Source organism: Phyllobates terribilis, unplaced genomic scaffold (assembly GCF_046119375.1).
Source record: "Phyllobates terribilis strain yellow unplaced genomic scaffold, ASM4611937v1 Scaffold_15__1_contigs__length_34870131, whole genome shotgun sequence".
In the NCBI taxonomy this organism is placed as follows: domain Eukaryota; kingdom Metazoa; phylum Chordata; class Amphibia; order Anura; family Dendrobatidae; genus Phyllobates; species Phyllobates terribilis.
This window is the reverse complement of record NW_027362775.1, coordinates 28,600,515-28,672,603: the sequence shown is the minus strand read 5'-3', so window position 1 is coordinate 28,672,603 and position 72,089 is coordinate 28,600,515.

Genomic DNA, 72,089 nt, shown 5'->3' with positions numbered 1-72,089 from the left:
ACACACAGCTAGAAGCCCAATATTTTTTCAGAGGTAGATGCAGAAAAAAATATATTCAGTTTGCAACCTGATGGAGGTCAGTATAGATGGACTAATACAACAAGTCCCACACACAGCTAGAAGCCCAATATTTTTTCAGAGGTAGATGCAGAAAAAAATATATTCAGTTTGCAACCTGATGGAGGTCTGTATAGATGGATTAATAGAACAAGTCCCACACACAGCTAGAAGCCCAATATTTTTTCAGAGCTAGATGCAGAAAAAAATATATTCAGTTTGCAACCTGATGGAGGTCTGTACAGATGGATTAATAGAACAAGTCCCACACACAGCTAGAAGCCCAATATTTTTTCAGAGGTAGATGCAGAAAAAAATATATTCAGTTTGCAACCTGATGGAGGTCTGTATAGATGGATTAATAGAACAAGTCCCACACACAGCTAGAAGCCCAATATTTTTTCAGAGGTAGATGCAGAAAAAAATATATTCAGTTTGCAACCTGATGGAGGTCTGTATAGATCGATAAATAGAACAAGTCCCACACACAGCTAGAAGCCCAATATTTTTTCAGAGGTAGATGCAGAAAAAAATATATTCAGTTTGCAACCTGATGGAGGTCTGTATAGATGGATTAATAGAAAAAGTCCCACACACAGCTAGAAGCCCAATATTTTTTCAGAGGTAGATGCAGAAAAAAATATATTCAGTTTGCAACCTGATGGAGGTCTGTATATATGGATTAATAGAACAAGTCCCACACACAGCTAGAAGCCCAATATTTTTTCAGAGGTAGATGCAGAAAAAAATATATTCAGTTTGCAACCTGATGGAGGTCAGTATAGATGGACTAATATAACAAGTCCCACACACAGCTAGAAGCCCAATATTTTTTCAGAGGTAGATGCAGAAAAAAATATATTCAGTTTGCAACCTGATGGAGGTCTGTATAGATGGATTAATAGAACAAGTCCCACACACAGCTAGAAGCCCAATATTTTTTCAGAGCTAGATGCAGAAAAAAATATATTCAGTTTGCAACCTGATGGAGGTCTGTATAGATGGATTAATAGAACAAGTCCCACACACAGCTAGAAGCCCAATATTTTTTCAGAGGTAGATGCAGAAAAAAATATATTCAGTTTGCAACCTGATGGAGGTCAGTATAGATGGACTAATAGAACAAGTCCCACACACAGCTAGAAGCCCAATATTTTTTCAGAGGTAGATGCAGAAAAAAATATATTCAGTTTGCAACCTGATGGAGGTCTGTATAGATGGATTAATAGAACAAGTCCCACACACAGCTAGAAGCCCAATATTTTTTCAGAGCTAAATGCAGAAAAAAATTATATTCAATTTGCAACCTGATGGAGGTCAGTATAGATGGACTAATAGAATGATGCTATGCCCAAAAGATTTTACTTCACTAGGTGCAGTAAAAAAATTGGTATTCTATACACAGGTGGTATATCTTGCAACACAGATAGGCTACTCCACTGACTAACACACTCTGCAATAGGCCAAAAAGGATTAGCTTTGCTTGATTCAGCCAAATGCTGTGAAAAAAACTTGCACAGCACTGGCACAGACCTGCCTGGCAAAAACTGATAGGAACTGATGTAACCTAGTCCTGAAAAGGACTCCAATTACAATTAGTCTTTACTCCCACAATCTATCTATTTAAGAGCACAGACCTGCCTGATAAAAGTCGTAGGAAATGCTGTAACCTAGTCCTTAAAAGGACTGCAATCACAACTATTCCCTACTCCCAAGCTATCTGTAGATTTGTGCGAAAATTGGCTTGAAATTAACAAGGTATAGCGCACACAGCAACAGCGGTGCCGTCTAACACGCAGCTGCAGCAGTGAGAAAATGGTGGCGACGGGGAAAATGGCTTGGTCTTATAGGGCAAGGACATGTGACATACACTGCCAATGACACATGCCCTTGCTTGTGTGAAAAAAAGCACTTCGCTCCGTGTGTGCGCTGCTGATAGACTGACAGATTGCACATCCCCACTGCAAATGCGGGAGAGAGAAAAAAAAATGGAGTTCTTCATTGTTCCTGCAGAGATCCATCCCCTGCCCCTCCCCCCACCCCGCTGTACATTCAAACTGCGTATTAACATTAATTTTCATCATTACTGAGAAAAAATCCAGTTATGATTTTGGTACACGAACAGTTATCGAACATAACCTCGAACAGCCGAATTTTACTCAAATTGTTCGTGTTCGCCGAACGGCTCGAACACCGCCCAAAACAGTTCGAATTTGAGATTGGCGAACAGTTCGAGTAGAACAACGCTCATCTCTAGTCTTGATAAGCTTCTGTGACCTCCACGTCTCTTCCAAGGGGCATTAAAACCGCATGGTTAAACCACTCTGAACTCCACAGCTCTTCCAAGAGGCATTGATATTGTCTTTTTATTCAACTGTTACCTCCACCAATCTTCCAATGTGCATTGATATTGTTTTTTTTTCCAATGCGACCTCCACCACTCTTCGAAGGGGATTTGAAAGTCTTTTTAATCCACTGCGACCTCCACCACTCTTCCAAGGGGCATTAAAAAAATCTTGTTAAGCTACTCAGACCTCCATGTCCCTTCCACGGGGCATTGATATTGTCTTTTTATTCCACTGCGACCTCCACCACTCTTCCAAGGGGCATTGATATTGTCTTTTTAATCCACTGTGACCTCCACCACTCTTCCAAGGGACATTGATATTGTCTTTTTATTCCACTGCGACCTCCACCACTCTTCCAAGGGGCATCGATATTGACTTTTTAATCCACTTCGACCTCCACCACTTTTCCAAGGGGCATTAAAACCATCTTGTTATGCCACTGTGACCTCCACGTCTCTTCCAAGGGGCATTAAAACCGTCAATTTAAACCACTCTGAACTCCACAGCTCTTGCAAGAGGCATTGATATTGTCTTTTTATTCCACTGTAACCTACACCACTCTTCCAAGGGGCATTGATTTTGTCTTTTTAATCCACTGCGACCTCCATCTCTCTTCCAAGAAGCATTAAAAGAGTCTTGTTTAGCTACTGTGACCTCCACCTCTATTCCACGGTGCCTTAAAACCTTCTGGTTAAACCACTGTAAACTCCACAGCTCTTCCAAGGGGCAATGATATTGTCTTTTTATTCCACTGTAACCTCCACAACTCTTCCAAGGGGCATTGATATTGTCTTTTTATTCCACTGCGACCTCCACCCCTCTTCCAAGGGGCATTAATATTGTCTTTTTATTCCACTGCGACCTCCACCACTCTTCCAAGGGTCATTGATATTGTCTTTTTATTCCACTGTAACCTCGACCACTCTTCCAAGGGGCATTGATATTGTCTTTTTATTCAACTGCGACCTCCACCTCTCTTCCAAGGGGCATTAAAACAATATTGTTAAGCTACTGTGACCTCCAAGTCTCTTCCACGAGGCACTGATATTGTCTTTTTATTCCACTGCGACCTCCACATCTCTTCCAAGTGGAATTGATATTGTCTTTTCTTTCCACTGCGACCTCCACCACTCTTTCACGGGGCATTGATATTGTCTTTTTAATCCACTGCGACCTTCACCACTCTTCCAGGGGGCATTAAAACAGTTTTGTTAAGCTCCTGTGACCTCCACGTCTCTTCCAAGGGGCATTAAAACCATCTGGTTAAACCACTCTGAACTCCACAGCTCTTCCAAGAGGCATTGATATTGACTATTTTATTCGACTGTAACCTCCACCACTCTCCAAGGGGCATTAAAACCATCTTGTTAAGCTACTGTGACCTCCACTTCTTTTCCAAGGGGCATTAAAACCGTCAATTTAAACCACTCTGAACTCCTCAGCTCTTTCAAAAGGCATTGATATTGTCTTTTTATTCCACTGTAACCTCCACCACTCTTCCAAGGGGCATTGATTTTGTCTTTTTAATCCACTGCAACCCCCATTACTCTTCCAAGAAGCATTAAAACTGTCTTGTTTAGCTACTGTGACCTCCATGTCTATTCCACGGTGCCTTAAAACCTTCTGGTTAAACCACTGTGAACTCCACAGCTATTCCAAGGGGCATTGATATAGTCTTTTTATTCCACTGTAACTTCCACCACTCTTCCAAGGGGCATTGATATTGTCTTTTTATTTTACTGCGACCTCCAACACTCTTCCATGAGGCATTAATATTTTCTTTTTATTCCACTGAAACCTCCACCACTCTTCCAAGGGTCATTGATATTGTCTTTTTATTCCACTGTAACCTCCACCACTCTTCCAAGGGGCATTGATATTGTCTTTTTATTCCACTGTGACCTCCACCTCTCTTCCAAGGGGCATTAAAACAATCTTGTTAAGCTACTGTGACCTCCAAGTCTCTTCCACGAGGCATTGATATTGTCTTTTTATTTCACTGCGACCCCCACATCTTTTCCAAGGGGAATTGATATTGTCTATTTATTCCACTGCGACCTCCACCACTCTTCTAAGGGGCATTGATATTGTCTTTTTATTCCACTGTGACCTCCACCTCTCTTCCAAGGGGCATTAAAACAATCTTGTTAAGCTACTGTGACCTCCAAGTCTCTTCCACGAGGCATTGATATTGTCTTTTTATTCCACTGCGACCCCCACATCTTTTCCAAGGGGAATTGATATTGTCTATTTATTCCACTGCGACCTCCACCACTCTTCCAAGGGGCATTAAAACAGTCTTGATAAGCTACTGTGACCTTCCCGTCTCTTCCAAGGGGCATTAAACCGTCTGGTTAAACCACTCTGTACTCCACAGCTCTTCCAAGAGGCATTGATATTGTCTTTTTATTCGACTGTAACCTCCATCACTCTTCCAAGGGGCATTGATATTGTCTCTGTTTTCCACTGCGACCTCCACCACTCTACCAAGGGGCTTTGATATTGTCTTTTTTATCCACTGCGACCTCCACGTCTCTTCCAAGGGGCATTAAAACCGTCTTGTTATGCTACTGTGACCTCCACGTCCCTTCCACTGGGCATTGTTATTGTCTTTTTATTCCATTGCGACCTCCACCACTCTTCCAAGGGGCATTAAAACCGTCTTGTTAAGCTACTGTGACCTCAAAGTCTCTTCCAAGGGGCAAAAAAAACGTCTGGTTAAACCGCTCTGAGCTCCACAGCTCTTCCAAGGGGTATTGACAATGTCTTTTTATTCCTTTGTAACCTTCTGCACTCTTCCAAGTGTATTGATATTGTCTTTTCATTCCTCTGCGACGTCCACGACTCTTCCAAGGGGCATTAAAACAATCTTGTTAAGCTACTGTGACCTCCAAGTTTCTTACATAGGGCATTGATATTGTCTTTTTATTCCACTGTAACCTCCACCACTCTTCCAAGGGGCATTGATATTGTCTTTTTATTCCACTGTAACCTCCACCAATCTTCCAAGGGGCATTGTTATTGTCTTTTTATTTCACTGCGACCTCCACAACTTTTCTAAGGGGCATTGATATTGCTTTTAAATCCACAACGATCTCCACCACTCTTACAAGGGGCATTAAAACAGTCTTTTTAAGCTACTGTTACCTCCTCGTCTCTTCCAAGGGGCATTAAAACAGTCTGGTTAAACACTCTGAACTCCACAGCTCTTCCAAGAGGCATTAATATTGTCTTTTTATTCCACTGTGACCTCCACGTTTCTTCCAAGGGGCATTGATATTTTCTTTTTATTTAATTGGAACCTCCACCACTTTTCCAAGGGGCATTGATTTTGTCTTTTTATTCCACTGTAACCTCCACCATTCTTCCAAGGGACATTGATATTGTCTTTTTATTCCACTGTAACCTCCACCACTCTTCCAAGGGGCATTGATATTGTCTTTTTAATCCACTGCGACCTCTACCACTCCTCCAAGGGGCTTTAAAACAGTCTTGATAAGCTTCTGTGACCTCCACGTCTCTTCCAAGGGGCATTAAAACCGCATGGTTAAACCACTCTGAACTCCACAGCTCTTCCAAGAGGCACTGATATTGTCTATTTATTCAACTGTTACCTCCACCAATCTTCCAATGGGCATTGATATTGTTTTTTTTTCCAATGCGACCTCCACCACTCTTCGAAGGGGATTTGATAGTCTTTTTAATCCACTGCGACCTCCACCACTCTTCCAAGGGGCATTAAAACCGTCTTGTTAAGCTACTCAGACCTCCACGTCCCTTCCACGGGGCATTGATATTGTCTTTTTATTCCACTGCGACCTCCACCACTCTTCCAAGGGGCATTGATATTGTCTTTTTATTCCACTGCGACCTCCACCACTCTTCCAAGGGGCATCGATATTGTCTTTTTAATCCACTTCGACCTCCACCACTTTTCCAAGGGGCATTAAAACCGTCTTGTTATGCTACTGTGACCTCCACTTCTCTTCCAAGGGGCATTAAAACCGTCAATTTAAACCACTCTGAACTCCACAGCTCTTGCAAGAGGCATTGATATAGTCTTTTTATTCCACTGTAACCTCCACCACTCTTCCAAGGGGCATTCATTTTGTCTTTTTAATCCACTGCGACCTCCATCTCTCTTCCAAGAAGCATTAAAACAGTCTTGTTTAGCTACTGTGACCTCCACCTCTATTCCACTGTGCCTTAAAATCTTCTGGTTAAACCACTGTAAACTCCACAGCTCTTCCAAGGGGCAATGATATTGTCTTTTTATTCCACTGTAACCTCCACCACTCTTCCAAGGGGAATTGATATTGTCTTTTTATTTTACTGCGACCTCCACCACTCTTCCAATTGGCATTAATATTGTCTTTTTATTCCACTGCGACCTCCACCACTCTTCCAAGGGTCATTGATATTGTCTTTTTATTCCACTGTAACCTCCACCACTCTTCCAAGGGGCATTGATATTTTCTTTTTATTTAATTGGAACCTCCACCACTTTTCCAAGGGGCATTGATTTTGTCTTTTTATTCCACTGTAACCTCCACCATTCTTCCAAGGGACATTGATATTGTCTTTTTATTCCACTGCGACCTCTACCACTCCTCCAAGGGGCTTTAAAACAGTCTTGATAAGCTTCTGTGACCTCCACGTCTCTTCCAAGGGGCATTAAAACCGCATGGTTAAACCACTCTGAACTCCACAGCTCTTCCAAGAGGCACTGATATTGTCTATTTATTCAACTGTTACCTCCACCAATCTTCCAATGGGCATTGATATTGTTTTTTTTTCCAATGCGACCTCCACCACTTTTCTAAGGGGATTTGATAGTCTTTTTAATCCACTGCGACCTCCACCACTCTTCCAAGGGGCATTAAAACCGTCTTGTTATGCTACTGTGACCTCCACGTCTCTTCCAAGGGGCATTAAAACTGTCAATTTAAACCACTCTGAACTCCACAGCTCTTGCAAGAGGCATTGATATTGTCTTTTTATTCCACTGTAACCTCCACCACTCTTCCAAGGGGCATTGATTTTGTCTTCTTAATCCACTGCGACCTCCATCTCTCTTCCAAGAAGCAATAAAACAGTCTTGTTTAGCTACTGTGACCTCCACCTCTATTCCACTGTGCCTTAAAACCTTCTGGTTAAACCACTGTAAACTCCACAGCTCTTCCAAGGGGCAATGATATTGTCTTTTTATTCCACAGTAACCTCCACCACTCTTCCAAGGGTCATTGATATTGTCTTTTTATTCCACTGTAACCTGCACCACTCTTCCAAGGGGCATTGATATTGTCTTTTTATTCCACTGCGACCTCCACCTCTCTTCCAAGGGGCATTAAAACAATCTTTTAAGCTACTGTGACCTCAAAGTCTCTTCCACGAGGCACTGATATTGTCTTTTTATTCCACTGCGACCTCCACATCTCTTCCAAGTGGAATTGATATTGTCTTTTTTTTCCACTGCGACCTCCACCACTCTTCCACGGGGCATTGATATTGTCTTTTTAATGCACTGCGACCTCCACCACTCTTCCAAGGGGCATTAAAACAGTTTTGTTAAGCTACTGTGACCTCCACGTCTCTTCCAAGGGGCATTAAAACCATCTGGTTAAACCACTCTGAACTCCACAGCTCTTAAAAGAGGCATTGATATTGTCTCTTCATTCGACTGTAACTTCCACCACTCTTCCAAGGGGCATTAAAACCATCTTGTTAAGCTACTGTGACCTCCACTTCTTTTCCAAGGGGCATTAAAACAGTCAATTTAAACCACTCTGAACTCCTCAGCTCTTGCAAAAGGCATTGATATTGTCTTTTTATTCCACTGTAACCTCCACCACTCTTGCAAGGGTCATTGATTTTGTCTTTTTAATCCACTGCGACCTCCATCACTCTTCCAAGAAGCATTAAAACAGTCTTGTTTAGCTACTGTGACCTCCACGTCTATTCCACGATGAATTAAAACCTTCTGGTTAAACCACTGTGAACTCCACAGCTATTCCAAGGGGCATTGATATAGTCTTTTTATTCCACTCTAACTTCCACCACTCTTCCAAGGGGCATTGATATTGTCTTTTTATTTTACTGCGACCTCCAACACTCTTCCATGAGGCATTAATATTTTCTTTTTATTCCACTGAAACCTCCTCCACTCTTCCAATGGTCATTGATATTGTCTTTTTATTCCACTGTAACCTCCACCACTCTTCCATGGGGCATTGATATTGTCTTTTTATTCCACTGCGACCTCCACCTCTCTTCCAAGGGGCATTAAAACCATCTTGTTAAGCTACTGTGACCTCCAAGTCTTTTCCACGAGGCATTGATATTGTCTTTTTATTCCACTGCGACCTCCACATCTTTTCCAAGGGGAATTGATATTGTCTTTTTATTCCACTGCGACCTCCACCACTCTTCTAAGGGGCATTGATATTGTCTTTTTAATCCACTGCGACCTCCACCAATCTTCCAAGGGGCATTAAAACAGTCTTGATAAGCTACTGTGACCTCCACGTCTCTTCCAAGGGGCATTAAACCGTCTGGTTAAACCACTCTGTACTCCACAGCTCTTCCAAGAGGCATTGATATTGTGTTTTTATTCGACTGTAACCTCCACCACTCTTCCAAGGGACATTGATATTGGTTCTGTTTTCCACTGCGACCTCCACCACTCTTCCAAGGAGCTTTGATATTGTCTTTTTTATCCACTGCGACCTACACCACTCTTCCAAGGGGCATTAAAACCGTCTTGTTATGATACTGTGACCTCCACGTCCCTTCCACGGGGCATTGTTATTGTCTTTTTATTCCATTGCGACCTCCACCACTCTTCCAAGGGGCATTAAAACCGTCTTGTTAAGCTACTGTGACCTCCAAGTCTCTTCCAAGGGGCAAAAAAAACGGCTGGTTAAACCACTCTGAGCTCCACAGCTCTTCCAAGGGGCATTGACAATGTCTTTTTATTTCTTTGTATCATTCTGCACTCTTCCAAGTGCATTGATATTGTCTTTTTATTCCTCTGCGACGTCCACGACTCTTCCAAGGGGCATTAAAACCGTCTTGTTAAGCTACTGTGACCTCCAAGTTTCTTACACAGGGCATTGATATTGTCTTTTTTTCCACTGTAACCTCCACCACTCTTCCAAGAGGCATTGATATTGTCTTTTTATTACACTGTAACCTCCACCAATCTTTCAAGGGGCATTGATATTGTCTTTTTTTCCACTGTAACCTCCACCACTCTTCCAAGGGGCATTGATATTGTCTTTGTATTACACTGTAACCTCCACCAATCTTTCAAGGGGCATTGATATTGTCTTTTAAATCCACAACGATCTCCACCACTCTTGCAAGGGGCATTAAAACAGTCTTGTTAAGCTACTGTGACCACCTCGTCTCTTCCAAGGGGCATTAAAACCGTCTGGTTAAACATTCTGAACTCCACAGCTCATACAAGAGGCATTGATATTGTCTTTTTATGCGACTGTAACATCCACCACTCTTCCAAGCGGCATTGATATTGTCTGTTTATTCCACTGCGACCTCCACCACTCTTGCAAGGGACATTGATATTGTCTTTTTAATCAACTGCGACCTCCACCTCTCTTCCAAGGGGTCATTAAAACCGTCTTGTGAAGCTACTGTGACCTCCACGTCCCTTCCAGGGGGCATTGATATTGTCTTTTTATTCCACTGCGACCTCCACCACTCTTCCAAGGGGCATTGATATTGTCTTTTTAATCCACTGCGACATCCACCACTCTTTGAAGGGCCATTGATATTGTCTTTTTAATCCACTGTGACCCCCACGTCTCTTCAAAGGGGCATTAAAACGGTCAATTTAAACCACTCTGAACTCCACAGCTCTTCCAAGGAGCACTGTTAATGTCTTTTTATTTCACTCTAACCTCCACCACTCTTCCAAGGGGCATTGATATTGTCTATTTATTCCACTGCGACCTCCACCACTCCTCCAAGGGGCATTAAGACCATCTTGTTAAGCTACAGGTACCTCCACAACTCTTCTATGGGACATTGATATTGTCTTTTTATTCCACTGTAACCTCCACCACTCTTCCAAGGGGCATTGATTTTGTATTTTTATTCCACTGCGACCTCTAATACTCTTCCAATGGGCATTGATATCGTCTTTTTAATCCACTGCAACCTCTACCACTCTTCCAAGGGGCATTAAAGCCGTCTTGTTAAGCTACTGTCACGTCCATGTCTATTCCACGGGGCATTGATATTGTCTTTTTAATCCACTGTAAAATCCACCACTCTTCCAAGTGGCAATGACATTGTCTTTTTATTCCACTGCGACTTCCATCTCTCTTCTAAGGGGCATTGATATTGTCTTTTTAATCCACTGCGACCTCCAACACTCTTCCAAGGGGCATTAAAACAGTCTTGTTAAGCTACTGTGACCTCCACGTCTCTTCCAAGGGGCATTAAAATCGTCTGGTTAAACGACTCTGAACTCCCCAGCTCTTCCAAGGGGCATTGATATTGTCTTTTTATTCCACTGTAACCTCCACCACTCTTCCAAGGGGCATTGATTTTGTATTTTTATTCCACTGTAACCCCCACCACTCTTCCAAGGGGCATTGATTTTGTCTTTTTATTCCACTGCGACCTCCACCACTCTTCCAATGGGCATTTTTATTGTCTGTTTAATCCCCTGCAACCTCCGCCACTCTTCCAAGGTGCATTTAAACCATCTTGTTAAGATACTGTGACCTCCACGTCCCTTCCACGGGGCATTGATATTGTCTTTTTATTTAACTGTAACCTCCACCACTGTTCGAAGGTGCATTGATGTTGTCTTTTTATTCCACTGTAACCTCCATCACTCTTCCAAGGGGCATTGATATTGTCTTTTTATTCAACTGTAACCTCCACCACTCTTCCAAGGGGCATTGATATTGTTTTTTTATTCCACTACGAACTCCACCACTCTTCCAAGGGGAATTAAAACCGTCTTGTTATGCTACTGTGACGTCGACTTTTCTTCCAAGGGGCATTAAAACCATCTGGTTAAAACACTCTGAACTTCACAGCTCTTCCAAGGGGCATTTGTATTGTCTTTTTATTCCACTCTAACCTCCACCACTCTTCCAAGGGGCATTGACATTGTCTTTTTATTCCACTGCGACCTCCACCACTCATCCAAGGGGCATTAAAACCATATTGTTAAGCTACAGTGACCTCCACATCTATTCCACGGGGCATTGATATTGTCTTTTCATTTCACTGTAACCTCCACCAATCTTCCAAGGGGCATTGATATTGTTTTTTTATTCCACTGCGACCTCCAACACTCTTCCAAGGGGCATTAAAACCGTCTTGTTAAGTTACTGTTACCTCCATGTCTCTTCCAAGGAGCGTTAAAACAGACTGGTTATACCACTCTGAACTCCACAGCTCTTCCAAGGGGCATTATTATTGTCTTTTTATTCCTCTGTAACCTCCACCACTCTTCCAGGGGACTTTGATATTCTCTTTTTATTCCACTGCGACCTCCACCAGTCCTCCAAGAGGCATTAAAACCGTCTTGTTAAGCTAGTGTGACCTCCACGTCTCTTCCACAGGGCATTGAAATTGTCTTTTTATTCCACTCTAACCTCCACCACTCTTCCAAGGGGCATTGATAATGTCTTTTTATTCCACTGCGACCTCCACCACTCTTCCAAAGCTCATTGATATTGTCTTTTTAATCCACTCCGACCTCCACCACTCTTCCAAGGGGCATTAAAACCGTCTTCCTAAGCTATTGTGACCTCCACATCTCTTCCACGTGGCATTGATATTGTCTTTTTATTTAACTGTAACCTCCACCACTATTCCAAGGGGCATTGATATTGTCTTTTTATACCACGGTAACCTCCATCACTCTTCCAAGGGTCATTGATATTGTCTTTTTATTCAACTGTAACCTCCACCACTCTTCCAAGGGGCATTGATATTGTCTTTTTATTCCACTGCGACCTCCACCACTCTTCCAAGGGGCCTTCATATTGTCTTTTTAATCCACTGCGACCTCCACCACTCTTCCAAGGGGCATTAAAACCGTCTTGTTAAGCTACTGTCATCTCCACGTCCCTTCCAATGGGCATTAAATCCGTCAATTTAAACCACTCTGAACTCCACAGCTCTTGCAAGGGGCATTGATATTGTCTTTTTATTCCAATGTAACCTCAAGCACTCTTCCAAGGGCCATTGATTTTGTCTTTTTAATCCACTGCCACCTCCATCTCTCTTCCAAGAAGCATTAAAACAGTCTTGTTTAGCTATTGTGACCTCCACCTCTATTCCACTGTGCCTTAAAACCTTCTGGTTAAACTACTGTAAACTCCACAGCTCTTCCAAGGGGCAATGATATTGTCTTTTATTCCACTGTAACCTCCACCACTCTTCCAAGGGGCATTGATATTGTCTTTTTATTTTACTGCGACCTCCACCACTCTTCCAATTGGCATTAATATTGTCTTTTTATTCCACTGCGACCTCCACCACTCTTCCAAGGGTCATTGATATTGTCTTTTTATTCCACTGTAACCTCCACCACTCTTCCAAGGGGCATTGATATTATCTTTTTATTCCACTGCGACCTCCACCTCTCTTCCAAGGGGCATTAAAACAATCTTTTAAGCTACTGTGACCTCCAAGTCTCTTCCACAAGGCACTGATATTGTCTTTTTATTCCACTGCGACCTCCACATCTCTTCCAAGTGGAATTGATATTGTCTTTTTTTTCCACTGCGACCTCCACCACTCTTCCACGGGGCATTGATATTGTCTTTTTAATCCACTGCAACCTACACCACTCTTCCAAGGGGCATTAAAACAGTTTTGTTAAGCTACTGTGACCTCCACGTCTCTTCCAAGGGGCATTAAAACCATCTGGTTAAACCACTCTGAACTCCACAGCTCTTCCAAGAGGCATTGATATTGTCTTTTCATTCGACTGTAACCTCCACGACTCTTCCAAGGGGCATTAAAACCGTCTTGTTAAGCTACTGTTACCTCCAAGTTTCTTACACAGGGCATTGATATTGTCTTTTTTTCCACTGTAACCTCCACCACTCTTCCAAGGGGCATTGATATTGTCTTTTTATTACACTGTAACCTCCACCAATCTTTCAAGGGGCATTGATATTGTCTTTTTATTCCACTGCGACCTCCACCACTTTTCTAAGGGGCATTGATATTGTCTTTTAAATCCACAATGATCTCCACCACTCTTGCAAGGGGCATTAAAACAGTCTTGTTAAGCTACTGTGACCTCCTCGTCTCTTCCAAGGGGCATTAAAACCGTCTGGTTAAACACTCTGAACTCCACAGCTCTTACAAGAGGCATTGATATTGTCTTTTTATTCGACTGTAACATCCACCACTCTTCCAAGCAGCATTGATATTGTCTGTTTATTCCACTGCGACCTCCACCACTCTTGCAAGGGACATTGATATTGTCTTTTTAATCAACTGCGACCTCCACCTCTCTTCCAAGGGGTCATTAAAACCGTCTTGTGAAGCTACTGTGACCTCCACGTCCCTTCCAGGGGGCATTGATGTTGTCTTTTTATTCCACTGCGACCTCCACCACTCTTCCACGGGGCATTGATATTGTCTTTTTAATCCACTGCGACCTCCACCACTCTTCCAAGGGACATTAAAACAGTTTTGTTAAGCTACTGTGACCTCCACGTCTCTTCCAAGGGGCATTAAAACCATATGGTTAAACCACTCTGAACTCCACAGCTCTTCCAAGAGGCATTGATATTGTCTTTTCATTCGACTGTAACCTCCACCACTCTTCCAAGGGGCATTAAAACCATCTTGTTAAGCTACTGTGACCTCCACTTCTTTTCCAAGGGGCATTAAAACCGTCAATTTAAACCACTCTGAACTCCTCAGCTCTTGCAAAAGGCATTGATATTGTCTTTTTATTCCACTGTAACCTCCACCACTCTTGCAAGGGGCATTGATTTTGTCTTTTTAATCCACTGCGACCTCCATCACTCCTCCAAGAAGCATTAAAAACCGTCTTGTTTAGCTAATGTGACCTCCACGTCTATTCCACGGTGCCTTAAAACCTTCTGGTTAAACCACTGTGAACTCCACAGCTATTCCAAGGGGCATTGATATAGTCTTTTTATTCCACTGTAACTTCCACCACTCTTCCAAGGGGCATTGATATTGTCTTTTTATTTTACTGCGACCTCCAACACTCTTCCATGAGGCATTAATATTTTCTTTTTATTCCACTGAAACCTCCTCCACTCTTCCAATGGTCATTGATATTGTCTTTTTATTCCACTGTAACCTCCACCACTCTTCCAAGGGGCATTGATATTGTCTTTTTATTCCACTGCGACCTCCACCTCTCTTCCAAGGGACATTAAAACAGTTTTGTTAAGCTACTGTGACCTCCACGTCTCTTTCAAGGGGCATTAAAACCATCTGGTTAAACCACTCTGAACTCCACAGCTCTTCCAAGAGGCATTGATATTGTCTTTTCATTCGACTGTAACCTCCACCACTCTTCCAAGGGGCATTAAAACCATCTTGTTAAGCTACTGTGACCTCCACTTCTTTTCCAAGGGGCATTAAAACCGTCAATTTAAACCACTCTGATCTCCTCAGCTCTTGCAAAAGGCATTGATATTGTCTTTTTATTCCACTGTAACCTCCACCACTCTTGCAAGGGGCATTGATTTTGTCTTTTTAATCCACTGCGACCTCCATCACTCCTCCAAGAAGCATTAAAAACCGTCTTGTTTAGCTAATGTGACCTCCACGTCTATTCCACGGTGCCTTAAAACCTTCTGGTTAAACCACTGTGAACTCCACAGCTATTCCAAGGGGCATTGATATAGTCTTTTTATTCCACTGTAACTTCCACCACTCTTCCAAGGGGCATTGATATTGTCTTTTTATTTTACTGCGACCTCCAACACTCTTCCATGAGGCATTAATATTTTCTTTTTATTCCACTGAAACCTCCTCCACTCTTCCAATGGTCATTGATATTGTCTTTTTATTCCACTGTAACCTCCACCACTCTTCCAAGGGGCATTGATATTGTCTTTTTATTCCACTGCGACCTCCACCTCTCTTCCAAGGGGCATTAAAACCATCTTGTTAAGCTACTGTGACCTCCAAGTCTCTTCCACGAGGCATTGATATTGTCTTTTTATTCCACTGCGACCTCCACATCTTTTCCAAGGGGAATTGATATTGTCCTTTTATTCCACTGCGACCTCCACTACTCTTCTAAGGTGCATTGATATTGTCTTTTTAATCCACTGCGACCTCCACCACTCTTCCAAGGGGCATTAAAACAGTCTGGATAAGCTACTGTGACCTCCACGTCTCTTCCAAGGGGCATTAAACCATCTGGTTAAACCACTCTGTACTTCACAGCTCTTCCAAGAGGCATTGATATTGTCTTTTTATTCGACTGTAACCTCCACCACTCTTCCAACGGGCATTGATATTGTTTCTGTTTTCCACTGAGACCTCCACCACTCTTCCAAGGGGCTTTGATATTGTCTTTTTTATCCACTGCGACCTACACCACTCTTCCAAGGGGCATTAAAACCGTCTTGTTATGATACTGTGACCTCCACGTCCCTTCCACGGGGCATTGTTATTGTCTTTTTATTCCATTGCGACCTCCACCACTCTTCCAAGGGGCATTAAAACCGTCTTGTTAAGCTACTGTGACCTCCAAGCTTCTTCCAAGGGGCAAAAAAAACGGCTGGTTAAACCGCTCTGAGCTCCACAGCTCTTCCAAGGGGCATTGACAATGTCTTTTTATTTCTTTGTATCCTTCTGCACTCTTCCAAGTGCATTGATATTGTCTTTATATTCCTCTGCGACGTCCACGACTCTTCCAAGCGGCATTAAAACCGTCTTGTTAAGCTACTGTGACCTCCAAGTTTCTTACACAGGGCATTGATATTGTCTTTTTTTCCACTTTAACCTCCACCACTCTTCCAAGGGGCATTGATATTGTCTTTTTATTACACTATAACCTCCACCAATCTTTCAAGGGGCATTGATATTGTCTTTTTATTCCACTGCGACCTCCACCACTTTTCTAAGGGGCATTGATATTGTCTTTTAAATCCACAACGATCTCCACCACTCTTGCAAGGGGCATTAAAACAGTCTTGTTAAGCTACTGTGACCTCCTCGTCTCTTCCACGGGGCATTAAAACCGTCTGGTTAAACACTCTGAACTCCACAGCTCTTACAAGAGGCATTGATATTGTCTTTTTATTCGACTGTAACATCCACCACTCTTCCAAGCGGCATTGATATTGTCTGTTTATTCCACTGCGACCTCCACCACTCTTGCAAGGGACATTGATATTGTCTTTTTAATCAACTGCGACCTCCACCTCTCTTCCAAGGGGTCATTAAAACCGTCTTGTGAAGCTACTGTGACCTCCACGTCCCTTCCAGGGGGCATTGATATTGTCTTTTTATTCCACTGCGACCTCCACCACTCTTCCAAGGGGCATTGATATTGTCTTTTTAATCCACTGCGACATCCACCACTCTTCGAAGGGGCATTGATATTGTCTTTTTAATCCACTGTGACCCCCACGTCTCTTCAAAGGGGCATTAAAACGGTCAATTTAAACCACTCTGAACTCCACAGCTCTTCCAAGGAGCACTGTTAATGTCTTTTTATTCCACTCTAACCTCCACCACTCTTCCAAGGGGCATTGACATTGTCTATTTATTCCACTGGACCTCCACCACTCCTCCAAGGGGCATTAAGACCATCTTGTTAAGCTACAGGTACCTCCACAACTCTTCTATGGGGCATTGATATTGTCTTTTTATTCCACTGTAACCTCCACAACTCTTCCAAGGGGCATTGATTTTGTATTTTTATTCCACTGCGACCTCTAATACTCTTCCAACGGGCATTGATATCGTCTTTTTAATCCACTGCAACCTCCACCACTCTTCCAAGGGGCATTAAAGCCATCTTGTTAAGCTACTGTCACGTCCATGTCTATTCCAATGGGCATTTTTATTGTCTGTTTAATCCCCTGTAACCTCCGCCACTCTTCCAAGGTGCATTTAAACCGTCTTGTTAAGCTACTGTGACCTCCACGTCCCTTCCACGGGGCATTGATATTGTCTTTTTATTCCACTGCGACCTCCACCACTCTTCCAAGGGTCATTGATATTGTCTTTTTAATCCACTACGAACTCCACCACTCTTCCAAGGGGCATTAAAACCGACTTGTTATGCTACTGTGACGTCGACTTCTCTTCCAAGGGGCATTAAAACCATCTGGTTAAACCACTCTGAACTCCACAGCTCTTCCAAAGGGCATTATTATTGTTTTTTATTCCTCTATAACCTCCACCACTCTTTCAGGGGGCATTGATATTGTCTTTTTGTTCCATTGCGACCTCCACCACTCCTGCAAGAGGCATTAAAACCGTCTTGTTAAGCTACTGTGACCTCCTCGTCTCTTCCACAGGGCATTGAAATTGTCTTTTTATTCCACTGTAACCTCCACCACTCGTTCAATGGGCATTGATATTGTCTTTTTATTCCACTGCGACCTCCACCACTCTTCCAAGGGGCATTGATAATGTCTTTTTATTCCACTGCGACCTCCACCACTCTTCCAAGGCTCATTGATATTGTCTTTTTAATCCACTGCGACCTCCACCACTCTTCCAAGGGGCATTAAAACCGTCTTGTTAAGCTATTGTGACCTCCACATCTCTTCCACGGGGCATTGATATTGTCTTTTTATTTAACTGTAACCTCCACCACTGTTCGAAGGAGCATTGATATTGTCTTTTTATTCCACTGTAACCTCCATCACTCTTCCAAGGGGCATTGATATTGTCTTTTTATTCAACTGTAACCTCCACCACTCTTCCAAGGGGCATTGATATTGTCTTTTTATTCCACTACGAACTCCACCACTCTTCCAAGGGTAATTAAAACGGTCTTGTTATGCTACTGTGACGTCGACTTTTCTTCCAAGGGGCATTAAAACCATCTGGTTAAACCACTCTGAACTTCACAGCTCTTCCAAGGGGCATTTGTATTGTCTTTTTATTCCACTCTAACCTCCACCACTCTTCCAAGGGGCATTGACATTGTCTTTTTTTTCCACTGCGACCTCCACCACTCTTCCAAGGGGCATTAAAACCATATTGTTAAGATACAGTGACCTCCACATCTATTCCACGGGGCATTGATATTGTCTTTTTATTTCACTGTAACCTCCACCAATCTTCCAAGGGGCATTGATATTGTTTTTTTATTCCACTGCGACCTCCACCACTCTTCCAAGGGGCATTAAAACTGTCTTGTTAAGTTACTGTTACCTCCATGTCTCTTCCAAGGAGCGTTAAAACAGTCTGGTTATACCACTCTGAACTCCACAGCTCTTCCAAGGGGCATTATTATTGTCTTTTTGTTCCTCTGTAACCTCCACCACTCTTCCAGGGGACTTTGATATTGTCTTTTTATTCCACTGCGACCTCCACCAGTCCTCCAAGGGGCATTAAAACCGTCTTGTTAAGCTAGTGTGACCTCCACGTCTCTTCCACAGGGCATTGAAATTGTCTTTTTATTCCACTCTAACCTCCACCACTCTTCCAAGGGGCATTGATAATGTCTTTTTATTCCACTGCGACCTCCACCACTCTTCCAAGGCTCATTGATATTGTCTTTTTAATCCACTCCGACCTCCACCACTCTTCCAAGGGGCATTAAAACCGTCTTGCTAAGCTATTGTGACCTCCACATCTCTTCCACGTGGCATTGATATTGTCTTTTTATTCAACTGTAACCTCCACCACTCTTCCAAGGGGCATTGATATTGTCTTTTTATTCTGCTGCGACCTCCACCACTCTTCCAAGCGGCATTCATATTGTCTTTTTAATCCACTGCGACCTCCACCACTCTTCCAAGGGGCATTAAAACCGTCTTGTTAAGCTACTGTCACCTCCACGTCCCTTCCAATGGGCATTAAATCCGTCAATTTAAACCACTCTGAACTCCACAGCTCTTGCAAGGGGCATTGATATTGTCTTTTTATTCCAATGTAACCTCAAGCAGTCTTCCAAGGGCCATTGATATTGTCTTTTTATTCCACTGCAACTTCCACCTCTCTTCCAAGGGGCATTAAAACCGTCTTGTTAAGCTATTGTGACCTCCACGTCCCTTCCAAGGTGCATTAAAACCATCAATATAACCACTCTGAACTCCACAGCTCTTGCAAGAGGCATTGATATTGTCTTTTTACTCCACTGTAACCTACAGCAATCTTTCAAGGTGCATTGATATTGTCTTTTTATTCCACTACAACTTCCACCACTCTCCCAAGGTGCATTAAAAACAGTTTGTTTAGCTACTGTAACGTCCATGTCTATTCCACGGGACATTGATATAGTCTTTTTATTCCACTGTATCCTTCACCACTCTTCCAAGGGATATTGATATTGTCTTTTTATTCCACTGAGACTTCCACCTCTCTTCTAAGGGGCATTGATATTGTCTATTTAATCCACTGCGACCTCCACCACTCTACCAAGAGGCATTAAAACAGTCTTGTTAAGCTACTGTGACCTCCACATCTCTTCCAAGGGGCATTAAAACCGTCTGGTTAAACCACTCTGAACTCCACAGCTCTTCCAAGGGTCATTGATATTGTCTTTTTATTCCACTGTAACCTCCACCATTCTTTCAAGGGGTATTGATATTGACTTTTTAATGTACTGCGACCTCCACAACTCTTCCAAGGGGCATTAGGACCATCTGGTTAAACCACTCTGAACTCCATAGCTCTTTCAAGAGGCATTGATATTGTCTTTTTATTTCACTGTAACCTTCACCACTCTTTCAAGGAGCATTGATATTGTCTTTTTATTCCACTGCGACGTCCACCACTCTTCCAAGGTGCATTAAAACTGTCTTGTTAAGATACTGTGACCTCCACGTGTCTTCTACTTGGCATTGATATTGTCTTTTTATTCAACTGTGACCTCCACCACTTTTCCAAGGGGCATTAAAACCATCTTGTTAATCTACTGTGACCTCCACGTCTCTTCCAATGGGCAATAAAACAATCTGTTTAATCCACTCTGAACTCCACAGCTCTTCCAAGGGGCATTGGTATTGTCTTTTTATTCCACTCTAAGCTCCACCACTCTTCCAAGGGTCATTGACATTGTCATTTTATTCCACTGCGACCTCCATCATTCTTCCAAGGGGCATTGATATTGTCTTTTTATTCCACTGCCATCTCCACCACTCTTCCAAGGGGCATTGATATTGTCTTTTTTATCCACTGTGACTTCCACCACTTTTCCAAGGGGCATTAAAAACATCTTTTAAGCTACTGTGACCTCCACGTCACTTCCAATGGGCATTAAAACCGTCTGGTTAAACCACTCTGAACTCCACAGCTCTTCCAAGGGGCATTGGTATTGTCTTTTTATTCCACTCTAACCTCCACCACTCTTGCAAGGGGCATTTACATTGTCTTTTTATTCCACTGCGACCTCCACCATTCTTCCAAGCGGCATTAAAACTGTCTTGTTAAGCTACAGTGACCTCCACATCTCTTCCACGGGGCATTGATATTGTCTTTAAATTCCACTGTAACATCCACCACTCTACCAAGGGGCATTGATATTGTATTTTTATTCCACTGCGACCTCCACCACTCTTCCAAAGGGCATTGATATTGTCTTTTTAATCCACTGCGACCTCCACCACTCTTCCAAAAGGCATTAAAACCATGTTGTTAAGCTACTGTGACCTCCACATCTCTTCCACGGGGCATTGATATTGTCTTTTTATTCCACTGCGACCTCAACCACTCTTCCTCGGGGCATTGATATTGTCTTTTTAATCCACTGCAGCCTCCACCACTCTTCCATGTCTCATTAAAACAGTCTTGTTAAGCTACTGTGACCTCCAGGTCTCTCCCACGGGGTATTAAAACCGTATGGTTAAACCAATCTGAACTCCACAGATCTTCCAAGGGGCATTGATATTGTCTTTTTATTCCACTGTATCCTCCACCACTCTTCCAAGGGGAATTGATATTGTCTTTTTATTCCACTGCGACCTCCACCACTCTTCCAAGGGGCATTAAAACCGTCTTGTTAAGCTATTGTGACCTCCATGTCTCTTCCACAGGGCATTGATATTGTCTTTTTATTCCACTGGAACCTCCAACACTCTTCCAAGGTGCATTGATATTGTCTTTTTATTCCACTGAGACTTCAACCACTCCTTCAAGGAAAATTGACATTGTCTTTTTAATCCACTTCGACGTCCACCACTCTTCCAAGGAGCATTAAAACAGTCTTGTTAATCTACTGAGACCTCCAAGTCTCTTCCAAGGGGCATTAAAACCGTCAATTTAAACCACTCTCAACTCCACAGCTCTTGCAAGGGGCTTTGATATTGTTTTTTATTCCACTGTAACCTCCAGCACTCTTCCAAGGGTCATTGATATTGTCTTTTTATTCCACTGCGACTTTCACCTCTCTTCCAAGGGACATTAAAACCGCCTTGTTAAGCTAATGTGGCATCCACGTCTCTTTCATGGGGCATTGATATTGTCTTTTTATTCCACTGTAAACTCCACCACTCTTCCAAGGGTCATTGATATTGTCTTTTTATTCCACTGCCACCTGCACCACTCTTCCAAGGGGCATTGATATTGTCTTTTTAATCCACTGCGAACTCCAACATTTTTCCAAGGGGCATTAAAAACGTCTTTTTAAGCTACTGTGATCTCCACGTCACTTCCAATTGGCATTAAAACCGTCTCGTTTAACTACTCTTAACTCCACTGCTCTTCTAAGGGGCATTGATATTGTTTTTTTATTCCACTGCGACCTCCAATACTCTTATAAGGGGCATTGATATTGTCTTTTTATTCCACTGCGACCTCCACCACTTGTCCAAGGGCCATTGAAACCATGTTGTTAAGCTACTTTGACCTCCACGTCAATTCCACGGGGCATTAAAACCGTCAATTTAAACCACTCTCAACTCCACAGCTCTTGCAAGCGGCTTTGATATTGTTTTTTATGCCACTGTAACCTCCAGCACTCTTCCAAGGGGCATTGATATTGTCTTTTTATTCCACTGCGACTTTCACCTCTCTTCCAAGGGGCATTGATATTGTCTTTTTATTTCCCTGCCACCTCCACCACTCTTCCAAGGGGCATTGATATTGTCTGTTTAATCCACTGCAACCTCCACCACTTTTCCAAGGGGCATTAAAAACGTCTTTTTAAGCTACTGTGACCTCCACGTCACTTCCAAAGGGCATTAAAACCGTCTAGTTTAACAACTCTAAACTCCACTACTCTTCCAAGGGGCATTGATATTGTCTTTTCAATCCACTGTTACCTCCACCACTCTTCCAAGGGGCATTGATATTGTCTTTTTATTCCACTGCGACCTCCACCACTCTTCTGAGGGGCATTGATATTGTCTTTTTAATCAACTGCGACCTCCACCACTCTTCCAAGGGCCATTAAAACCTTGTTGTTAAGCTACTTTGACCTCCACGTCAATTTCACAGTGCATAGATATTGCCTTTTTATTCCACTGCGACCTCCACCACTCTTCCAAGGGGCATTCATATTGTCTTTTTAATCCACTGCGACCTCCACCACTCTTCCAAGGTGCATTAAAACCGTCTTGTTAAGCTACTGTCACCTCCACGTCCCTTCCAATGGGCATTAAATCCGTCAATTTAAACCACTCTGAACTCCACAGCTCTTGCAAGGGGCATTGATATTGTCTTTTTATTCCAATGTAACCTCAAGCAGTCTTCCAAGGGCCATTGATATTGTCTTTTTATTCCACTGCAACTTCCACCTCTCTTCCACGGGGCATTAAAACCGTCTTGTTAAGCTATTGTGACCTCCACGTCCCTTCCAAGGTGCATTAAAACCGTCAATATAACCACTCTGAACTCCACAGATCTTGCAAGAGGCATTGATATTGTCTTTTTACTCCACTTTAACCTACAGCAATCTTTCAAGGTGCATTGATATTGTCTTTTTATTCCACTACAACTTCCACCACTCTCCCAAGGTGCATTAAAAACAGTTTGTTTAGCTACTGTAACGTCCATGTCTATTCCACGGGACATTGATATAGTCTTTTTATTCCACTGTATCCTTCACCACTCTTCCAAGGGATATTGATATTGTCTTTTTATTCCACTGAGACTTCCACCTCTCTTCTAAGGGGCATTGATATTGTCTATTTAATCCACTGCGACCTCCACCACTCTACCAAGAGGCATTAAAACAGTCTTGTTAAGCTACTGTGACCTCCACATCTCTTCCAAGGGGCATTAAAACCGTCTGGTTAAACCACTCTGAACTCCACAGCTCTTCCAAGGGTCATTGATATTGTCTTTTTATTCCACTGTAACCTCCACCATTCTTTCAAGGGGTATTGATATTGACTTTTTAATGTACTGCGACCTCCACAACTCTTCCAAGGGGCATTAGGACCATCTGGTTAAACCACTCTGAACTCCATAGCTCTTTCAAGAGGCATTGATATTGTCTTTTTATTTCACTGTAACCTTCACCACTCTTTCAAGGAGCATTGATATTGTCTTTTTATTCCACTGCGACGTCCACCACTCTTCCAAGGTGCATTAAAACTGTCTTGTTAAGATACTGTGACCTCCACGTGTCTTCTACTTGGCATTGATATTGTCTTTTTATTCAACTGTGACCTCCACCACTTTTCCAAGGGGCATTAAAACCATCTTGTTAATCTACTGTGACCTCCACGTCTCTTCCAATGGGCAATAAAACAATCTGTTTAATCCACTCTGAACTCCACAGCTCTTCCAAGGGGCATTGGTATTGTCTTTTTATTCCACTCTAAGCTCCACCACTCTTCCAAGGGTCATTGACATTGTCATTTTATTCCACTGCGACCTCCATCATTCTTCCAAGGGGCATTGATATTGTCTTTTTATTCCACTGCCATCTCCACCACTCTTCCAAGGGGCATTGATATTGTCTTTTTTATCCACTGTGACTTCCACCACTTTTCCAAGGGGCATTAAAAACATCTTTTAAGCTACTGTGACCTCCACGTCACTTCCAATGGGCATTAAAACCGTCTGGTTAAACCACTCTGAACTCCACAGCTCTTCCAAGGGGCATTGGTATTGTCTTTTTATTCCACTCTAACCTCCACCACTCTTGCAAGGGGCATTTACATTGTCTTTTTATTCCACTGCGACCTCCACCATTCTTCCAAGCGGCATTAAAACTGTCTTGTTAAGCTACAGTGACCTCCACATCTCTTCCACGGGGCATTGATATTGTCTTTAAATTCCACTGTAACATCCACCACTCTACCAAGGGGCATTGATATTGTATTTTTATTCCACTGCGACCTCCACCACTCTTCCAAAGGGCATTGATATTGTCTTTTTAATCCACTGCGACCTCCACCACTCTTCCAAAGGGCATTAAAACCATCTTGTTAAGCTACTGTGACCTCCACATCTCTTCCACGGGGCTTTGATATTGTCTTTTTATTCCACTGCGACCTCAACCACTCTTCCTCGGGGCATTGATATTGTCTTTTTAATCCACTGCAGCCTCCACCACTCTTCCATGTCTCATTAAAACAGTCTTGTTAAGCTTCTGTGACCTCCAGGTCTCTCCCAAGGGGTATTAAAACCGTATGGTTAAACCAATCTGAACTCCACAGATCTTCCAATGGGCATTGATATTGTCTTTTTATTCCACTGTATCCTCCACCACTCTTCCAAGGGGAATTGATATTGTCTTTTTATTCCACTGCGACCTCCACCACTCTTCCAAAGGGCATTAAAACCGTCTTGTTAAGCTATTGTGACCTCCATGTCTCTTCCACAGGGCATTGATATTGTCTTTTTATTCCACTGGAACCTCCAACACTCTTCCAAGGTGCATTGATATTGTCTTTTTATTCCACTGAGACTTCAACCACTCCTTCAAGGAAAATTGACATTGTCTTTTTAATCCACTTCGACGTCCACCACTCTTCCAAGGGGCATTAAAACAGTCTTGTTAATCTACTGAGACCTCCAAGTCTCTTCCAAGGGGCATTAAAACCGTCAATTTAAACCACTCTCAACTCCACAGCTCTTGCAAGGGGCTTTGATATTGTTTTTTATTCCACTGTAACCTCCAGCACTCTTCCAAGGGTCATTGATATTGTCTTTTTATTCCACTGCGACTTTCACCTCTCTTCCAAGGGACATTAAAACCGCCTTGTTAAGCTACTGTGACATCCACGTCTCTTTCACGGGGCATTGATATTGTCTTTTTATTCCACTGTAAACTCCACCACTCTTCCAAGGGTCATTGATATTGTCTTTTTATTCCACTGCCACCTGCACCACTCTTCCAAGGGGCATTGATATTGTCTTTTTAATCCACTGCGTACTCCAACACTTTTCCAAGGGGCATTAAAAACGTCTTTTTAAGCTACTGTGATCTCCACGTCACTTCCAATTGGCATTAAAACCGTCAATTTAAACCACTCTCAACTCCACAGCTCTTGCAAGCGGCTTTGATATTGTTTTTTATGCCACTGTAACCTCCAGCACTCTTCCAAGGGGCATTGATATTGTCTTTTTATTCCACTGCGATCTCCACCACTCTTCTAAGGGGCATTGATATTGTCTTTTTAATCCACTGCGACCTCCACCACTTTTCCATGTGGCATTGATATTGTCTTTTTAATCCACTTCGACCTCCACTTCTCTTCCAAGGGGCATTAAAACAGTCTTGATAAGCTACTGTGACCTCCATGTCTCTTCCAAGGGGCATTAAACCGTTTGGTTAAACCACTCTGTACACCACAGCTCATCAAAGGGGCATTGATATTGTCTTTTTATTCCACTGCGACTTCCACCTCTCTTCTAAGGGGCATTGATATTGTCTTTTTAATCCACTGTAACCTCCATCACTTTTCCTATGGGAATTGATATTGTCTTTTTATTTTTATTATTATTATTATTATTTATTATTATAGGGCCATTTGTTCCATGGCGCTTTACATGTGATAGGGATATACATAACAAAAGCATTTACATAATCTTAACAAAACGAGTCAGCGACTGGTACAGTAGGAGCGAGGACCCTGCCCGCGATGGCTCACATTCTAGAAGGGATGGGTGAGGATTAGTGTTGAGCGAGCACTAAAATGCTCGGGTGCTCGAAGCTCGGACCGAGCTCGCCGTGATACTCGGGTGCTCGACCCGAGCAACGAGCCCAATGTTAGTCTATGGGAGACTCGAGCATTTTTGCGGTGTCACCCCCGGCAGTCTTTTAAAAGCCTAACAAGTGCCCAAAACGATAGTGACAGTGCTCAAATGACATGGGGACAGCATGGGGATCGCCCCAGGAAGCATTTCTGACCCCCAGGTCACTGCTGTCAACAACGTGGTCAGAGGTATTAAGCCACTTTTACGGGCTGACAATAAAACGTTCAAAAACGAAAGTGAAACTTTTTTCCTGTGAAATATGTTAAGGAACATCATTTCCAGGGTAAAGACTTGTGTATAAGTTAAAATAAATGACCAAAAACAAAAATACTCCTCCACACCTTCGGCTATGTTCACAAGTAGCATTTTTTATGCGTTTTTGCACTTTTGTATTGCTTTCAACTATGACAAATGCATTCACCGTGAAATGTCATTTTAACATTTTACAACCTTATCTGGCCATGTGCTGTGTGACACATGCATAAAGTGCTGAAAAGACATTGGAACAGCATGGGGAAGACCCCTGGAAGCATCTCTGACTCCCAGGTCACTGTCTAAAAGTGTGCCCATCATAAGTGATCCTTACCGCATCAGAAGATGTAGACTTGCAACTATCCCCATGCAAGTTCTAGTCCCAGGGCAGTGTTCAATTGTGCCTCCCCCATTCCTTGCAATACAAGCTCAAGTATGCAGCCTGCCACCCACCCACCCCCAGGCTGCAATACCATACTGCTTGCTTGCTTGAACTTGAAATTGGGCCTTTTAGGCATGTGGAGGTGGAATCTGGCCACCACGTCATGGCTGTGTTGGCGGCCTGGTATCCATACTCAGTCCACAGCCGCCTGGTGGCCGGGTGTCCCCGCTTGCTCCCCAGCCTCCAGGGGGTGGCCGGGTGTCCATACTCGGTCCCCAGCCACCCCTATTTGTCCCGGTAACCTTTCCCACACTTTTCTTAGCCTGGCCTGCTTTAGGGCAGCATTGGCCGAGCCCACCGGACTATCAGACTCCTCCCGTGGGCCCTGGCTTCTCCATAAGGGGAGTTGAGAGTGCCAAGGTGAGGAGCATGATGAGGATGATAGAAGTTAGCATCTGCTTTGTTTTGTTGTAATGCAAGCGCATGTATGTAGTAGCGGCTAGGCCTGAGGTGGTCAGCGTTTTGGCGCATATCCTACCTCCTCCGAGGATTGCTGGATGTTTTCCTGCTACTGTCCAAGTTCTATGACTCCCGTTAAAACAAAGCTTCAGGTGATAAATGATGGATGAGGTAGTGGCAAAGGAGAAAGAGCAGGAGGAACAGGGACCATTCACATCAATATCAGGCCAGTCCACCAGATATGTCTTGTAGGATATGTTTCTGTAACAAAAGGAGCAGTTCGGCTACACAGTTAGAGGGCATACAGTGAGTGCAATGCCTACCAAAATTTTCGAGCCACTCCAATGCCCCTTGGAAATGACATGGAGGTCAGAGGGCGTTAACTAAACCTTTTTTTCCATTTATAGCAACTGGGTCTCCCGTGCACTGTTGGCCTAAACAGTGAATGGAAGGCTTTCCAAAAATTATGAGGAACTGCAATGCCCCTTACAAGAGCCATGTGTGGCACCCCAAGGGCCTGGTCACCACAGTAATAGAGATATTACGTCGGAGAGCAAGTGGGAGGTTTCCTGGTCAGGATCCCTTAAACATGCAACATCCTCCTGCCCCAATCCTGGGAGGGGAGAATTCTGCCCTTATAAACTGGATCTGGAGCGGGGTTGAGTGAGTCAGAGAACAGTCAGAGTCAGAGTGAGAGCAAGGGAAAGTAACAGCAAGGAGCTCTGTAGGAGCTAGGAGCTAAAGACCTGGGGCTGGAAGCTCAGCAGAGCTCGCCCTGGCAGAAGACAATAGGAACCGGACACAGGAGTCCGAAGCTGTGAGGACTTATATATCCAGCAGCAGAAACCAGTCAGCAGGGGATTTCAGGTCCTCTGGCCATAGAAGCCCGGAGGCTCAGTCACAAGCAAGGGACCAGCACCGCCGTCGTGGAGCGGAGGCTAACAGAAGGCCCCAAGTCACCAGCCATACGGGTGAGCACTACACGGTACACTCAGGGACGTGGGCTACTTCTACCCGCTTACAGCAAGGTAGCCAGGAAGAGTGCAGACAGACGGGGAGGCCTACAACTCCACCTGGCCAGGGGAACTCCTGCTTGCTCACAGACTGACCAGGCCTCTTATGCTAGCCAGTACTCCAGGGAGGGTCTACCTTATAATCATCAGTAAAGACCCTGAACTGCACTGCAAAGACTCTGAGTCACTCCTGCTGCGCTCGTGCACCATCACCCCCATCATCCACATTCACTGCCCTGAGGCTATACTCCTCCCGAGGGGAGTTATCCCATTCTATGCTGCTCACACAACACCAGCCTCAGCGGTCTGCCTCGCAGCGGTGGTACTCCCTGACCGCAATCCACGGGTGGCACAGTCGGACAATTAACTTCAAAACCAAAGAAAGACTGCCACTGGTTTGACCAGCCAGAGCTACGGGACCGGGTCACCGTCACGGAGACTACAGACCCCAGAGACCCGGGTATCCCACACACGTGTACACACGGCCCAGGGGGCGCGTCACATGCAGTACAGCATATTACAAACATAAGTCCCATTATTGGGGAGTGGGTGTCCCATGGTATTTGCTTATGCTTTCCAAGCAAAAGCTGCCAAAAATTAGGACGGAGCAACTTGCAATGCCCCTTACAAGAGCCATGCAGTACAGCATATTACAAACATAAGTCCCATTATTGGGGAGTAGGTGTCCCATAGTATTTGCTTATGCTTTCCCAGTAAAAGCTGACAAAAATTAGGATGGAGCAACTTGCAATGCCCCTTACAAGAGCCATGCAGTACAGCATATTACAAACATAAGTCCCATTATTGTTGAGTGGGTGTCCCATAGTATTTGCTTATGCTTTCCAAGCAAAAGCTGCCAAAAATTAGGACGGAGCAACTTGCAATGCCCCTTACAAGAGCCATGCAGTACAGCATATTACAAACATAACTCCCATTATTGGGGAGTGGGTGTCCCATAGTATTTGCTTATGCTTTCCCAGCAAAAGCTGCCAAAAATTAGGACGGAGCAACTTGCAATGCCCCTTACAAGAGCCATGCAGTACAGCATAATACAAACATAAGTCCCATTATTGGGGAGTGGGTGTCCCATAGTATTTGCTTATGCTTTCCCAGCAAAAGCTGCCAAAAAATAGGACGGAGCAACTTGCAATGCCCCTTACAAGAGCCATGCAGTACAGCATATTACAAACATAAGTCCCATTATTGGGGAGTGGGTGTCCCATAGTTTTTGCTTATGCTTTCCCAGAAAAAGCTGCCAAAAATTAGGATGGAGCAACTTGCAATGCCCCTTACAAGAGCCATGCAGTACATCATATTACAAACATAAGTCCCATTATTGGGGAGTGGGTGTCCCATAGTTTTTGCTTATGCTTTCCCAGAAAAAGCTGCCAAAAATTAGGACGGAGCAACTTGCAATGCCCCTTACAAGAGCCATGCAGTACAGCATAATACAAACATAAGTCCCATTATTGGGGAGTGGGTGTCCCATAGTATTTGCTTATGCTTTCCCAGCAAGAGCTGCCAAAAAATAGGACGGAGCAACTTGCAATGCCCCTTACAAGAGCCATGCAGTACAGCATATTACAAACATAAGTCCCATTATTGGGGAGTGGGTGTCCCATAGTATTTGCTTATGCTTTCCCAGTAAAAGCTGACAAAAATTAGGACGGAGCAACTTGCAATGCCCCTTACAAGAGCCATGCAGTACAGCATAATACAAACATAAGTCCCATTATTGGGGAGTGGGTGTCCCATAGTATTTGCTTATGCTTTCCCAGCAAGAGCTGCCAAAAAATAGGACGGAGCAACTTGCAATGCCCCTTACAAGAGCCATGCAGTTCAGCATATTACAAACATAACTCCCATTATTGGGGAGTGGGTGTCCCATAGTATTTGCTTATGCTTTCCCAGCAAAAGTTGCCAAAAATTAGGATGGAGCAACTTGCAATGCCCCTTACAAGAGCCATGCAGTACAGCATATTACAAACATAAGTCCCATTATTGGGGAGTGGGTGTCCCATAGTATTTGCTTATGCTTTCCCAGCAAAAGCTGCCAAAAATTAGGAAGTAGCAACTAGCAATGCCCCTTACAAGAGCAATGCAGTACAGCATATTACAAACATAAGTCCCATTATTGGGGAGTGGGTGTCCCATAGTATTTGCTTATGCTTTCCCAGCAAAAGCTGCCAAAAATTAGGACGGAGCAACTTGCAATGCCCCTTACAAGAACCATGCAGTACAGCATATTACAAACATAAGTCCCATTATTGGGGAGTGGGTGTCCCATAGTATTTGCTTATGCTTTCCAAGCAAAAGCTGCCAAAAATTAGGACGGAGCAACTTGCAATGCCCCTTACAAGAGCCATGCTGTACAGCATATTACAAACATAAGTCCGATTATTGGGGAGTTGGTGTCCCATAGTATTTGCTTATGCTTTCCCAGCAAAAGCTGCCAAATATTAGGACGGAGCAACTTGCAATGCCCCTTACAAGAGCCATGCAGTACAGCATATTACAAACATAAGTCCCATTATTGGGGAGTGGGTGTCCCATAGTATTTGCTTATGCTTTCCCAGTAAAAGCTGCCAAATATTAGGACGGAGCAACTTGCAATGCCCCTTACAAGAGCCATGCAGTACAGCATATTACAAACATAAGTCCCATTATTGGGGAGTGGGTGTCCCATAGTATTTGCTTATGCTTTCCCAGCAAAAGCTGCCAAAAATTAGGAAGGAGCAACTTGCAATGCCCCTTACAAGAGCCATGCAGTACAGAATATTAAAACATAAGTCCCATTATTGGGGAGTGGGTGTCCCATAGTATTTGCTTATGCTTTCCCAGCAAAAGCTGCCAAAAATTAGGACGGAGCAACTTGCAATGCCCCTTACAAGAGCCATGCAGTACAGCATATTACAAACATAAGTCCCATTATTCGGGAGTGGGTGTCCCATAGTATTTGCTTATGCTTTCCCAGCAAAAGCTGCCAAAAATTAGGACGGAGCAACTTGCAATGCCCCTTACAAGAGCCATGCAGTACAGCATATTACAAACATAAGTCCCATTATTGGGGAGTGGGTGTCCCATAGTATTTGCTTATGCTTTCCAATCAAAAGCTCCCAAAAATTAGGACAGAGCAACTTGCAATGCCCCTTACAAGAGCCATGCAGTACAGCATATTACAATCATAAGTCCCATTATTGGGGAGTGGGTGTCCCATAGTATTTTCATATGCATTCCCAGCAAAAGCTGCCAAAAATTAGGACGGAGCAACTTGCAATGCCCCTTACAAGAGCCATGCAGTACAGCATATTACAAACATAAGTCCCATTATTGGGGAGTGGGTGTCCCATAGTATTTGCTTATGCTTTCCCAGCAAAAGCTGCCAGAAATTAGGACGGAGCAACTTGCAATGCCCCTTACAAGAGCCATGCAGTACAGCATATTACAAAGATAAGTCCCATTATTGTTGAGTGGGTGTCCCATAGTATTTGCTTATGCTTTCCAAGCAAAAGCTGCCAAAAATTAGGACGGAGCAACTTGCAATGCCCCTTACAAGAGCCATGCAGTTCAGCATATTACAAACATAACTCCCATTATTGGGGAGTGGGTGTCCCATAGTATTTGCTTATGCTTTCCCAGCAAAAGCTGCCAAAAATTAGGACGGAGCAACTTGCAATGCCCCTTACAAGAGCCATGCAGTACAGCATATTACAAACATAAGTCCCATTATTGGGGAGTGGGTGTCCCATAGTATTTGCTTATGCTTTCCAAGCAAAAGCTGTCAAAAATTAGGACGGAGCAACTTGCAATACCCCTTACAAGAGCTATGCAGTACAGCATAGTACAAACATAAGTCCCATTATTGGGGAGTGGGTGTCCCATAGTATTTGCTTATGCTTTCCAAGCAAAAGCTGCCAAAAATTAGGACGGAGCAACTTGCAATGCCCCTTACAAGAGCCATGCAGTACAGCATATTACAAACATAAGGCCCATTATTGGGGAGTGGGTGTCCCATAGTATTTGCTTATGCTTTCCCAGTAAAAGCTGCCAAATATTAGGACAGAGCAACTTGCAATGCCCCTTACAAGAGCCATGCAGTACAGCATATTACAAACATAAGTCCCATTATTGGGGAGTGGGTGTCCCATAGTATTTGCTTATGCTTTCCCAGCAAAGGCTGCCAAAAATTAGGACATAGCAACTAGCAATGCCCCTTACAAGAGCAATGCAGCACAGAATATTACAAACATAAGTCCCATTATTGGGGAGTGGGTGTCCCATAGTATTTGCTTATGCTTTCCCAGCAAAAGCTGCCAAAAATTAGGACGTAGCAACTTGCAATGCCCCTTACAAGAGCCATGCAGTACAGCATATTACAAACATAAGTCCCATTATTGGGGAGTGGGTGTCCCATAGTATTTGCTTATGCTTTCCAAGCAAAAGCTGCCAAAAATTAGGACGGAGCAACTTGCAATGCCCCTTACAAGAGCCATGCTGTACAGCATATTACAAACATAAGTCCGATTATTGGGGAGTGGGTGTCCCATAGTATTTGCTTATGCTTTCCCAGCAAAAGCTGCCAAAAATTAGGACGGAGCAACTTGCAATGCCCCTTACAAGAGCCATGCAGTACAGCATATTACAAACATAAGTCCCATTATTGGGGAGTAGGTGTCCCATAGTATTTGCTTATGCTTTCCCAGTAAAAGCTGCCAAATATTAGGACGGAGCAACTTGCAATGCCCCTTACAAGAGCCATGCAGTACAGCATATTACAAACATAAGTCCCATTATTGGGGAGTGGGTGTCCCATAGTATTTGCTTATGCTTTCCCAGCAAAAGCTGCCAAAAATTAGGACGGAGCAACTTGCAATGCCCCTTACAAGAGCCATGCAGTACAGCATATTACAAACATAAGTCCCATTATTCGGGAGTGGGTGTCCCATAGTATTTGCTTATGCTTTCCCAGCAAAAGCTGCCAAAAATTAGGACGGAGCAACTTCCAATGCCCCTTACAAGAGCCATGCAGTACAGCATATTACAAACATAAGTCCCATTATTGGGGAGTGGGTGTCCCATAGTATTTGCTTATGCTTTCCAATCAAAAGCTGCCAAAAATTAGGACAGAGCAACTTGCAATGCCCCTTACAAGAGCCATGCAGTACAGCATATAACAATCATGAGTCCCATTATTGGGGAGTGGGTGTCCCATAGTATTTGCTTATGCATTCCCAGCAAAAGCTGCCAAAAATTCGGACGGAGCAACTTGCAATGCCCCTTACAAGAGCCATGCAGTACAGTATATTACAAACATAAGTCCCATTATTGGGGAGTGGGTGTCCCATAGTATTTGCTTATGCTTTCCCAGCAAAAGCTGCCAAAAAATTAGGACGGAGCAACTTGCAATGCCCCTTACAAGAGCCATGCAGTACAGCATATTACAAACATAAGTCCCATTATTGGGGAGTGGGTGTCCCATAGTATTTGCTTATGCTTTCCCAGCAAAAGCTGCCAAAAATTAGGACGGAGCAATTTGCAATGCCCCTTACAAGAGCCATGCAGTACAGCATATTACAAACATAAGTCCCATTATTGGGGAGTGGGTGTCCCATAGTATTTGCTTATGCTTTCCAAGCAAAAGCTGCCAAAAATTAGGACGGAGCAACTTGCAATGCCCCTTACAAGAGCCATGCAGTACAGCATATTACAAACATAAGTCCCATTATAGGGGAGTGGGTGTCCCATAGTATTTGCTTATGCTTTCCCAGCAAAAGCTGCCAAAAATTAGGACCGAGCAACTTGCAATGCCCCTTACAAGACCCATGCAGTACAGCATATTATAAACATAAGTCCCATTATTGGGGAGTGGGTGTCCCATAGTATTTGCTTATGCTTTCCCAGTAAAAGCTGACAAAAATTAGGATGGAGCAACTTGCAATGCCCCTTACAAGAGCCATGCAGTACAGCATATTACAAACATAAGGCCCATTATTGGGGAGTGGGTGTCCCATAGTATTTGCTTATGCTTTCCCAGTAAAAGCTGCCAAATATTAGGACAGAGCAACTTGCAATGCCCCTTACAAGAGCCATGCAGTACAGCATATTACAAACATAAGTCCCATTATTGGGGAGTGGGTGTCCCATAGTATTTGCTTATGCTTTCCCAGCAAAGGCTGCCAAAAATTAGGACATAGCAACTAGCAATGCCCCTTACAAGAGCAATGCAGCACAGCATATTACAAACATAAGTCCCATTATTGGGGAGTGGGTGTCCCATAGTATTTTCATATGCATTCCCAGCAAAAGCTGCCAAAAATTAGGACGGAGCAACTTGCAATGCCCCTTACAAGAGCCATGCAGTTCAGCATATTACAAACATAACTACCATTATTGGGGAGTGGGTGTCCCATAGTATTTGCTTATGCTTTCCCAGCAAAAGCTGCCAAAAATTAGGACGGAGCAACTTGCAATGCCCCTTACAAGAGCCATGCAGTTCAGCATATTACAAACATAACTACCATTATTGGGGAGTGGGTGTCCCATAGTATTTGCTTATGCTTTCCCAGCAAAAGCTGCCAAAAATTAGGACGGAGCAACTTGCAATGCCCCTTACAAGAGCCATGCAGTACAGCATATTACAAACATAAGTCCCATTATTGGGGAGTGGGTGTCCCATAGTATTTGCTTATGCTTTCCAAGCAAAAGCTGTCAAAAATTAGGACGGAGCAACTTGCAATGCCCCTTACAAGAGCTATGCAGTACAGCATAGTACAAACATAAGTCCCATTATTGGGGAGTGGGTGTCCCATAGTATTTGCTTATGCTTTCCAAGCAAAAGCTGCCAAAAATTAGGACGGAGAAACTTGCAATGCCCCTTACAAGAGCCATGCAGTACAGCATAATACAAACATAAGGCCCATTATTGGGGAGTGGGTGTCCCATAGTATTTGCTTATGCTTTCCCAGTAAAAGCTGCCAAATATTAGGACAGAGCAACTTGCAATGCCCCTTACAGGAGCCATGCAGTACAGCATATTACAAACATAAGTCCCATTATTGGGGAGTGGGTGTCCCATAGTATTTGCTTATGCTTTCCCAGCAAAGGCTGCCAAAAATTAGGACATAGCAACTAGCAATGCCCCTTACAAGAGCAATGCAGCACAGCATATTACAAACATAAGTCCCATTATTGGGGAGTGGGTGTCCCATAGTATTTGCTTATGCTTTCCCAGCAAAAGCTGCCAAAAATTAGGACGTAGCAACTTGCAATGCCCCTTACAAGAGCCATGCAGTACAGCATATTACAAACATAAGTCCCATTATTGGGGAGTGGGTGTCCCATAGTATTTGCTTATGCTTTCCAAGCAAAAGCTGCCAAAAATTAGGACGGAGCAACTTGCAATGCCCCTTACAAGAGCCATGCAGTACAGCATATTACAAACATAAGTCCCATTATTGGGGAGTGGGTGTACCATAGTATTTGCTTATGCTTTCCCAGTAAAAGCTGACAAAAATTAGGACAGAGCAACTTGCAATGCCCCTTACAAGAGCCATGCAGTACAGCATATTACAAACATAAGTCCCATTATTGTTGAGTGGGTGTCCAATAGTATTTGCTTATGCTTTCCAAGCAAAAGCTGCCAAACATTAGGACGGAGCAACTTGCAATGCCCCTTACAAGAGCCATGCAGTTCAGCATATTACAAACATAACTCCCATTATTGGGGAGTGGGTGTCCCATAGTATTTGCTTATGCTTTCCCAGCAAAAGTTGCCAAAAATTAGGATGGAGCAACTTGCAATGCCCCTTACAAGAGCCATGCAGTACAGCATATTACAAACATAAGTCGCATTATTCGGGAGTGGGTGTCCCATAGTATTTGCTTATGCTTTCCCAGCAAAAGCTGCCAAAAATTAGGACGGAGCAACTTGCAATGCCTCTTACAAGAGCCATGCAGTACAGCATATTACAAACATAAGTCCCATTATTGGGGAGTGGGTGTCCCATAGTATTTGCTTATGCTTTCCAATCAAAAGCTCCCAAAAATTAGGACAGAGCAACTTGCAATGCCCCTTACAAGAGCCATGCAGTACAGCATATTACAATCATAAGTCCCATTATTGGGGAGTGGGTGTCCCATAGTATTTTCATATGCATTCCCAGCAAAAGCTGCCAAAAATTAGGACGGAGCAACTTGCAATGCCCCTTACAAGAGCCATGCAGTACAGCATATTACAAACATAAGTCCCATTATTGGGGAGTGGGTGTCCCATAGTATTTGCTTATGCTTTCCCAGCAAAAGCTGCCAGAAATTAGGACGGAGCAACTTGCAATGCCCCTTACAAGAGCCATGCAGTACAGCATATTACAAACATAAGTCCCATTATTGTTGTGTGGGTGTCCCATAGTATTTGCTTATGCTTTCCAAGCAAAAGCTGCCAAAAATTAGGACGGAGCAACTTGCAATGCCCCTTACAAGAGCCATGCAGTTCAGCATATTACAAACATAACTCCCATTATTGGGGAGTGGGTGTCCCATAGTATTTGCTTATGCTTTCCCAGCAAAAGCTGCCAAAAATTAGGACGGAGCAACTTGCAATGCCCCTTACAAGAGCCATGCAGTACAGCATATTACAAACATAAGTCCCATTATTGGGGAGTGGGTGTCCCATAGTATTTGCTTATGCTTTCCAAGCAAAAGCTGTCAAAAATTAGGACGGAGCAACTTGCAATGCCCCTTACAAGAGCTATGCAGTACAGCATAGTACAAACATAAGTCCCATTATTGGGGAGTGGGTGTCCCATAGTATTTGCTTATGCTTTCCAATCAAAAGCTCCCAAAAATTAGGACAGAGCAACTTGCAATGCCCCTTACAAGAGCCATGCAGTACAGCATATTACAATCATAAGTCCCATTATTGGGGAGTGGGTGTCCCATAGTATTTTCATATGCATTCCCAGCAAAAGCTGCCAAAAATTAGGACGGAGCAACTTGCAATGCCCCTTACAAGAGCCATGCAGTACAGCATATTACAAACATAAGTCCCATTATTGGGGAGTGGGTGTCCCATAGTATTTGCTTATGCTTTCCCAGCAAAAGCTGCCAGAAATTAGGACGGAGCAACTTGCAATGCCCCTTACAAGAGCCATGCAGTACAGCATATTACAAACATAAGTCCCATTATTGTTGAGTGGGTGTCCCATAGTATTTGCTTATGCTTTCCAAGCAAAAGCTGTCAAAAATTAGGACGGAGCAACTTGCAATGCCCCTTACAAGAGCCATGCAGTACAGCATAATACAAACATAAGTCCCATTATTGGGGAGTGGGTGTCCCATAGTATTTGCTTATGCTTTCCCAGCAAAAGCTGCCAAAAATTAGGACGGAGCAACTTGCAATGCCCCTTACAAGAGCCATGCAGTACAGCATATTACAAACATAAGTCCCATTATTGGGGAGTGGGTGTCCCATAGTATTTGCTTATGCTTTCCCAGCAAAGGCTGCCAAAAATTAGGACGGAGCAACTTGCAATGCCCCTTACAAGAGCTATGCAGTACAGCATAGTACAAACATAAGTCCCATTATTGGGGAGAGGGTGTCCCATAGTATTTGCTTATGCTTTCCAAGCAAAAGCTGCCAAAAATTAGGACGGAGCAACTTGCAATGCCCCTTACAAGAGCCATGCAGTACAGCATATTACAAACATAAGGCCCATTATTGGGGAGTGGGTGTCCCATAGTATTTGCTTATGCTTTCCCAGTAAAAGCTGCCAAATATTAGGACAGAGCAACTTGCAATGCCCCTTACAAGAGCCATGCAGTACAGCATATTACAAACATAAGTCCCATTATTGGGGAGTGGGTGTCCCATAGTATTTGCTTATGCTTTCCCAGCAAAGGCTGCCAAAAATTAGGACATAGCAACTAGCAATGCCCCTTACAAGAGCAATGCAGCACAGCATATTACAAACATAAGTCCCATTATTGGGGAGTGGGTGTCCCATAGTATTTGCTTATGCTTTCCCAGCAAAAGCTGCCAAAAATTAGGACGTAGCAACTTGCAATGCCCCTTACAAGAGCCATGCAGTACAGCATATTACAAACATAAGTCCCATTATTGGGGAGTGGGTGTCCCATAGTATTTGCTTATGCTTTCCAAGCAAAAGCTGCCAAAAATTAGGACGGAGCAACTTGCAATGCCCCTTACAAGAGCCATGCTGTACAGCATATTATAAACATAAGTCCGATTATTGGGGAGTGGGTGTCCCATAGTATTTGCTTATGCTTTCCCAGCAAAAGCTGCCAAAAATTAGGACGGAGCAACTTGCAATGCCCCTTACAAGAGCCATGCAGTACAGCATATTACAAACATAACTCCCATTATTGGGGAGTAGGTGTCCCATAGTATTTGCTTATGCTTTCCCAGTAAAAGCTGCCAAATATTAGGACGGAGCAACTTGCAATGCCCCTTACAAGAGCCATGCAGTACAGCATATTACAAACATAAGTCCCATTATTGGGGAGTGGGTGTCCCATAGTATTTGCTTATGATTTCCCAGCAAAAGCTGCCAAAAATTAGGACGGAGCAACTTGCAATGCCCCTTACAAGAGCCATGCAGTACAGCATATTACAAACATAAGTCCCATTATTCGGGAGTGGGTGTCCCATAGTATTTGCTTATGCTTTCCCAGCAAAAGCTGCCAAAAATTAGGACGGAGCAACTTGCAATGCCCCTTACAAGAGCCATGCAGTACAGCATATTACAAACATAAGTCCCATTATTGGGGAGTGGGTGTCCCATAGTATTTGCTTATGCTTTCCAATCAAAAGCTGCCAAAAATTAGGACAGAGCAACTTGCAATGCCCCTTACAAGAGCCATGCAGTACAGCATATAACAATCATGAGTCCCATTATTGGGGAGTGGGTGTCCCATAGTATTTGCTTATGCATTCCCAGCAAAAGCTGCCAAAAATTAGGACAGAGCAACTTGCAATGCCCCTTACAAGAGCCATGCAGTACAGTATATTACAAACATAAGTCGCATTATTGGGGAGTGGGTGTCCCATAGTATTTGCTTATGCATTCCCAGCAAAAGCTGCCAAAAATTAGGACGGAGCAACTTGCAATGCCCCTTACAAGAGCCATGCAGTACAGTATATTACAAACATAAGTCCCATTATTGTGGAGTGGGTGTCCCATAGTATTTTCTTATGCATTCCCAGCAAAAGCTGCCAAAAATTAGGTCGGAGCAACTTGCAATGCCCCTTACAAGAGCCATGCAGTACAGTATATTACAAACATAAGTCGCATTATTGGGGAGTGGGTGTCCCATAGTATTTGCTTATGCTTTCCCAGCAAAAGCTGCCAAAAAATTAGGACGGAGCAACTTGCAATGCCCCTTACAAGAGCCATGCAGTACAGCATATTACAAACATAAGTCCCATTATTGGGGAGTGGGTGTCCCATAGTATTTGCTTATGCTTTCCCAGCAAAAGCTGCCAAAAATTAGGACGGAGCAATTTGCAATGCCCCTTACAAGAGCCATGCAGTACAGCATATTACAAACATAAGTCCCATTATTGCGGAGTGGGTGTCCCATAGTATTTGCTTATGCTTTCCAAGCAAAAGCTGCCAAAAATTAGGACAGAGCAACTTGCAATGCCCCTTACAAGAGCCATGCAGTACAGCATATTACAAACATAAGTCCCATTATAGGGGAGTGGGTGTCCCATAGTATTTGCTTATGCTTTCCCAGCAAAAGCTGCCAAAAATTAGGACCGAGCAACTTGCAATGCCCCTTACAAGAGCCATGCAGTACAGCATATTACAAACATAAGTCCCATTATTAGGGAGTATGTGTCCCATAGTATTTGCTTATGCTTTCCCAGTAAAAGCTGACAAAAATTAGGATGGAGCAACTTGCAATGCCCCTTACAAGAGCCATGCAGTACAGCATATTACAAACATAAGGCCCATTATTGGGGAGTGGGTGTCCCATAGTATTTGCTTATGCTTTCCCAGTAAAAGCTGCCAAATATTAGGACAGAGCAACTTGCAATGCCCCTTACAAGAGCCATGCAGTACAGCATATTACAAACATAAGTCCCATTATTGGGGAGTGGGTGTCCCATAGTATTTGCTTATGTTTTCCCAGCAAAGGCTGCCAAAAATTAGGACATAGCAAATAGCAATGCCCCTTACAAGAGCAATGCAGCACAGCATATTACAAACATAAGTCCCATTATTGGGGAGTGGGTGTCCCATAGTATTTGCTTATGCTTTCCCAGCAAAAGCTGCCAAAAATTAGGACGTAGCAACTTGCAATGCCCCTTACAAGAGCCATGCAGTACAGCATATTACAAACATAAGTCCCATTATTGGGGAGTGGGTGTCCCATAGTATTTGCTTATGCTTTCCAAGCAAAAGCTGCCAAAAATTAGGACGGAGCAACTTGCAATGCCCCTTACAAGAGCCATGCTGTACAGCATATTACAAACATAAGTCCGATTATTGGGTAGTGGGTGTCCCATAGTATTTGCTTATGCTTTCCCAGCAAAAGCTGCCAAAAATTAGGACGGAGCAACTTGCAATGCCCCTTACAAGAGCCATGCAGTACAGCATATTACAAACATAAGTCCCATTATTGGGGAGTAGGTGTCCCATAGTATTTGCTTATGCTTTCCCAGTAAAAGCTGCCAAATATTAGAACTGAGCAACTTGCAATGCCCCTTACAAGAGCCATGCAGTACAGCATATTACAAACATAAGTCCCATTATTGGGGAGTGGGTGTCCCATAGTATTTGCTTATGCTTTCCCAGCAAAAGCTGCCAAAAATTAGGACGGAGCAACTTGCAATGCCCCTTACAAGAGCCATGCAGTACAGCATATTACAAACATAAGTCCCATTATTCGGGAGTGGGTGTCCCATAGTATTTGCTTATGCTTTCCCAGCAAAAGCTGCCAAAAATTAGGACGGAGCAACTTGCAATGCCCCTTACAAGAGCCATGCAGTACAGCATATTACAAACATAAGTCCCATTATTGGGGAGTGGGTGTCCCATAGTATTTGCTTATGCTTTCCAATCAAAAGCTGCCAAAAATTAGGACAGAGCAACTTGCAATGCCCCTTACAAGAGCCATGCAGTACAGCATATAACAATCATGAGTCCCATTATTGGGGAGTGGGTGTCCCATAGTATTTTCTTATCCATTCCCAGCAAAAGCTGCCAAAAATTAGGACGGAGCAACTTGCAATGCCCCTTACAAGAGCCATGCAGTACAGTATATTACAAACATAAGTCCCATTATTGGGGAGTGGGTGTCCCATAGTATTTGCTTATGCTTTCCCAGCAAAAGCTGCCAAAAAATTAGGACGGAGCAACTTGCAATGCCCCTTACAAGAGCCATGCAGTACAGCATATTACAAACATAAGTCCCATTATTGGGGAGTGGGTGTCCCATAGTATTTGCTTATGCTTTCCCAGCAAAAGATGCCAAAAATTAGGACGGAGCAATTTGCAATGCCCCTTACAAGAGCCATGCAGTACAGCATATTACAAACATAAGTCCCATTATTGGGGAGTGGGTGTCCCATAGTATTTGCTTATGCTTTCCAAGCAAAAGCTCCCAAAAATTAGGACGGAGCAACTTGCAATGCCCCTTACAAGAGCTATGCAGTACAGCATATTACAAACATAAGTCCCATTATTGGGGAGTGGGTGTCCCATAGTATTTGCTTATGCTTTCCCAGCAAAAGCTGCCAAAAATTAGGACCGAGCAACTTGCAATGCCCCTTACAAGAGCCATGCAGTACAGCATATTACAAACATAAGTCCCATTATAGGGGAGTGGGTGTCCCATAGTATTTGCTTATGCTTTCCCAGCAAAAGCTGCCAAAAATTAGGACCGAGCAACTTGCAATGCCCCTTACAAGAGCCATGCAGTACAGCATATTACAAACATAAGTCCCATTATTGCGGAGTGGGTGTCCCATAGTATTTGCTTATGCTTTCCCAGCAAAAGCTGCCAAAAATTAGGACGGAGCAACTTGCAATGCCCCTTACAAGAGCCATGCAGTACAGCATATTACAAACATAAGTCCCATTATTGGAGAGTGGGTGTCCCATAGAATTTGCTTATGCTTTCCAAGCAAAAGCTGCCAAAAATTAGGACGGAGCAACTTGCAATGCCCCTTACAAGAGCCATGCAGTACAGCATATTACAAACATAAGTCCCATTATTGGGGAGTGGGTGTCCCATAGTATTTGCTTATGCTTTCCCAGCAAAAGCTGCCAAAAATTAGGACGGAGCAACTTGCAATGCCCCTTACAAGAGCCATGCAGTACAGCATAATACAAACATGAGTCCCATTATTGGGGAGTGGGTGTCCCATAGTATTTGCTTATGCTTTCCCAGCAAAAGCTGCCAAAAATTAGGACGGAGCAACTTGCAATGCCCCTTACAAGAGCCATGCAGTACAGCATATTACAAACATAAGTCCCATTATTGGGGAGTGGGTGTCCCATAGTATTTGCTTATGCTTTCCCAGCAAAAGCTGCCAAAAATTACCACGGAGCAACTTGCAATGCCCCTTACAAGAGCCATGCAGTACAGCATATTACAAACATAAGTCCCATTATTGGGGAGTGGGTGTCCCATAGTATTTGCTTTTGCTTTCCCAGCAAAAGCTGCTAAAAATTAGGACGGAGCAACTTGCAATGCCCCTTACAAGAGCCATGCAGTACAGCATATTACAAACATACGTCCCATTATTGGGGAGTGGGTGTCCCATAGTATTTGCTTTTGCTTTCCCAGCAAAAGCTGCTAAAAATTAGGACGGAGCAACTTGCAATGCCCCTTACAAGAGCCATGCAGTACAGCATATTACAAACATAAGTCCCATTATTGGGGAGTGGGTGTCCCATAGTATTTGCTTTTGCTTTCCCAGCAAAAGCTGCTAAAAATTAGGACGGAGCAACTTGCAATGCCCCTTACAAGAGCCATGCAGTACAGCATATTACAAACATACGTCCCATTATTGGGGAGTGGGTGTCCCATAGTATTTGCTTATGCTTTCCCAGCAAAAGCTGCCAAAAATTAGGATGGAGCAACTTGCAATGCCCCTTACAAGAGCCATGCAGTACAGCATATTACAAACATAAGTCCCATTATTGGGGAGTGGGTGTCCCATAGTATTTGCTTATGCATTCCCAGCAAAAGCTGCCAAAAATTAGGACGGAGCAACTTGCAATGCCCCTTACAAGAGCCATGCAGTACAGCATATTACAAACATAAGTCTCATTATTGGGGAGTGGGTGTCCTATAGTATTTGCTTATGCTTTCCCAGCAAAAGCTGCCAAAAATTAGGACGGAGCAACTTGCAATGCCCCTTACACGAGCCATGCAGTACAGCATATTACAAACATAAGTCCCATTATTGCGGAGTGGGTGCCCCATAGTATTTGCTTATGCTTTCCCAGCAAAAGCTGCCAAAAATTAGGACGGAGCAACTTGCAATGCCCCTTACAAGAGCCATGCAGTACAGCATATTACAAACATAAGTCCCATTATTGGAGAGTGGGTGTCCCATAGAATTTGCTTATGCTTTCCAAGCAAAAGCTGCCAAAAATTAGGACGGAGCAACTTGCAATGCCCCTTACAAGAGCCATGCAGTACAGCATATTACAAACATAAGTCCCATTATTGGGGAGTGGGTGTCCCATAGTATTTGCTTATGCTTTCCCAGCAAAAGCTGCCAAAAATTAGGACGGAGCAACTTGCAATGCCCCTTACAAGAGCCATGCAGTACAGCATATTACAAACATAAGTCCCATTATTGCGGAGTGGGTGTCCCATAGTATTTGCTTATGCTTTCCCAGCAAAAGCTGCCAAAAATTAGGACGGAGCAACTTGCAATGCCCCTTACAAGTGCCATGCAGTACAGCATATTACAAACATAAGTCCCATTATTGGGGAGTAGGTGTCCCATAGTATTTGCTTATGCTTTCCCAGTAAAAGCTGCCAAAAATTAGGACGGATCAACTTGCAATGCCCCTTACAAGAGCCATGCAGTACAGCATATTACAAACATAAGTCCCATTATTGGGGAGTGGGTGTCCCATAGTATTTGCTTATGCTTTCCCAGCAAAAGCTGCCAAAAATTAGAACGGAGCAACTTGCAATGCCCCTTACAAGAGCCATGCAGTACAGCATATTACAAACATAAGGCCCATTATTGGGGAGTGGGTGTCCCATAGTATTTGCTTATGCTTTCCCAGTAAAAGCTGCCAAATATTAGGACAGAGCAACTTGCAATGCCCCTTACAAGAGCCATGCAGTACAGCATATTACAAACATAAGTCCCATTATTGGGGAGTGGGTGTCCCATAGTATTTACTTATGCTTTCCCAGCAAAGGCTGCCAAAAATTAGGACATAGTAACTAGCAATGCCCCTTACAAGAGCAATGCAGCACAGCATATTACAAACATAAGTCACATTATTGGGGAGTGGGTGTCCCATAGTATTTGCTTATGCTTTCCCAGCAAAAGCTGCCAAAAATTAGGACGTAGCAACTTGCAATGCCCCTTACAAGAGCCATGCAGTACAGCATATTACAAACATAAGTCCCATTATTGGGGAGTGGGTGTCCCATAGTATTTGCTTATGCTTTCCAAGCAAAAGCTGCCAAAAATTAGGACGGAGCAACTTGCAATGCCCCTTACAAGAGCCATGCTGTACAGCATATTACAAACATAAGTCCGATTATTGGGGAGTGGGTGTCCCATAGTATTTGCTTATGCTTTCCCAGCAAAAGCTGCCAAAAATTAGGACGGAGCAACTTGCAATGCCCCTTACAAGAGCCATGCTGTACAGCATATTACAAACATAAGTCCGATTATTGGGGAGTGGGTGTCCCATAGTATTTGCTTATGCTTTCCCAGCAAAAGCTGCCAAAAATTAGGACGGAGCAACTTGCAATGCCCCTTACAAGAGCCATGCAGTACAGCATATTACAAACATAAGTCCGATTATTGGGGAGTGGGTGTCCCATAGTATTTGCTTATGCTTTCCCAGCAAAAGCTGCCAAAAATTAGGACGGAGCAACTTGCAATGCCCCTTACAAGAGCCATGCAGTACAGCATATTACAAACATAAGTCCCATTATTGGGGAGTAGGTGTCCCATAGTATTTGCTTATGCTTTCCCAGTAAAAGCTGCCAAATATTAGGACTGAGCAACTTGCAATGCCCCTTACAAGAGCCATGCAGTACAGCATATTACAAACATAAGTCCCATTATTGGGGAGTGGGTGTCCCATAGTATTTGCTTATGCTTTCCCAGCAAAAGCTGCCAAAAATTAGGACGGAGCAACTTGCAATGCCCCTTACAAGAGCCATGCAGTACAGCATATTACAAACATAAGTCCCATTATTCGGGAGTGGGTGTCCCATAGTATTTGCTTATGCTTTCCCAGCAAAAGCTGCCAAAAATTAGGACGGAGCAACTTGCAATGCCCCTTACAAGAGCCATGCAGTACAGAATATTACAAACATAAGTCCCATTATTGGGGAGTGGGTGTCCCATAGTATTTGCTTATGCTTTCCAATCAAAAGCTGCCAAAAATTAGGACAGAGCAACTTGCAATGCCCCTTACAAGAGCCATGCAGTACAGCATATAACAATCATGAGTCCCATTATTGGGGAGTGGGTGTCCCATAGTATTTTCTTATCCATTCCCAGCAAAAGCTGCCAAAAATTAGGACGGAGCAACTTGCAATGCCCCTTACAAGAGCCATGCAGTACAGTATATTACAAACATAAGTCCCATTATTGGGGAGTGGGTGTCCCATAGTATTTGCTTATGCTTTCCCAGCAAAAGCTGCCAAAAAATTAGGACGGAGCAACTTGCAATGCCCCTTACAAGAGCCATGCAGTACAGCATATTACAAACATAAGTCCCATTATTGGGGAGTGGGTGTCCCATAGTATTTGCTTATGCTTTCCCAGCAAAAGCTGCCAAGAATTAGGACGGAGCAATTTGCAATGCCCCTTACAAGAGCCATGCAGTACAGCATATTACAAACATAAGTCCCATTATTGGGGAGTGGGTGTCCCATAGTATTTGCTTATGCTTTCCAAGCAAAAGCTGCCAAAAATTAGGACGGAGCAACTTGCAATGCCCCTTACAAGAGCCATGCAGTACAGCATATTACAAACATAAGTCCCATTATAGGGGAGTGGGTGTCCCATAGTATTTGCTTATGCTTTCCCAGCAAAAGCTGCCAAAAATTAGGACGGAGCAACTTGCAATGCCCCTTACAAGAGCCATGCAGTACAGCATATTACAAACATAATTCCCATTATTGCGGAGTGGGTGTCCCATAGTATTTGCTTATGCTTTCCCAGCAAAAGCTGCAAAAAATTAGGACGGAGCAACTTGCAATGCCCCTTACAAGAGCCATGCAGTACAGCATATTACAAACATAAGTCCCATTATTGGGGAGTGGGTGTCCCATAGTATTTGCTTATGCTTTCCCAGCAAAAGCTGCCAAAAATTACCACGGAGCAACTTGCAATGCCCCTTACAAGAGCCATGCAGTACAGCATATTACAAACATAAGTCCCATTATTGGGGAGTGGGTGTCCCATAGTATTTGCTTATGCTTTCCCAGCAAAAGCTGCCAAAAATTAGGATGGAGCAACTTGCAATGCCCCTTACAAGAGCCATGCAGTACAGCATATTACAAACATAAGTCCCATTATTGGGGAGTGGGTGTCCCATAGTATTTGCTTATGCATTCCCAGCAAAAGCTGCCAAAAATTAGGACGGAGCAACTTGCAATGCCCCTTACAAGAGCCATGCAGTACAGCATATTACAAACATAAGTCTCATTATTGGGGAGTGGGTGTCCTATAGTATTTGCTTATGCTTTCCCAGCAAAAGCTGCCAAAAATTAGGACGGAGCAACTTGCAATGCCCCTTACAAGAGCCATGCAGTACAGCATATTACAAACATAAGTCCCATTATTGCGGAGTGGGTGCCCCATAGTATTTGCTTATGCTTTCCCAGCAAAAGCTGCCAAAAATTAGGACGGAGCAACTTGCAATGCCCCTTACAAGAGCCATGCAGTACAGCATATTACAAACATAAGTCCCATTATTGGAGAGTGGGTGTCCCATAGAATTTGCTTATGCTTTCCCAGCAAAAGCTGCCAAAAATTAGGACGAAGCAACTTGCAATGCCCCTTACAAGAGCCATGCAGTACAGCATATTACAAACATAAGTCCCATTATTGGAGAGTGGGTGTCCCATAGAATTTGCTTATGCTTTCCAAGCAAAAGCTGCCAAAAATTAGGACGGAGCAACTTGCAATGCCCCTTACAAGAGCCATGCAGTACAGCATATTACAAACATAAGTCCCATTATTGGGGAGTGGGTGTCCCATAGTATTTGCTTATGCTTTCCCAGCAAAAGCTGCCAAAAATTAGGACGGAGCAACTTGCAATGCCCCTTACAAGAGCCATGCAGTACAGCATATTACAAACATAAGTCCCATTATTGCGGAGTGGGTGTCCCATAGTATTTGCTTATGCTTTCCCAGCAAAAGCTGCCAAAAATTAGGACGGAGCAACTTGCAATGCCCCTTACAAGTGCCATGCAGTACAGCATATTACAAACATAAGTCCCATTATTGGGGAGTAGGTGTCCCATAGTATTTGCTTATGCTTTCCCAGTAAAAGCTGCCAAAAATTAGGACGGATCAACTTGCAATGCCCCTTACAAGAGCCATGCAGTACAGCATATTACAAACATAAGTCCCATTATTGGGGAGTGGGTGTCCCATAGTATTTGCTTATGCTTTCCCAGCAAAAGCTGCCAAAAATTAGGACGGAGCAACTTGCAATGCCCCTTACAAGAGCCATGCAGTACAGCATATTACAAACATAAGTCCCATTATTGGGGAGTGGGTGTCCCATAGTATTTGCTTATGCTTTCCCAGCAAAAGCTGCCAAAAATTAGGACGGAGCAATTTGCAATGCCCCTTACAAGAGCCATGCAGTACAGCATATTACAAACATAAGTCCCATTATTGGGGAGTGGGTGTCCCATAGTATTTGCTTATGCTTTCCCAGCAAAAGCTGCCAAAAATTAGGACGGAGCAACTTGCAATGCCCCTTACAAGAGCCATGCAGTACAGCATATTACAAACATAAGTCCCTTTATTGCGGAGTGGGTGTCCCATAGTATTTGCTTATGCTTTCCCAGCAAAAGCTGCCAAAAATTAGGACGGAGCAACTTGCAATGCCCCTTACAAGAGCCATGCAGTACAGCATATTACAAACATAAGTCCCATTATTGGGGAGTGGGTGTCCCATAGTATTTGCTTATGCTTTCCCAGCAAAAGCTGCCAAAAATTAGGACGGAGCAACTTGCAATGTCCCTTACAAGAGCCATGCAGTTCAGCATATTACAAACATAAGTCCCATTATTGGGGAGTGGGTGTCCCATAGTAGTTGCTTATGCTTTCCCAGCAAAAGCTGCCAGAAATTAGGACGGAGCAACTTGCAATGCCCCTTACATGAGCCATGCAGTACAGCATATTACAAACATAAGTCCCATTATTGGGGAGTGGGTGTCCCATAGTATTTGCTTATGCTTTCCCAGCAAAAGCTGCCAAAAATTAGGACGGAGCAACTAGCAATGCCCCTTACAAGAGCCATGCAGTACAGCATATTACAAACATAAGTCCCATTATTGGAGAGTGGGTGTCCCATAGTATTTGCTTATGATTTCCCAGCAAAAGCTGCCAAAAATTAGGACGCAGCAACTTGCAATGCCCCTTACAAGAGCCATGCAGTACAGCATATTACAAACATAAGTCCCATTATTGGGGAGTGGGTGTCCCATAGTATTTGCTTATGCTTTCACAGCAAAAGCTGCCAAAAATTAGGACGGAGCAACTTGCAATGCCCCTTACAAGAGCCATGCAGTACAGCATAATACAAACATAAGTCCCATTATTGGGGAGTGGGTGTCCCATAGTATTTGCTTATGCTTTCCCAGCCAAAGCTGCCAAAAAATAGGACGGAGCAACTTGCAATGCCCCTTACAAGAGCCATGCAGTACAGCATATTACAAACATAAGTCCCATTATTGGGGAGTGGGTGTCCCATAGTTTTTGCTTATGCTTTCCCAGAAAAAGCTGCCAAAAATTAGGACGGAGCAACTTGCAATGCCCCTTACAAGAGCCATGCAGTACAGCATATTACAAACATAAGTCCCATTATTAGGGAGTATGTGTCCCATAGTATTTGCTTATGCTTTCCCAGTAAAAGCTGACAAAAATTAGGATGGAGCAACTTGCAATGCCCCTTACAAGAGCCATGCAGTACAGCATATTACAAACATAAGTCCCATTATTGTTGAGTGGGTGTCCCATAGTATTTGCTTATGCTTTACAAGCAAAAGCTGCCAAAAATTAGGACGGAGCAACTTGCCATGCCCCTTACAAGAGCCATGCAGTACAGCATATTACAAACATAAGTCTCATTATTGGGGAGTGGGTGTCCTATAGTATTTGCTTATGCTTTCCCAGCAAAAGCTGCCAAAAATTAGGACGGAGCAACTTGCAATGCCCCTTACAAGAGCCATGCAGTACAGCATATTACAAACATAAGTCCCATTATTGCGGAGTGGGTGCCCCATAGTATTTGCTTATGCTTTCCCAGCAAAAGCTGCCAAAAATTAGGACGGAGCAACTTGCAATGCCCCTTACAAGAGCCATGCAGTACAGCATATTACAAACATAAGTCCCATTATTGGAGAGTGGGTGTCCCATAGAATTTGCTTATGCTTTCCCAGCAAAAGCTGCCAAAAATTAGGACGAAGCAACTTGCAATGCCCCTTACAAGAGCCATGCAGTACAGCATATTACAAACATAAGTCCCATTATTGGAGAGTGGGTGTCCCATAGAATTTGCTTATGCTTTCCAAGCAAAAGCTGCCAAAAATTAGGACGGAGCAACTTGCAATGCCCCTTACAAGAGCCATGCAGTACAGCATATTACAAACATAAGTCCCATTATTGGGGAGTGGGTGTCCCATAGTATTTGCTTATGCTTTCCCAGCAAAAGCTGCCAAAAATTAGGACGGAGCAACTTGCAATGCCCCTTACAAGAGCCATGCAGTACAGCATATTACAAACATAAGTCCCATTATTGCGGAGTGGGTGTCCCATAGTATTTGCTTATGCTTTCCCAGCAAAAGCTGCCAAAAATTAGGACGGAGCAACTTGCAATGCCCCTTACAAGTGCCATGCAGTACAGCATATTACAAACATAAGTCCCATTATTGGGGAGTAGGTGTCCCATAGTATTTGCTTATGCTTTCCCAGTAAAAGCTGCCAAAAATTAGGACGGATCAACTTGCAATGCCCCTTACAAGAGCCATGCAGTACAGCATATTACAAACATAAGTCCCATTATTGGGGAGTGGGTGTCCCATAGTATTTGCTTATGCTTTCCCAGCAAAAGCTGCCAAAAATTAGGACGGAGCAACTTGCAATGCCCCTTACAAGAGCCATGCAGTACAGCATATTACAAACATAAGTCCCATTATTGGGGAGTGGGTGTCCCATAGTATTTGCTTATGCTTTCCCAGCAAAAGCTGCCAAAAATTAGGACGGAGCAATTTGCAATGCCCCTTACAAGAGCCATGCAGTACAGCATATTACAAACATAAGTCCCATTATTGGGGAGTGGGTGTCCCATAGTATTTGCTTATGCTTTCCCAGCAAAAGCTGCCAAAAATTAGGACGGAGCAACTTGCAATGCCCCTTACAAGAGCCATGCAGTACAGCATATTACAAACATAAGTCCCTTTATTGCGGAGTGGGTGTCCCATAGTATTTGCTTATGCTTTCCCAGCAAAAGCTGCCAAAAATTAGGACGGAGCAACTTGCAATGCCCCTTACAAGAGCCATGCAGTACAGCATATTACAAACATAAGTCCCATTATTGGGGAGTGGGTGTCCCATAGTATTTGCTTATGCTTTCCCAGCAAAAGCTGCCAAAAATTAGGACGGAGCAACTTGCAATGTCCCTTACAAGAGCCATGCAGTTCAGCATATTACAAACATAAGTCCCATTATTGGGGAGTGGGTGTCCCATAGTAGTTGCTTATGCTTTCCCAGCAAAAGCTGCCAGAAATTAGGACGGAGCAACTTGCAATGCCCCTTACATGAGCCATGCAGTACAGCATATTACAAACATAAGTCCCATTATTGGGGAGTGGGTGTCCCATAGTATTTGCTTATGCTTTCCCAGCAAAAGCTGCCAAAAATTAGGACGGAGCAACTAGCAATGCCCCTTACAAGAGCCATGCAGTACAGCATATTACAAACATAAGTCCCATTATTGGAGAGTGGGTGTCCCATAGTATTTGCTTATGATTTCCCAGCAAAAGCTGCCAAAAATTAGGACGCAGCAACTTGCAATGCCCCTTACAAGAGCCATGCAGTACAGCATATTACAAACATAAGTCCCATTATTGGGGAGTGGGTGTCCCATAGTATTTGCTTATGCTTTCACAGCAAAAGCTGCCAAAAATTAGGACGGAGCAACTTGCAATGCCCCTTACAAGAGCCATGCAGTACAGCATAATACAAACATAAGTCCCATTATTGGGGAGTGGGTGTCCCATAGTATTTGCTTATGCTTTCCCAGCCAAAGCTGCCAAAAAATAGGACGGAGCAACTTGCAATGCCCCTTACAAGAGCCATGCAGTACAGCATATTACAAACATAAGTCCCATTATTGGGGAGTGGGTGTCCCATAGTTTTTGCTTATGCTTTCCCAGAAAAAGCTGCCAAAAATTAGGACGGAGCAACTTGCAATGCCCCTTACAAGAGCCATGCAGTACAGCATATTACAAACATAAGTCCCATTATTAGGGAGTATGTGTCCCATAGTATTTGCTTATGCTTTCCCAGTAAAAGCTGACAAAAATTAGGATGGAGCAACTTGCAATGCCCCTTACAAGAGCCATGCAGTACAGCATATTACAAACATAAGTCCCATTATTGTTGAGTGGGTGTCCCATAGTATTTGCTTATGCTTTACAAGCAAAAGCTGCCAAAAATTAGGACGGAGCAACTTGCCATGCCCCTTACAAGAGCCATGCAGTTCAGCATATTACAAACATAACTCCCATTATTGGGGAGTGGGTGTCCCATAGTATTTGCTTATGCTTTCCCAGCAAAAGCTGCCAAAAATTAGGATGGAGCAACTTGCAATGCCCCTTACAAGAGCTATGCAGTACAGCATAGTACAAACATAAGTCCCATTATTGGGGAGTGGGTGTCCCATAGTATTTGCTTATGCTTTCCAAGCAAAAGCTGCCAAAAATTAGGACGGAGCAACTTGCAATGCCCCTTACAAGAGCCATGCAGTACAGTATATTACGTCCCATTATTGGGGAGTGGGTGTCCCATAGTATTTGCTTATGCTTTCCCAGTAAAAGCTGCCAAATATTAGGACAGAGCAACTTGCAATGCCCCTTACAAGAGCCATGCAGTACAGCATATTACAAGCATAAGTCCCATTATTGGGGAGTGGGTGTCCCATAGTATTTGCTTATGCTTTCCCAGCAAAAGCTGCCAAAAATTAGGACGTAGCAACTAGCAATGCCCCTTACAAGAGCCATGCAGTACAGCATATTACAAACATAAGTCCCATTATTGGGGAGTGGGTGTCCCATAGTATTTGCTTAAGCTTTCCCAGCAAAAGCTGCCAAAAATTAGGACGTAGCAACTTGCAATGCCCCTTACAAGAGCCATGCAGTACAGCATATTACAAACATAAGTCCCATTATTGGGGAGTGGGTGTCCCATCGTATTTGCTTATGCTTTCCAAGCAAAAGCTGCCAAAAATTAGGACGGAGGAACTTGCAATGCCCCTTACAAGAGCCATGCTGTACAGCATATTACAAACATAAGTTCGATTATTGGGGAGTGGGTGTCCCATAGTATTTGCTTATGCTTTCCCAGCAAAAGCTGCCAAAAATTAGGACGGAGCAACTTGCAATGCCCCTTACAAGAGCCATGCAGTACAGCATATTACAAACATAAGTCCCATTATTGGGGAGTAGGTGTCCCATAGTATTTGCTTATGCTTTCCCAGTAAAAGCTGCCAAATATTAGGACGGAGCAACTTGCAATGCCCCTTACAAGAGCCATGCAGTACAGCATATTACAAACATAAGTCCCATTATTGGGGAGTGGGTGTCCCATAGTATTTGCTTATGCTTTCCCAGCAAAAGCTGCCAAAAATTAGGACGGAGCATCTTGCAATGCCCCTTACAAGAGCCATGCAGTACAGCATATTACAAACATAAGTCCCATTATTGGGGAGTGGGTGTCCCATAGTATTTGCTTATGCTTTCCCAGCAAAAGCTGCCAAAAATTAGGACGGAGCAACTTGCAATGCCCCTTACAAGAGCCATGCAGTACAGCATATTACAAACATAAGTCCCATTATTCGGGAGTGGGTGTCCCATAGTATTTGCTTATGCTTTCCCAGCAAAAGCTGCCAAAAATTAGGACGAGCAACTTGCAATGCCCCTTACAAGAGCCATGCAGTACAGCATATTACAAACATAAGTCCCATTATTGGGGATTGGGTGTCCCATAGTATTTGCTTATGCTTTCCCAGCAAAAGCTGCCAAAAATTAGGACAGAGCAACTTGCAATGCCCCTTACAAGAGCCATGCAGTACAGCATATTACAATCATAAGTCCCATTATTGGGGAGTGGGTGTCCCATAGTATTTGCTTATGTATTCCCAGCAAAAGCTGCCAAAAATTAGGACGGAGCAACTTGCAATGCCCCTTACAAGAGCCATGCAGTACAGCATATTACAAACATAAGTCCCATTATTGGGGAGTGGGTGTCCCATAGTATTTGCTTATGCTTTAGCAGCAAAAGCTGCCAGAAATTAGGACGGAGCAACTTGCAATGCCCCTTACAAGTGCCATGCAGTACAGCATATTACAAACATAAGTCCCATTATTGGGGAGTGGGTGTCCCATAGTATTTGCTTATGCTTTCCCAGCAAAAGCTGCCAAAAATTAGGACGGAGCAACTTGCAATGCCCCTTACAAGAGCCATGCAGTACAGCATATTACAAACATAAGTCCCATTATTGGGGAGTAGGTGTCCCATAGTATTTGCTTATGCTTTCCCAGTAAAAGCTGCCAAATATTAGGACGGAGCAACTTGCAATGCCCCTTACAAGAGCCATGCAGTACAGCATATTACAAACATAAGTCCCATTATTGGGGAGTGGGTGTCCCATAGTATTTGCTTATGCTTTCCCAGCAAAAGCTGCCAAAAATTAGGACGGAGCATCTTGCAATGCCCCTTACAAGAGCCATGCAGTACAGCATATTACAAACATAAGTCCCATTATTGGGGAGTGGGTGTCCCATAGTATTTGCTTATGCTTTCCCAGCAAAAGCTGCCAAAAATTAGGACGGAGCAACTTGCAATGCCCCTTACAAGAGCCATGCAGTACAGCATATTACAAACATAAGTCCCATTATTCGGGAGTGGGTGTCCCATAGTATTTGCTTATGCTTTCCCAGCAAAAGCTGCCAAAAATTAGGACAAGCAACTTGCAATGCCCCTTACAAGAGCCATGCAGTACAGCATATTACAAACATAAGTCCCATTATTGGGGATTGGGTGTCCCATAGTATTTGCTTATGCTTTCCCAGCAAAAGCTGCCAAAAATTAGGACAGAGCAACTTGTAATGCCCCTTACAAGAGCCATGCAGTACAGCATATTACAATCATAAGTCCCATTATTGGGGAGTGGGTGTCCCATAGTATTTGCTTATGCATTCCCAGCAAAAGCTGCCAAAAATTAGGACGGAGCAACTTGCAATGCCCCTTACAAGAGCCATGCAGTACAGCATATTACAAACATAAGTCCCATTATTGGGGAGTGGGTGTCCCATAGTATTTGCTTATGCTTTAGCAGCAAAAGCTGCCAGAAATTAGGACGGAGCAACTTGCAATGCCCCTTACAAGTGCCATGCAGTACAGCATATTACAAACATAAGTCCCATTATTGGGGAGTGGGTGTCCCATAGTATTTGCTTATGCTTTCCCAGCAAAAGCTGCCAAAAATTAGGACGGAGCAACTTGCAATGCCCCTTACAAGAGCCATGCAGTACAGCATATTACAGACATAAGTCCCATTATTGGGGAGTGGGTGTCCCATAGTATTTGCTTATGCTTTCCCAGCAAAAGCTGCCAAAAATTAGGACGGAGCAACTTGCAATGCCCCTTACAAGAGCCATGCAGTACAGCATATTACAAACATAAGTCCCATTATTGGGGAGTGGGTGTCCCATAGTATTTGCTTATGCTTTCCCAGCAAAAGCTGCCAAAAATTAGGACTGAGCAACTTGCAATGCCCCTTACAAGAGCCATGCAGTACAGCATATTACAAACATAAGTCCCATTATTGCGGAGTGGGTGTCCCATAGTATTTGCTTATGCTTTCCCAGCAAAAGCTGCCAAAAATTAGGATGGAGCAACTTGCAATGCCCCTTACAAGAGCCATGCAGTACAGCATATTACAAACATAAGTCCCATTATTGGAGAGTGGGTGTCCCATAGAATTTCCTTATGATTTCCAAGCAAAAGCTGCCAAAAATTAGGACGGAGCAACTTGCAATGCCCCTTACAAGAGCCATGCAGTACAGCATATTACAATCATAAGTCCCATTATTGGGGAGTGGGTGTCCCATAGTATTTTCTTATGCATTCCCAGCAAAAGCTGCCAAAAATTAGGACGGAGCAACTTGCAATGCCCCTTACAAGAGCCATGCAGTACAGCATATTACAAACATAAGTCCCATTATTGGGGAGTGGGTGTCCCATAGTATTTGCTTATGCTTTCCCAGCAAAAGCTGCCAAAAATTAGGACAGAGCAACTTGCAATGCCCCTTACAAGAGCCATGCATTACAGCATATTACAAACATAAGTCCCATTATTGCGGAGTGGGTGTCCCATAGTATTTGCTTATGCTTTCCCAGCAAAAGCTGCCAAAAATTAGGACGGAGCAACTTGCAATGCCCCTTACAAGAGCCATGCAGTACAGCATATTACAAACATAAGTCCCATTATTGGAGAGTGGGTGTCCCATAGAATTTCCTTATGATTTCCAAGCAAAAGCTGCCAAAAATTAGGACGGAGCAACTTGCAATGCCCCTTACAAGAGCCATGCAGTACAGCATATTACAAACATAAGTCCCATTATTGGGGAGTGGGTGTCCCATAGTATTTGCTTATGCTTTCCCAGCAAAAGCTGCCAAAAATTAGGACGGAGCAACTTGCAATGCCCCTTACAAGTGCCATGCAGTACAGCATATTACAAACATAAGTCCCATTATTGGGGAGTGGGTGTCCCATAGTATTTGCTTATGCTTTCCCAGCAAAAGCTGCCAAAAATTAGGACGGAGCAACTTGCAATGCCCCTTACAAGAGCCATGCAGTACAGCATATTACAAACATAAGTCCCATTATTGGGGAGTAGGTGTCCCATAGTATTTGCTTATGCTTTCCCAGTAAAAGCTGCCAAATATTAGGACGGAGCAACTTGCAATGCCCCTTACAAGAGCCATGCAGTACAGCATATTACAAACATAAGTCCCATTATTGGGGAGTGGGTGTCCCATAGTATTTGCTTATGCTTTCCCAGCAAAAGCTGCCAAAAATTAGGACGGAGCATCTTGCAATGCCCCTTACAAGAGCCATGCAGTACAGCATATTACAAACATAAGTCCCATTATTGGGGAGTGGGTGTCCCATAGTATTTGCTTATGCTTTCCCAGCAAAAGCTGCCAAAAATTAGGACGGAGCAACTTGCAATGCCCCTTACAAGAGCCATGCAGTACAGCATATTACAAACATAAGTCCCATTATTCGGGAGTGGGTGTCCCATAGTATTTGCTTATGCTTTCCCAGCAAAAGCTGCCAAAAATTAGGACAAGCAACTTGCAATGCCCCTTACAAGAGCCATGCAGTACAGCATATTACAAACATAAGTCCCATTATTGGGGATTGGGTGTCCCATAGTATTTGCTTATGCTTTCCCAGCAAAAGCTGCCAAAAATTAGGACAGAGCAACTTGCAATGCCCCTTACAAGAGCCATGCAGTACAGCATATTACAATCATAAGTCCCATTATTGGGGAGTGGGTGTCCCATAGTATTTGCTTATGCATTCCCAGCAAAAGCTGCCAAAAATTAGGACGGAGCAACTTGCAATGCCCCTTACAAGAGCCATGCAGTACAGCATATTACAAACATAAGTCCCATTATTGGGGAGTGGGTGTCCCATAGTATTTGCTTATGCTTTAGCAGCAAAAGCTGCCAGAAATTAGGACGGAGCAACTTGCAATGCCCCTTACAAGTGCCATGCAGTACAGCATATTACAAACATAAGTCCCATTATTGGGGAGTGGGTGTCCCATAGTATTTGCTTATGCTTTCCCAGCAAAAGCTGCCAAAAATTAGGACGGAGCAACTTGCAATGCCCCTTACAAGAGCCATGCAGTACAGCATATTACAGACATAAGTCCCATTATTGGGGAGTGGGTGTCCCATAGTATTTGCTTATGCTTTCCCAGCAAAAGCTGCCAAAAATTAGGATGGAGCAACTTGCAATGCCCCTTACAAGAGCCATGCAGTACAGCATATTACAAACATAAGTCCCATTATTGGGGAGTGGGTGTCCCATAGTATTTGCTTATGCTTTCCCAGCAAAAGCTGCCAAAAATTAGGACCGAGCAACTTGCAATGCCCCTTACAAGAGCCATGCAGTACAGCATATTACAAACATAAGTCCCATTATTGCGGAGTGGGTGTCCCATAGTATTTGCTTATGCTTTCCCAGCAAAAGCTGCCAAAAATTAGGACGGAGCAACTTGCAATGCCCCTTACAAGAGCCATGCAGTACAGCATATTACAAACATAAGTCCCATTATTGGAGAGTGGGTGTCCCATAGAATTTCCTTATGATTTCCAAGCAAAAGCTGCCAAAAATTAGGACGGAGCAATTTGCAATGCCCCTTACAAGAGCCATGCAGTACAGCATATTACAAACATAAGTCCCATTATTGGGGAGTGGGTGTCCCATAGTATTTGCTTATGCTTTCCCAGCAAAAGCTGCCAAAAATTAGGACGGAGCAACTTGCAATGCCCCTTACAAGAGCCATGCAGTACAGCATATTACAAACATAAGTCCCATTATTGCGGAGTGGGTGTCCCATAGTATTTGCTTATGCTTTCCCAGCAAAAGCTGCCAAAAATTAGGACGGAGCAACTTGCAATGCCCCTTACAAGAGCCATGCTGTACAGCATATTACAATCATAAGTCCCATTATTGGGGAGTGGGTGTCCCATAGTATTTTCTTATGCATTCCCAGCAAAAGCTGCCAAAAATTAGGACGGAGCAACTTGCAATGCCCCTTACAAGAGCCATGCAGTACAGCATATTACAAACATAAGTCCCATTATTGGGGAGTGGGTGTCCCATAGTATTTGCTTATGCTTTCCCAGCAAAAGCTGCCAAAAATTAGGACAGAGCAACTTGCAATGCCCCTTACAAGAGCCATGCAGTACAGCATATTACAAACATAAGTCCCATTATTGCGGAGTGGGTGTCCCATAGTATTTGCTTATGCTTTCCCAGCAAAAGCTGCCAAAAATTAGGACGGAGCAACTTGCAATGCCCCTTACAAGAGCCATGCAGTACAGCATATTACAAACATAAGTCCCATTATTGGAGAGTGGGTGTCCCATAGAATTTCCTTATGATTTCCAAGCAAAAGCTGCCAAAAATTAGGACGGAGCAACTTGCAATGCCCCTTACAAGAGCCATGCAGTACAGCATATTACAAACATAAGTCCCATTATTGGGGAGTGGGTGTCCCATAGTATTTGCTTATGCTTTCCCAGCAAAAGCTGCCAAAAATTAGGACGGAGCAACTTGCAATGCCCCTTACAAGAGCCATGCAGTACAGCATATTACAAACATAAGTCCCATTATTGCGGAGTGGGTGTCCCATAGTATTTGCTTATGCTTTCCCAGCAAAAGCTGCCAAAAATTAGGACGGAGCAACTTGCAATGCCCCTTACAAGAGCCATGCTGTACAGCATATTACAATCATAAGTCCCATTATTGGGGAGTGGGTGTCCCATAGTATTTTCTTATGCATTCCCAGCAAAAGCTGCCAAAAATTAGGACGGAGCAACTTGCAATGCCCCTTACAAGAGCCATGCAGTACAGCATATTACAAACATAAGTCCCATTATTGGGGAATGGGTGTCCCATAGTATTTGCTTATGCTTTCCCAGCAAAAGCTGCCAAAAATTAGGACAGAGCAACTTGCAATGCCCCTTACAAGAGCCATGCAGTACAGCATATTACAAACATAAGTCCCATTATTGCGGAGTGGGTGTCCCATAGTATTTGCTTATGCTTTCCCAGCAAAAGCTGCCAAAAATTAGGACAGAGCAACTTGCAATGCCCCTTACAAGAGCCATGCAGTACAGCATATTACAAACATAAGTCCCATTATTGGGGAGTAGGTGTCCCATAGTATTTGCTTATGCTTTCCCAGTAAAAGCTGCCAAAAATTAGGACGGAGCAACTTGCAATGGCCCTTACAAGAGCCATGCAGTACAGCATATTACAAACATAAGTCCCATTATTGGGGAGTGGGTGTCCCATAGTATTTGCTTATGCTTTCCCAGCAAAAGCTGCCAAAAATTAGGACGGAGCAACTTGCAATGCCCCTTACAAGAGCCATGCAGTACAGCATATTACAAACATAAGTCCCATAATTGGGGAGTGGGTGTCCCATATTATTTGCTTATGCTTTCCCAGCAAAAGCTGCCAAAAATTAGGACGGAGCAATTTGCAATGCCCCTTACAAGAGCCATGCAGTACAGCATATTACAAACATAAGTCCCATTATTGGGGAGTGGGTGTCCCATAGTATTTGCTTATGCTTTCCCAGCAAAAGCTGCCAAAAATTAGGATGGAGCAACTTGCAATGCCCCTTACAAGAGCCATGCAGTACAGCATATTACAAACATAAGTCCCATTATTGGGGAGTGGATGTCCCATAGTATTTGCTTTTGCTTTCCCAGCAAAAGCTGCCAGAAATTAGGACGGAGCAATTTGCAATGCCCCTTACAAGAGCCATGCAGTACAGCATATTACAAACATAAGTCCCATTATTGGGGAGTGGGTGTCCCATAGTATTTGCTTATGCTTTCCCAGCAAAAGCTGCCAAAAATTAGGACGGAGCAACTTGCAATGCCCCTTACAAGAGCCATGCAGTACAGCATATTACAAACATAAGTCCCATTATTGGGGAATGGGTGTCCCATAGTATTTGCTTATGCTTTCCCAGCAAAAGCTGCCAAAAATTAGGACGGAGCAACTTGCAATGCCCCTTACAAGAGCCATGCAGTACAGCATATTACAAACATAAGTCCCATTATTGGGGAGTGGGTGTCCCATAGTATTTGCTTATGATTTCCCAGCAAAAGCTGCCAAAAATTAGGACGGAGCAACTTGCAATTCCCCTTACAAGAGCCATGCAGTACAGCATATTACAAACATAAGTCTTATTATTGGGGAGTGGGTGTCCCATAGTATTTGCTTATGCTTTCCAAGCAAAAGCTGCCAAAAATTAGGATGGAGCAACTTGCAATGCCACTTACAAGAGCCATGCAGTACAGCATATTACAAACATAAGTCCCATTATTGGGGAGTGGGTGTCCCATAGTATTTGCTTATGCTTTACAATCAAAAGCTGCCAAAAATTAGGACGGAGCAACTTGCAATGCCCCTTACAAGAGCCATGCAGTACAGCATATTACAATCATAAGTCCCATTATTGGGGAGTGGGTGTCCCATAGTATTTGCTTATGCATTCCCAGCAAAAGCTGCCAAAAATTAGGACGGAGCAACTTGCAATGCCCCTTACAAGAGCCATGCAGTACAGCATATTACAAACATAAGTCCCATTATTGGGGAGTGGGTGTCCCATAATATTTGCTTATGCTTTCCCAGCAAAAGCTGCCAGAAATTAGGACGTAGCAACTTGCAATGCCCCTTACAAGAGCCATGCAGTACAGCATATTACAAACATAAGTCCCATTATTGGGGAGTGGGTGTCCCATAGTATTTGCTTATGCTTTCCCAGCAAAAGCTGCCAAAAATTAGGACGGAGCAACTTGCAATGCCCCTTACAAGAGCCATGCAGTACAGCATATTACAAACATAAGTCCCATTATTGGGGAGTGGGTGTCCCATCGTATTTGCTTATGCTTTCCCAGCAAAAGCTGCCAAAAATTAGGACGGAGCAACTTGCAATGCCCCTTACAAGAGCCATGCAGTACAGCATATTACAAACATAAGTCCCATTATTGGGGAGTGGGTGTCCCATATTATTTGCTTATGCTTTCCCAGCAAAAGCTGCCAAAAATTAGGACGGAGCAATTTGCAATGCCCCTTACAAGAGCCATGCAGTACAGCATATTACAAACATAAATCCCATTATTGGGGAGTGGGTGTCCCATAGTATTTGCTTATGCTTTCCCAGCAAAAGCTGCCAAAAATTAGGATGGAGCAACTTGCAATGCCCCTTACAAGAGCCATGCAGTACAGCATATTACAAACATAAGTCCCATTATTGGGGAATGGGTGTCCCATCGTATTTGCATCTGCTTTCCCAGCAAAAGCTGCCAAAAATTAGGACGGAGCAACTTGCAATGCCTCTTACAAGAGCCATGCAGTACAGCATATTACAAACATAAGTCCCATTATTGGGGAGTGGGTGTCCCATAGTATTTGCTTATGATTTCCCAGCAAAAGCTGCCAAAAATTAGGACGGAGCAACTTGCAATTCCCCTTACAAGAGCCATGCAGTACAGCATATTACAAACATAAGTCTTATTATTGGGGAGTGGGTGTCCCATCGTATTTGCTTATGCTTTCCAAGCAAAAGCTGCCAAAAATTAGGATGGAGCAACTTGCAATGCCACTTACAAGAGCCATGCAGTACAGCATATTACAAACATAAGTCCCATTATTGGGGAGTGGGTGTCCCATAGTATTTGCTTATGCTTTACAATCAAAAGCTGCCAAAAATTAGGACGGAGCAACTTGCAATGCCCCTTACAAGAGCCATGCAGTACAGCATATTACAATCATAAGTCCCATTATTGGGGAGTGGGTGTCCCATAGTATTTGCTTATGCATTCCCAGCAAAAGCTGCCAAAAATTAGGACGGAGCAACTTGCAATGCCCCTTACAAGAGCCATGCAGTACAGCATATTACAAACATAAGTCCCATTATTGGGGAGTGGGTGTCCCATAATATTTGCTTATGCTTTCCCAGCAAAAGCTGCCAGAAATTAGGACGTAGCAACTTGCAATGCCCCTTACAAGAGCCATGCAGTACAGCATATTACAAACATAAGTCCCATTATTGGGGAGTGGGTGTCCCATAGTATTTGCTTATGCTTTCCCAGCAAAAGCTGCCAAAAATTAGGACGGAGCAACTTGCAATGCCCCTTACAAGAGCCATGCAGTACAGCATATTACAAACATAAGTCCCATTATTGGGGAGTGGGTGTCCCATAGTATTTGCTTATGCTTTCCCAGCAAAAGCTGCCAAAAATTAGGACGGAGCAATTTGCAATGCCCCTTACAAGAGCCATGCAGTACAGCATATTACAAACATAAGTCCCATTATTGGGGAGTGGGTGTCCCATAGTATTTGCTTATGCTTTCCCAGCAAAAGCTGCCAAAAATTAGGATGGAGGAACTTGCAATGCCCCTTACAAGAGCCATGCAGTACAGCATATTACAAACATAAGTCCCATTATTGGGGAGTGGATGTCCCATAGTATTTGCTTATGCTTTCCCAGCAAAAGCTGCCAGAAATTAGGACGGAGCAACTTGCAATGCCCCTTACAAGAGCCATGCAGTACAGCATATTACAAACATAAGTCCCATTATTGGGGAGTGGGTGTCCCATAGTATTTGCTTATGCTTTCCCAGCAAAAGCTGCCAAAAATTAGGACGGAGCAACTTGCAATGCCCCTTACAAGAGCCATGCAGTACAGCACATTACAAACATAAGTCCCATTATTGGGGAGTGGGTGTCCCATAGTATTTGCTTATGCTTTCCCAGCAAAAGCTGCCAAAAATTAGGACGGAGCAACTTGCAATGCCCCTTACAAGAGCCATGCAGTACAGCATATTACAAACATAAGTCCCATTATTCGGGAGTGGGTGTCCCATAGTATTTGCTTATGCTTTCCCAGCAAAAGCTGCCAAAAATTAGGACGGAGCAACTTGCAATGCCCCTTACAAGAGCCATGCAGTACAGCATATTACAAACATAAGTCCCATTATTGGGGAGTGGGTGTCCCATAGTATTTGCTTATGCTTTCCAATCAAAAGCTGCCAAAAATTAGGACAGAGCAACTTGCAATGCCCCTTACAAGAGCCATGCAGTACAGCATATAACAATCATGAGTCCCATTATTGGGGAGTGGGTGTCCCATAGTATTTTCTTATCCATTCCCAGCAAAAGCTGCCAAAAATTAGGACGGAGCAACTTGCAATGCCCCTTACAAGAGCCATGCAGTACAGTATATTACAAACATAAGTCCCATTATTGGGGAGTGGGTGTCCCATAGTATTTGCTTATGCTTTCCCAGCAAAAGCTGCCAAAAAATTAGGACGGAGCAACTTGCAATGCCCCTTACAAGAGCCATGCAGTACAGCATATTACAAACATAAGTCCCATTATTGGGGAGTGGGTGTCCCATAGTATTTGCTTATGCTTTCCCAGCAAAAGCTGCCAAAAATTAGGACGGAGCAATTTGCAATGCCCCTTACAAGAGCCATGCAGTACAGCATATTACAAACATAAGTCCCATTATTGGGGAGTGGGTGTCCCATAGTATTTGCTTATGCTTTCCAAGCAAAAGCTGCCAAAAATTAGGACGGAGCAACTTGCAATGCCCCTTACAAGAGCCATGCAGTACAGCATATTACAAACATAAGTCCCATTATAGGGGAGTGGGTGTCCCATAGTATTTGCTTATGCTTTCCCAGCAAAAGCTGCCAAAAATTAGGACCGAGCAACTTGCAATGCCCCTTACAAGAGCCATGCAGTACAGAATATTACAAACATAAGTCCCATTATTGCGGAGTGGGTGTCCCATAGTATTTGCTTATGCTTTCCCAGCAAAAGCTGCCAAAAATTAGGACGGAGCAACTTGCAATGCCCCTTACAAGAGCCATGCAGTACAGCATATTACAAACATAAGTCCCATTATTGGGGAGTGGGTGTCCCATAGTATTTGCTTATGCTTTCCCAGCAAAAGCTGCCAAAAATTAGGATGGAGCAACTTGCAATGCCCCTTACAAGAGCCATGCAGTACAGCATATTACAAACATAAGTCCCATTATTGGGGAGTGGGTGTCCCATAGTATTTGCTTATGCATTCCCAGCAAAAGCTGCCAAAAATTAGGACGGAGCAACTTGCAATGCCCCTTACAAGAGCCATGCAGTACAGCATATTACAAACATAAGTCTCATTATTGGGGAGTGGGTGTCCTATAGTATTTGCTTATGCTTTCCCAGCAAAAGCTGCCAAAAACTAGGACGGAGCAACTTGCAATGCCCCTTACAAGAGCCATGCAGTACAGCATATTACAAACATAAGTCCCATTATTGCGGAGTGGGTGCCCCATAGTATTTGCTTATGCTTTCCCAGCAAAAGCTGCCAAAAATTAGGACGGAGCAACTTGCAATGCCCCTTACAAGAGCCATGCAGTACAGCATATTACAAACATAAGTCCCATTATTGCGGAGTGGGTGTCCCATAGTATTTGCTTATGCTTTCCCAGCAAAAGCTGCCAAAAATTAGGACGGAGCAACTTGCAATGCCCCTTACAAGAGCCATGCAGTACAGCATATTACAAACATAAGTCCCATTATTGGAGAGTGGGTGTCCCATAGAATTTCCTTATGATTTCCAAGCAAAAGCTGCCAAAAATTAGGACGGAGCAACTTGCAATGCCCCTTACAAGAGCCATGCAGTACAGCATATTACAAACATAAGTCCCATTATTGGGGAGTGGGTGTCCCATAGTATTTGCTTATGCTTTCCCAGCAAAAGCTGCCAAAAATTAGGACGGAGCAACTTGCAATGCCCCTTACAAGAGCCATGCAGTACAGCATATTACAAACATAAGTCCCATTATTGCGGAGTGGGTGTCCCATAGTATTTGCTTATGCTTTCCCAGCAAAAGCTGCCAAAAATTAGGACGGAGCAACTTGCAATGCCCCTTACAAGAGCCATGCTGTACAGCATATTACAATCATAAGTCCCATTATTGGGGAGTGGGTGTCCCATAGTATTTTCTTATGCATTCCCAGCAAAAGCTGCCAAAAATTAGGACGGAGCAACTTGCAATGCCCCTTACAAGAGCCATGCAGTACAGCATATTACAAACATAAGTCCCATTATTGGGGAGTGGGTGTCCCATAGTATTTGCTTATGCTTTCCCAGCAAAAGCTGCCAAAAATTAGGACAGAGCAACTTGCAATGCCCCTTACAAGAGCCATGCAGTACAGCATATTACAAACATAAGTCCCATTATTGCGGAGTGGGTGTCCCATAGTATTTGCTTATGCTTTCCCAGCAAAAGCTGCCAAAAATTAGGACGGAGCAACTTGCAATGCCCCTTACAAGAGCCATGCAGTACAGCATATTACAAACATAAGTCCCATTATTGGGGAGTAGGTGTCCCATAGTATTTGCTTATGCTTTCCCAGTAAAAGCTGCCAAAAATTAGGACGGAGCAACTTGCAATGGCCCTTACAAGAGCCATGCAGTACAGCATATTACAAACATAAGTCCCATTATTGGGGAGTGGGTGTCCCATAGTATTTGCTTATGCTTTCCCAGCAAAAGCTGCCAAAAATTAGGACGGAGCAACTTGCAATGCCCCTTACAAGAGCCATGCAGTACAGCATATTACAAACATAAGTCCCATAATTGGGGAGTGGGTGTCCCATATTATTTGCTTATGCTTTCCCAGCAAAAGCTGCCAAAAATTAGGACGGAGCAATTTGCAATGCCCCTTACAAGAGCCATGCAGTACAGCATATTACAAACATAAGTCCCATTATTGGGGAGTGGGTGTCCCATAGTATTTGCTTATGCTTTCCCAGCAAAAGCTGCCAAAAATTAGGATGGAGCAACTTGCAATGCCCCTTACAAGAGCCATGCAGTACAGCATATTACAAACATAAGTCCCATTATTGGGGAGTGGATGTCCCATAGTATTTGCTTTTGCTTTCCCAGCAAAAGCTGCCAGAAATTAGGACGGAGCAATTTGCAATGCCCCTTACAAGAGCCATGCAGTACAGCATATTACAAACATAAGTCCCATTATTGGGGAGTGGGTGTCCCATAGTATTTGCTTATGCTTTCCCAGCAAAAGCTGCCAAAAATTAGGACGGAGCAACTTGCAATGCCCCTTACAAGAGCCATGCAGTACAGCATATTACAAACATAAGTCCCATTATTGGGGAATGGGTGTCCCATAGTATTTGCTTATGCTTTCCCAGCAAAAGCTGCCAAAAATTAGGACGGAGCAACTTGCAATGCCCCTTACAAGAGCCATGCAGTACAGCATATTACAAACATAAGTCCCATTATTGGGGAGTGGGTGTCCCATAGTATTTGCTTATGATTTCCCAGCAAAAGCTGCCAAAAATTAGGACGGAGCAACTTGCAATTCCCCTTACAAGAGCCATGCAGTACAGCATATTACAAACATAAGTCTTATTATTGGGGAGTGGGTGTCCCATCGTATTTGCTTATGCTTTCCAAGCAAAAGCTGCCAAAAATTAGGATGGAGCAACTTGCAATGCCACTTACAAGAGCCATGCAGTACAGCATATTACAAACATAAGTCCCATTATTGGGGAGTGGGTGTCCCATAGTATTTGCTTATGCTTTACAATCAAAAGCTGCCAAAAATTAGGACGGAGCAACTTGCAATGCCCCTTACAAGAGCCATGCAGTACAGCATATTACAATCATAAGTCCCATTATTGGGGAGTGGGTGTCCCATAGTATTTGCTTATGCATTCCCAGCAAAAGCTGCCAAAAATTAGGACGGAGCAACTTGCAATGCCCCTTACAAGAGCCATGCAGTACAGCATATTACAAACATAAGTCCCATTATTGGGGAGTGGGTGTCCCATAATATTTGCTTATGCTTTCCCAGCAAAAGCTGCCAGAAATTAGGATGTAGCAACTTGCAATGCCCCTTACAAGAGCCATGCAGTACAGCATATTACAAACATAAGTCCCATTATTGGGGAGTGGGTGTCCCATAGTATTTGCTTATGCTTTCCCAGCAAAAGCTGCCAAAAATTAGGACGGAGCAACTTGCAATGCCCCTTACAAGAGCCATGCAGTACAGCATATTACAAACATAAGTCCCATTATTGGGGAGTGGGTGTCCCATAGTATTTGCTTATGCTTTCCCAGCAAAAGCTGCCAAAAATTAGGACGGAGCAACTTGCAATGCCCCTTACAAGAGCCATGCAGTACAGCATATTACAAACATAAGTCCCATTATTGGGGAGTGGGTGTCCCATATTATTTGCTTATGCTTTCCCAGCAAAAGCTGCCAAAAATTAGGACGGAGCAATTTGCAATGCCCCTTACAAGAGCCATGCAGTACAGCATATTACAAACATAAATCCCATTATTGGGGAGTGGGTGTCCCATAGTATTTGCTTATGCTTTCCCAGCAAAAGCTGCCAAAAATTAGGATGGAGCAACTTGCAATGCCCCTTACAAGAGCCATGCAGTACAGCATATTACAAACATAAGTCCCATTATTGGGGAATGGGTGTCCCATCGTATTTGTTTATGCTTTCCCAGCAAAAGCTGCCAAAAATTAGGACGGAGCAACTTGCAATGCCCCTTACAAGAGCCATGCAGTACAGCATATTACAAACATAAGTCCCATTATTGGGGAGTGGGTGTCCCATAGTATTTGCTTATGATTTCCCAGCAAAAGCTGCCAAAAATTAGGACGGAGCAACTTGCAATTCCCCTTACAAGAGCCATGCAGTACAGCATATTACAAACATAAGTCTTATTATTGGGGAGTGGGTGTCCCATCGTATTTGCTTATGCTTTCCAAGCAAAAGCTGCCAAAAATTAGGATGGAGCAACTTGCAATGCCACTTACAAGAGCCATGCAGTACAGCATATTACAAACATAAGTCCCATTATTGGGGAGTGGGTGTCCCATAGTATTTGCTTATGCTTTACAATCAAAAGCTGCCAAAAATTAGGACGGAGCAACTTGCAATGCCCCTTACAAGAGCCATGCAGTACAGCATATTACAATCATAAGTCCCATTATTGGGGAGTGGGTGTCCCATAGTATTTGCTTATGCATTCCCAGCAAAAGCTGCCAAAAATTAGGACGGAGCAACTTGCAATGCCCCTTACAAGAGCCATGCAGTACAGCATATTACAAACATAAGTCCCATTATTGGGGAGTGGGTGTCCCATAATATTTGCTTATGCTTTCCCAGCAAAAGCTGCCAGAAATTAGGACGTAGCAACTTGCAATGCCCCTTACAAGAGCCATGCAGTACAGCATATTACAAACATAAGTCCCATTATTGGGGAGTGGGTGTCCCATAGTATTTGCTTATGCTTTCCCAGCAAAAGCTGCCAAAAATTAGGACGGAGCAACTTGCAATGCCCCTTACAAGAGCTATGCAGTACAGCATATTACAAACATAAGTCCCATTATTGGGGAGTGGGTGTCCCATAGTATTTGCTTATGCTTTCCCAGCAAAAGCTGCCAAAAATTAGGACGGAGCAATTTGCAATGCCCCTTACAAGAGCCATGCAGTACAGCATATTACAAACATAAGTCCCATTATTGGGGAGTGGGTGTCCCATAGTATTTGCTTATGCTTTCCCAGCAAAAGCTGCCAAAAATTAGGATGGAGGAACTTGCAATGCCCCTTACAAGAGCCATGCAGTACAGCATATTACAAACATAAGTCCCATTATTGGGGAGTGGATGTCCCATAGTATTTGCTTATGCTTTCCCAGCAAAAGCTGCCAGAAATTAGGACGGAGCAACTTGCAATGCCCCTTACAAGAGCCATGCAGTACAGCATATTACAAACATAAGTCCCATTATTGGGGAGTGGGTGTCCCATAGTATTTGCTTATGCTTTCCCAGCAAAAGCTGCCAAAAATTAGGACGGAGCAACTTGCAATGCCCCTTACAAGAGCCATGCAGTACAGCACATTACAAACATAAGTCCCATTATTGGGGAGTGGGTGTCCCATAGTATTTGCTTATGCTTTCCCAGCAAAAGCTGCCAAAAATTAGGACGGAGCAACTTGCAATGCCCCTTACAAGAGCCATGCAGTACAGCATATTACAAACATAAGTCCCATTATTCGGGAGTGGGTGTCCCATAGTATTTGCTTATGCTTTCCCAGCAAAAGCTGCCAAAAATTAGGACGGAGCAACTTGCAATGCCCCTTACAAGAGCCATGCAGTACAGCATATTACAAACATAAGTCCCATTATTGGGGAGTGGGTGTCCCATAGTATTTGCTTATGCTTTCCAATCAAAAGCTGCCAAAAATTAGGACAGAGCAACTTGCAATGCCCCTTACAAGAGCCATGCAGTACAGCATATAACAATCATGAGTCCCATTATTGGGGAGTGGGTGTCCCATAGTATTTTCTTATCCATTCCCAGCAAAAGCTGCCAAAAATTAGGACGGAGCAACTTGCAATGCCCCTTACAAGAGCCATGCAGTACAGTATATTACAAACATAAGTCCCATTATTGGGGAGTGGGTGTCCCATAGTATTTGCTTATGCTTTCCCAGCAAAAGCTGCCAAAAAATTAGGACGGAGCAACTTGCAATGCCCCTTACAAGAGCCATGCAGTACAGCATATTACAAACATAAGTCCCATTATTGGGGAGTGGGTGTCCCATAGTATTTGCTTATGCTTTCCCAGCAAAAGCTGCCAAAAATTAGGACGGAGCAATTTGCAATGCCCCTTACAAGAGCCATGCAGTACAGCATATTACAAACATAAGTCCCATTATTGGGGAGTGGGTGTCCCATAGTATTTGCTTATGCTTTCCAAGCAAAAGCTGCCAAAAATTAGGACGGAGCAACTTGCAATGCCCCTTACAAGAGCCATGCAGTACAGCATATTACAAACATAAGTCCCATTATAGGGGAGTGGGTGTCCCATAGTATTTGCTTATGCTTTCCCAGCAAAAGCTGCCAAAAATTAGGACCGAGCAACTTGCAATGCCCCTTACAAGAGCCATGCAGTACAGAATATTACAAACATAAGTCCCATTATTGCGGAGTGGGTGTCCCATAGTATTTGCTTATGCTTTCCCAGCAAAAGCTGCCAAAAATTAGGACGGAGCAACTTGCAATGCCCCTTACAAGAGCCATGCAGTACAGCATATTACAAACATAAGTCCCATTATTGGGGAGTGGGTGTCCCATAGTATTTGCTTATGCTTTCCCAGCAAAAGCTGCCAAAAATTAGGATGGAGCAACTTGCAATGCCCCTTACAAGAGCCATGCAGTACAGCATATTACAAACATAAGTCCCATTATTGGGGAGTGGGTGTCCCATAGTATTTGCTTATGCATTCCCAGCAAAAGCTGCCAAAAATTAGGACGGAGCAACTTGCAATGCCCCTTACAAGAGCCATGCAGTACAGCATATTACAAACATAAGTCTCATTATTGGGGAGTGGGTGTCCTATAGTATTTGCTTATGCTTTCCCAGCAAAAGCTGCCAAAAACTAGGACGGAGCAACTTGCAATGCCCCTTACAAGAGCCATGCAGTACAGCATATTACAAACATAAGTCCCATTATTGCGGAGTGGGTGCCCCATAGTATTTGCTTATGCTTTCCCAGCAAAAGCTGCCAAAAATTAGGACGGAGCAACTTGCAATGCCCCTTACAAGAGCCATGCAGTACAGCATATTACAAACATAAGTCCCATTATTGGAGAGTGGGTGTCCCATAGA